Source organism: Oncorhynchus masou, chromosome 31, assembly GCF_036934945.1.
Source record: "Oncorhynchus masou masou isolate Uvic2021 chromosome 31, UVic_Omas_1.1, whole genome shotgun sequence".
NCBI classification, from domain to species: Eukaryota; Metazoa; Chordata; class Actinopteri; order Salmoniformes; family Salmonidae; genus Oncorhynchus; species Oncorhynchus masou.
The window spans coordinates 57610397-57682485 of NC_088242.1; the positions used below are offsets into that span (position 1 = coordinate 57610397).

The window sequence follows — 72089 nt, forward strand, 5'->3', positions numbered from 1 at the left end:
TAACACTCACACATCCACAGGTACCGTCAGCAGCAGGGGCAGCAAGGTCAAGGCTCAACAGCCAAGACTCCTACAGCTGGTAGATGGTGAGACCAGTACTGGACATACAAACATGATCCAAAAAAATATAGTTGGCAAACCACAAAACCAATCTGGGACCATTTAGTCAATGGCAGTCAGTACAATAAAAACACATCTAGATTGTGAGATAAGCAGGGACCTCTAGGCCCTGGGAGTGTGTTTAAAAAAAAATCTAACTCAAACCTCTAGTGTCTGAGTTAGTATTTGTGGTGGGCCTAGAGAAACCCTCTGAGTGCTTAACACTACAGATGCTCCCACGCACGGCCCTCCCTCTTGACTTCACATTCATCCCCCCCCCTTCCACACACACACACACGACCAATAGCATCATAACTCAGACACTAAGCTAACTGACTACCTACTTGTCCATGTGGCTCTTCATACTCCAGTCTGAGAACTTTGGGGGCCTACAGGATCAATCATGGGCTGATCCAGTGGATGTACATACAATGTTAAGTGGGAAAGAGTATGGTAAAAATATAACAGTGAACAAAATGGTAGGGTGAAAAACAACAATGATAAAGTACATGATGACAAAGGGTTTACAGAATCACAGAGGCTGTGCCTCCCTGTACCACGCAACATGATGAGGTCCCATACAGCCAGCAGAGTCCCAGCAGGTCAGGGATGTGAACAGGGTTATAACAAAATTGATGGATGAAACCCCTACATCATCATAAAGTGAGAGAGAGGACAATGAGAAAGTGAGGGGGAGAGCAAGAGAATTTGGCTTTGGCATCAAAAAGTTCCATAATGAAAACTTAAGATTTTCAGTTACATGACAAACTTTTTCAGCAGAGCTCTATGATGAGTCAATGGGAAAACGCTGGTCTTTGTACTTCAAATGATGCATTAGAAAAATTCACTCAAGTGCATTTTAATCCCTGTGGTGTGCAGGCCGCCAGCACTGAATGGTCAGCTTTCCTCTGAGACATGCTGAGTCAAAACTGAGATCCCAATCAAGACAATCAAGCAGCACAAATTACATATACTGTAGATGATAGTGGAGGGATGGGTGGGTGGAGGTTTAGTCTCTCATGGGGGCCTAAGGTTGCAGTCAGAGGGGTTGGTGGGACTTGGAGAGCTGAGTGTGATAACAGAGGCCCAGCTGGTGAAGAACCTTCCATATTTCATTCACAGACCAAGATCTCATTACTTAACTAATATAAAACTGTTGCTGAGAGACAGCTGCTTTAAGAGCCATCATGGTTGCACAGCTTCCGCCTCCTGGCATAAAGCAGGAGGCATCTGTAAGAAAAGAGCTTTCACTGCTGTCATTTCCATGATAAAGCTGTGTAACATGAAAATGGGCAAGCCTCTTTCCGTCACAGGAGGTTGGTGGCACCTTAATAGGGGAGGACGGGCTCGTGGCAATGGCTGGAATGGAATCAGTGGAATGGTATCAAATACATCAAACACATGGTTTCCATTCCATTCGCTCCATTTCGGCCCTTATTATGAGCCGTCCTCCCCTCAGCAGCCTCCACTGCTTTCCGTGTATTAGTACAAACTGTTACTGGGAAGCATCTGTGGATCTTATGGTGAACCCAGTCACTGAGGACAAAGAGCTGTAGTGATGATGATGGTCTATATGAAAAGGCCATGGGATTTTAGAGAGGAATGCAAAGTGAAATAGTGTTGAGAAAGAGCACATGAGGCATGTTAAGTCATCAAGCAGATCCCCTCCAAATAGCCCTGAATTGCAGTTTTATTGAAGTCTTCTCAATGTGAGATTTGTGCCTAAGGGCTACAATGTGTATGCACAGAGCTGGGGTAGGCCGTCATTGTAAATTAGAATTTGATCTTAACTGACTTGCCAAGTTAAATAAAAAGGTTAAAGAAGAAACCTTTTGTGAACAACATTTGAGATAAATAAGCTTTTTGTGCATATGAAAATATTCTGGGATCTTTTATTTAAGCTCATGAAGCATGGGACCAACAATTTACATGTTGCATTTATATATTTTTTTGAGTATAAAGTCATCAGGAATGAGCAGGGTCAGCTATACCATAAGGACCCCTTATTCATGTCCTCATTGCATATAGTGCAACAAGACCACTCGTTATTTTATTTTTTGCCTTTATTTTACTAGGCAAGTCAGTTAAGAACAAATTCTTATTTTCAATGACGGCCTAGGAACAGTGGGTTGACTGTCTGTTCAGGGGCAGAACGACAGATTTGCACCTTGTCAGCTTGGGGATTTAAACTTGCAACCTTTCGGTTACTAGTCCAACTCTCTAACCACTAGGCTACTCTGCTGCCTCATGGTCTGGAAAGTTCTCTACTTCTGATAGATTAAAAAAGACAATATTGGAATCACCATGGTTACAATCATAAACTGTCAACTTAATCTGCCTGCCTGATAGATTAAAAAAGAATATGAATTTTGGTTAAAATATGTTACATTTAATTAGGTTTAAGAGTCATAAAGAAATGTAGGAAAATTAAGGTAAGAGACCTAGTCAAAACTAAATTGCTACTGTGGATACTACTTGAATGAAGAAGAAAAAGGTCAAAAAGGCTTCTTAACAGCTTCTACCCCCAAGCCAAAAGACTCTTGAACAGTTAATCAAATGGCTACCCAGACTATTTGCATTGTCCCCACTCCACCCCCCATTTTTACACTGCTGATACTCTCTGTTTATTATCCATGCATAGTCACTTTACCTCTGTCTACATCTACAAATTACCTCAATGACCTCCGCACATTGATTCTGTACCGGAATCCCCTGTATATAGCCTCACTACTGTTATTTTATTATTGCTCCTTAATTATTTGTTATATTTCTATTTTAATTGTATTTTTCTTAAAACTGCATCATTGGTTAAGGGCTTGTAAGTAAGCATTTCACTGTAAGGTCTACACCTATTGTATGTGGCACATGTGACAAAACACAATTTGATTTGACTGATTTGAAAAATGCAACTTCTGTCAACTCCAAAAAATAAACTCAGTCAGATTTGAGTCTAATGTCAACTCTGTCAGAGTGATGAAATATCTGATAGAATGGTTGTTTTTATTGGGGCTTTTCAAATTACTAATTTTCCATATTTGACAAATGTTTGTATTTAACTTTTATTTTTAGAGGCTGTTTTGAGTATCTGTTGTCTTCTCCGTCAGTGGCTTGTCAACTCATTCACTGATCGCTAATCCCCTAATGATGGATTTTTCTAGTCAATATTCAGAAAAAAATATTGTATTCACTGTTCTGAAATGATTACAATAAACATTTGCCGTGCTAGACCTAAGGGGTCATGTTAGCTTTATAAATGTTGTTTTATGCTCTATATCTAGAAAAACATGCCAAAAGGCTAAAGAAATGATCCTGGAGCATTTAACAGTGTTATAAATCATAAAGTTTGGAGATTTGTATTACATATTTGAATATTCTAAAGTTTGAATTGAAATAGTCTATGCCTTTAAACACTTGTTGGACAATAATTGTAAAAATGTTATGGTGTCTGACAGAGTTGACAGAAATCCAGTTAGTTGTTATTTAGTAAATAAATAAGTTGTTCCTTTACACGGTGTGATAGCTGATACTTTGGTCTATCAAAATATATATTTCACATGTTGTAAATAAATACTTGTGAGAAAAAAATTGAGGGCCCCCTCTTTCAAGAATCCCTGCGCTCTAAAACACAACATATGCTGTATGTATGCAGTTTCATGTCCTTTATGAAAGCGCTACAATGTGATATACATTGAAAGTACATTCTTACTTCTTCGAAGAGATGTCAAACAGCTCTGACATATTTAGTCTTCCCTAGAAGAACGACCAGAGCCCACAAGGCCTCCTATTCGCTTAGGTTCATATTAAGCACTGCAGTGATGTATGACATTTCTGATCAAGACAAAAGCAGTCAATGGGGCGCTACTAATATGGCTGAAATAGACCAATGTAGCATTCATTATCAGATCATACAAAAATCCAAACATACTGTAGTATTGGAAATGTTTTTGTGATTTGCTTGGCAACATGGTGCTGTACCGGCTTAGTATCTACTTAGACTCTGCTTCCACCATGTGGCTAAAGTATATAACTTAACATTTTACTAAGAACTGCATGGAAATTGAATTGTTTTTGCATCTCATGAAAGTATACTGATAATAAATGCTGTCCGTGGAAATGAATTCAACGGGATGTGCTTATTGACAAAACTACAGTTATTGCATTAATGTGTCTGTGCTTCCGTCAAACAATCCCACTAACATCTAAACCAGTGGCAGAACTATAGTTTTAGACATGGGGTGGCCAAGTCTAGACCATGACAGAAAATGAGTGTGTAACCCTAACCTGGCATCTAAGGAGCATGAATGAATCCTATGATTGCTGATTGGAGGTAGAAGTGATAATTGACTTAACCCAGAGTTCTTCAATGTGGCAGATAGTGTGGTCCAAAAGGGTTACTTCACTAGAATTCTTTAACATACTATGAATGGTCAGTGTCTCTACCTTAGAACTGCAGCTCAATTTCTCACACACACACACACACATGGGTCACTCTGTTTTCATGAAGATATAATCTGGGTCTATTGAAGTGTTGAACAGCCAAACTATTTTCAGAAAATAAAGCTCATGCACCAAGGAGATAAGATAAATTACATGAATTGCATAGTGTATTTATTAAAAAATAATAATAATAAAAAAAACACTGCAATTTCACATACCAGGTCTCAAGCAGAAATGGACTTCAAAAATATAAATACTTTTTGTGCCCTTCAATATTACAAACTTAAATTATCATATTAATGTGCATATATATTATGTTAACTAATAGCAATGAAAAGTTTTAGAATTGACCTAATCAAGACCAAATGAAACCTGTGTGACATGATACCCTTTCAGATTTATAATTTTAGAATGTCAGTGTACTAGCTAGGACACAGTGCAGGTTTAATCATGACCAGAGGGACCGCCTAAGAGCCAAATTGTCCTAGGCAGATTTAAAACTGCATAATTCTGCAGTTCTGCAGTTCTGGTGAGAACTGGCACAATGTTTCACAAACTCATCCATGGAGCGTGCCCTCCTTGACACAGCACTGAGAATTCCGAGGTGACTTAACCTGTCATCAACCATTGTTGTCCTAAGGTGGGTTTTAATCCGTTTTAAAGCTGAGAAGCTTCTCTCGCAAGAAGCACTGCTGACTGGTGTAACAACAGAAATCTTACAAAGTCGAAATAGCTCATGGAAGACCTCTTTATAAGGTTCTAGAAACACAACAAAGTCAAGGACAGTAGATGGTCTGTCCCTTCCACTTTTCTCTCTCCTATCAAGAAGCCGCTTGGTTTGATGAATCTCATGTTTGAGGTCCTCTAAATCTGACTCAAAAGGTCTGAGCAAAGGCAAACAGAGGCTCCTCATTCAAAAATGTTGTACTCTTTGGGTTGAGAGACTGGACCCCTTGCATTATCTCACAATTCTTCTTTGAAAAACGTCTCCGCAGCTCAGCTGTGAGACTGTCAAGCACCTGATAAAATACAGCTCTTTGGAAGCTCTCACCATCACTTTGGTCACTATTTTTCTGTTCTACAGTGCTCATCGTCAATGAGTTGTGCAATCTTAAGCTTGTTTTAGGCTGTCTTTTACACAGTTTGTACACTTATTTCACAATGCTCCGCCATCACTTCAACCTCTTTCCAAAGTTATCCAAAGTAACCCTCACTTCTGTAGTCCTGTACTGTGTCTGTAAAGGCACCTACTCGATCCACAGCCCTTGCTTGGTCTAGATAGCTTGATTGGAGCATGTCAGAAAGACATTTGGCATCACCAAACACTTTACAAAAGGTAACCAAAAGCCCTATGAAATGTAAATCTGAGAAAGAAGGCCCCCTTGCGTCCACTGATCTACCACCACTGTTTTCAAGTGTGAGATCCTGTAGCACTCTCAGCACTGCTGGAAGCCTGTCCTTCAGATTACGGCATGCCATGTACAGTTGAAGTCAGAAGTTTACATACACCTTAGCCAAATACATTTAAACTCAGTTTTTCACAGTTCCTGACATTTAATCCTTGTAAAAATTCCCTGTTTTAGGTCAGTTAGGATCACCACTTTTAAGAATGTAAAATGTCAGAATAATAGTAGAGAGAATGATTTATTTCAGCTTGTATTTCTTTCATCACATTCCCAGTGGGTCAGAAGTTTACATTCACTCAATTGGTACTTCAAATATGATGCCTTCACCAATCGCGAAAAGAGCTTGTGGAGCTGTGGAAATATTCTCTATTCTTCTTCTGTATTTTCTTCTTCTTCTGTATCTCGCAACCAACATTAATATTCTCTCTTCCTCGTCCTTGATTTGAAAAATGCGCCACCGAACGTCAAAATAAATGCTTCTTTCAATAAGAGGTGAAATGAGATGTCAATCAGCATGAAACTACCAGTAGCGAATTACATTATGGGGTGGCACCCCGGACACCCCTCTGGCTCCGCCCCTGATCTAAACACAGTATCATTCAGAAGTGCTTGTGTGCATACCGGTATGTGAATGCAAACAGTCAGCCACCTAACTGTACCTTGGCTATACCCAATCTTAGGGTTGCACTTTACAAGGACTCTGAAGCGCTTGGCTTGGTCTTTGATTGCTTCAGGACTCTCGCCCATTAAACACGATATACGATTTCAGTTTGTGAGTGTGTAATATGGGGGTTGGAGACCGAGAGAATCAACATCAACAAAACAAAGGAGATGATCGTGGATTTCAGGAAACAGCAGAGGATGCACCCCCCTATCTACATCGACGGGACCACAGTGGAGAAGGTGGAAAGCTTCAAGTTCCTCGGTGTACACATCACTGACACACTAAAATGGACCATCCACACAAACAGTGTGGTGAAGAAGGTGCAACAGAGCCTCTTCAACCTCAGGAGACTAAAGAAATTTAGCTTGTCACCTAAAACCCTCATAAACTTTTACAGATGCACAATTGAAAGCATCCTGTCGGGCTGTCTCACCGCCTGGTACGGCAACTGCACCACTCGCAAATGCAAGGCTCTCCAAAGGGTGGTGTGGTCTGCCCAAAGCATTACCAGGGGCAAACTACCCACCCTCCAAGACACTTACAGCACCCGATGTCACAGGAAGGTCCAAAAAATCAACAAGGACATCAACCACCCGAGCCACTGCCTGCTCACCTCGCTATTATCCAAAAGCCGAGGTCAGTACAGGTGCATCAAAGCTGTGACCGAGAGACTGAAAAACAGCTTCTATCTCAAGGCCATCAGACTGTTAAACAGCCATCACTAGCACATTAGAGACTGCTGCCTATAAGCATAGACTAGAAATCACTGGCCACTTTAAGGAATGGAACACTAGTTACTTTAATAATGTTTACATATATGGCATTACTCATCTCATATGTAAAACTGACGAATCATCCAGCGATCATGCACTGTTTACCAGGGGGCAGGGCTACCGATGTTAAGGCTAATCTGAAGATGGTGCTGGCTAAAGCTAAAACTGGCGAGTGTAGAAAGTATAGAGATATTGTTATCCACGTCGGCAGCAACGATGTTAGTATGAAACAGTCAGAGGTCACCAAGCGCAACATAGCTTCAGCGTGTAAATCAGCTAGAAAGATGTGTCGGCATCGAGTAATTGTGATGAGCTCTACAGCAGTCTCACAACTCAATCGCTGGTTTAAAAGTGTTTTCTGCCCCTCCCAAAAGATAGAATTTGTAGATAACTGGCCCTCTTTCTGGGACTCACCCACAAACAGGACCAAGCCTGGCCTGCGGGGGAGTGACGGACTCCATCCTAGCTGGAGGAGTGCTCTCATCTTATCTACCAACATAGACAGGGCTCTAACTCCTCTAGCTCCACAATGAAATAAGGTGCAGGCCAGGCAGCCTGCTAGCTTAGTTGAGTCTGCCACTAGCACAGTCAGTGTAGTCAGCTCAGCTATCCCCATTGAGACCGTGTCTGTGCCTCGACCTAGGTTGGGCAAAACTAAACATGGTAGTGTTTGCCTTAGCAATCTCACTAGGATAAATACCTCCTCCATTCCTGCCATTATTGAAAGAGATCGTGATACCTCACATCTCAAAATAGGGATACTTAATGTTAGATCCCTCATTTCCTAGGCAGTTATAGTCAATGAACTAATCACTGATCATAATCTTGATGTGATTGGCCTGACTGAAACATGGCTGAAGCCTGATGAATTTACTGTGTTAAATGAGGCTTCACCTCGTGATTACACTAGTGACCATATCCCCCATGCATCTCGCAAAGGCGGAGGTGTTGCTAACATTTATGATTGCAAATTTCAATTTACAAAAAAATATTGTTTTCGTCTTTTGAGCTTCTCGTCATGAAATCTATGCAGCATACTCAATCACTTTTTATAGCTACTGTTTACAGGCCTCCTGGGTCATATACAGCGTTCCTCACTGAGTTCCCTGAATTCCTATCGGACCTTGTAGTCAAAGTGGATAATATTCTAATTTTTGGTGATTTTAATATTCACATGGAAAAGTCCACAGACCCACTCCAAAAGGCTTTGGAGCCATCATCGACTCAGTGGGGTTTGTCCAACATGTCTCTGGACCTACTCACTGTCACAGTCATACTCTGGACCAAGTTTTGTCCCATGGAATAAATGTTGTGGATCTTAATATTTTTGCTCATAATCCTGGACTATCGAACCACCATTTTATTACGTTTGCAATCGCAACAAATAATCTGCTCAGAGCCCAACCAAGGAGCATCAAAAGTTGTGCGATAAATTCTCAGACAATCTAAAGATTCCTTGATGCCCTTCCGGACTCCATCTGCCTACACAAGGACTTCAGAGGACAAAAATCAGTTCACCAACTAACTGAGGAACTCAATTTAACCTTGCGCAATACCCTAGATGCAGTTGGACCCCTAAAAACTACAAATATTTGTCATAACAAACTAGCTCCCTGGTATACAGAAAATACCCAAGTTCTGAAGCAAGCTTCCAGAAAATTGGAACGGAAATGGCCACCAAACTGGAAGTCTTCCGACTTGTCACGCCCTGACCTTATAGGTTTAGGTGTGCGGCCGGGAGTCCACATCTTTGGATGGGGGGGAGGTACTGTCACGCCCTGACCTTACTATTCTTTGTTTTCTTTATTATTTTGGTTGGGTCAGGGTGTGACATGGGTGATGTTTGTGTTTTGTACTGTCTAGGGGTTTTGTATGTTTATGGGGTTGTTTACCATCTAGGTGTTTATGTATGTCTATGGTTGTCTAGATTGGTTCTCAATTAGAGACAGCTGTTTATTGTTGTCTCTGATTGGGAACCATATTTAGGCATCCATCTTCTTTGGGTATTTCGTAGGTTATTATCTATGTCTAGTTGCCTGTGTCTGCACTTTTGTATGAAAGCTTCATGTTTGATTTTGTTAGTTTGTTTAGTGTTAGTCTTCATTAATAAATAGATCTATTCATGTCATGCTGCGCCTTGGTCTCCTCCATTCAACGAACGTGACAGAATAACCCACCATAAAAGGACCAAGCAGTGTGATAAGGAGGAACAGCGCTTTGTGGAATCGAGGACTCGGGACGAAATACTGGACGGTAAAACATCCTGGACCTGGGAGGAGGTAATGGCAGGGGACAAGACCCTGCCATGGAAGCAGGTGGAGAGAGCACAGGAGGAACGGCGACAATATATGGGTACACGGCTAGCACGGAAGCCAGAGAGGCAGCCCCAAAAATGTTTGGGGGAGCACACGGGGAGTGTGGCGAAGCCAGGTAGGAGACCTGCGCCAACTTCCGTGCTTACCGGAGAGAGAGAGAGACCGGGCAGGCACCGTGTAATGCGGTGAGCAAGGTGTCCCCTGTGCTGTGCATAGCCCTGTGCGATACATTACAGCTCCTCGTATCGGCCGGGATAGAGTGGGCATGAGTCAGGTGCCATGAAGCCGGGTCTACGCATCTGGTCTCCAGTGCGTCTCCTCTGATCGGTGTACATGGCACCAGCCTTGCGCATAGTGTCCCCGGTTTGCCAGCACAGCCCAGTGCGGGCTATTCCACCTTGCTGTACTGGTCGGGCTATGGGGAGCATTCAACCAGGTAAGGTTGGGCAGGCTCGGTGCTCGAGACCTCCTGTGCACCTTCTCGGTCCGGTCTATCCGGTGCCACCTCCACGTACCAGCCCTCCGGTGGCAGCCCCCTGCACCAGGCTTCCTGTGCGTCTCCAGAGCCCGGTACTTCCTGTACCTGCTCCCCGCACTCGCCCTGAGGTGCCGTCTCCAGCCCGGTACCACCAGTGCCGGCACCACGCACCAGGCCTATAGTGCGCCTCGGCCGTCCAGTACGCCCTGTTCCTCCTCCCCGCACTCGCCCTGAGGTGCGTGTCCTCGGCCTAGTACCACCAGTACCACACACCAGGCCTACAGTGTGCCTCGCCAGTCCAGAGCGTCCGGCGCCAGTACCCAGTAAAGAGCGTCCGGCGCCAGTACCCAGTCCAGAGCGTCCGGCTCCAGTACCCAGTCCAGAGCGTGCGGCTCCAGTACCCAGTCCAGAGCGTGCGGCTACAGTACCCAGTCCAGAGCGTCCGGCGACAGTACCCAGTCCAGAGTGTCCGGAGACAGTACCCAGTCCAGAGCGTCCGGTGATAGTCCGCAGACCGGAACCTCCCACGACGGGCCGCAGACCGGAACCTCCCACGACGGTCCGCAGACCGGAACCTCCCACGACGGTCCGCAGACCGGAACCTCCCACGACGGGTCGCAGTCCGGAACCTACCACGACAGGTCGCAGTCCGGGAACCTACCACGACGGGTCGCAGTCCGGATCCGCCAGAGTCTCCCTCCAGTCCGGATCCGCCAGAGTCTCCCTCCAGTCCGGATCCGCCAGAGTCTCCCTCCAGTCCGGATCCGCCAGAATCTCCCTCCAATCCAGAGGTGCCACTCACTCCAGACTCGACCATCAGTCCAGTGGCGTCCTCTAGTCCATGGACGGCGGTGAGGGTTCCTGCTCCAGAGACATTAAGTAAGTGTGACGAGTCAGAAGTGGAGTGGGGTCCATGTCCCGAGCCAGAACCTCCACCTCGGAGTGGGGGGGGAGGTACTGTCACGCCCTGACCTTAGTATTCTTTGTTTTCTTTATTATTTTGGTTAGGTCAGGGTGTGACATGGGTGATGTATGTGTTTTGTACTGTCTAGAGGTTTTGTATGTTTATGGGGTTGTTCACCATCTAGGTGTTTATGTATGTCTATGGTTGCCTAGATTGGTTCTCAATTAGAGGCAGCTAATTTATCGTTGTCTCTGATTGGGAACCATATTTAGGCATCTTCTTTGGGTATTTCGTGGGTTATTATCTATGTCTATGTCTAGTTGCCTGTGTCTGCACTTTTGTATGATAGCTTTACGTTTGTTTTGTTATTTTGTATAGTTTGTTTAGTTGTTCGTCTTCATTAATGAATAGAAGATGTATTCATATCACGCTGCGCCTTGGTCTCCTCCATTCAACAAACGTGACACGACTAGCTTGGAAAGACAGTACTGTGCAGTATCGAAGAGCCCTCACTGCTGCTTGATCATCCTATTTTTCCAACTTAATTGAGGAAAATAAGAACAATCCAAAATTTATTTTCGATACTGTCGCAAAGCTAACTAAAAAGAAGCATTCCCCAAGTGAGGATGGCTTTCACTTCAGTAGTAATAAATTCATGAACTTCTTTGAGGAGAATATCATGATCATTAGAAAGCAAATTACGGGCTCCTCTTTAAATCTGCGTATTCCTCCAAAGCTCAGTTGTCCTGAGTCTGCACAACTCTGCCAGGACCTAGGATCAAGAGAGACACTCAAGTGTTTTAGTACTTTTTCTCTTGACACAATAATGAAAATAATCTTGGCCTCTAAACCTTCAAGCTGCATACTGGACCCTATTCCAACTAAACTACTGATAGAGCTGCTTCCTGTGTTTGGCCCTCGTATGTTGAAAATAATAAACGGCTCTCTATCCACCAGATGTGTAACAAACTCACTAAGAGTGGCAGTAATAAAGCCTCTCTTGAAAAAGCCAAACCTTGACCCAGAAAATATTTTAAAAACTATCGGCCTATATCGAATCTTCCATTCCTCTCAATTTCTTTTGAAAAAGCTGTTGCACAGCAACTCACTGCCTTCCTGAAGACAAACAATGTATACAAAATGCTTCAGTCTGGTTTTAGACCCCATCATAGCACTGAGACTGCACTTGTGAAGGTGGTAAATGACCTTTTAATGGCATCAGACCGAGGCTCTGCATCTGTCCTCGTGCTCCTCAACCTTAGTGCTGCTTTTGATACCATCGATCACCACATTCTTTTGGAGAGATTGGAAACTCAAATTGGTCTACACGGACAAGTTCTGGCCTGGTTTAGATCTTATCTGTCGGCAAGATATCAGTTTTCTTTGAATGGTTTGTCCTCTGACAAATAAAACTGTAAATTTCGGTGTTCCTCAAGGTTCCGTTTTAGGACCACTATTGTTTTCACTATATATTTTACATCTTGGGGATGTCATTCAAAAACATAATGTTAACTTTCACTGCTATGCGGATGACACACAGCTGTACATTTCAATGAAACATGGTGAAGCCCCAAAATTGCCCTCGCTAGAAGCCTGTGTTTCAGACATAAGGAAGTGGATGGCTGCAAACTTTCTACTTTTAAACTCGGACAAAACAGAGATGCTTGTTCCAGGTCTCAAGAAAGAAAGAGATATTCTGTTGAATCTGACAATTAACCTTGATGGTTGTACAGTCATCTCAAATAAAATTGTGAAGGACCTCTGCATTTCTCTGGACCCTGATCTCTCTTTTGAAGAACATATCAAGCTTTTTCCATCTACGTAACATTGCAAAAATCAGAAACTTTCTGTCCAAAAATGATGCAGAAAAATGTATCCATGCTTTTGTTACTTCTAGGTTAGATTACTGCAATGCTCTACTTTCCGGCTATGTGGATAAAGCACTAAATAAACTTCAGTTAGTGCTAAATACGGCTGCTAGAATCTTGACTAGAACCAAAAAATTGATCATATTACGCTTACCCATGTGAGAGACGCAGACTCGGTCTCAACCTTTAAGTCTTTACTGAAGACTCATCTCTTCAGTGGATCATATGATTGAGTGTAGTCTGGCCCAGGAGTGTGAAGGTGAACGGAAAGGCTCTGGAGCAATGAACCGCCTTGCTGTCTCTGCCTGGCCTGTTCCCCTCTCCACTGGGATTCTCTGCCTCTAACCCTATTACAGGGGCTGAGGCACTGGCTTACTGGTGCTCTTTCATGCCGTCCCTAGGAGGGGTGCGTCACTTGATTGGGTTGAGTCACTGACGTAACCTTCCTGTCTGGGTTGGCGCCCCCCTTGGGTTGTGCTGTGGCGGAGATCTTTGTGGGCTATACTCGGCCTTGTCTCAGGATGGTAAGTTGGTGGTTGAAGATATCCCTCTAGTAGTGTGGGGGTTGTGCTTTGGCAAAGTGGGTGGGGTTATATCCTTCCTGTTTGGCCCTGTCCAGGGGTATCATTGGATGGGGCCACAGTGTCTCCTGACCCCTCCTGTCTCAGCCTCCAGTATTTATGCTGCAGTAGTTTGTGTCGGGGGGCTAGAGCCAGTTTGTTATATCTGGAGTACTTTTCCTGTCTTATCCAGTGTCCTGTGTGAATTTAAGTATGCTCTCTCTAATTCTCTCTTTCTTTCTTTCGCTCTCTCGGAGGACCATACCTCAGGACTACCTGGCATGATGACTCCTTGCTGTCCCCAGTCCACCTGGCCGTGCTGCTGCTCCAGTTTCAACTGTTCTGCCTGCGGCTATGGAACCCTGACCTGTTCACCGGACGTGCTACCTGTCCCAGACCTGCTGTTTTCAACTCTATAGAGATACCAGAGATACTCTTAATGATCGGCTGTGAAAAGCCAACTGACATTTACTCTGACCAACAGGTGCTGACCTGTTGCACCCTTCGACAACTACTGTGATTATTATTATTTGACCATGCTGGTCATTTATGAACATTTGCACATCTTGGCCATGTTCTGTTATAATCTCCATCCGGCACAGCCAGAAGAGGACTGGCCACCCCTCATAGCCTGGTTCCTCTTTAGGTTTCTTCCTAGGTTTTGGCCTTTTTGGGGAGTTTTTCCTAGCCACTTCTACACCTGCATTGCTTGCTGTTTGTGGTTTTAGGCTGGGTTTCTGTACAGCACTTTGAGATATCAGCTGATGTAAGAAAGACTATATAAATAAATTTGATTTGATATGTATATACTGTTTTCAATTTTATTATACGGTATCTCAGTTACTTAATAATGTTTACATATCTTGTATTACTCAACTCATATGTATATACTGTATTGTATACTATTCTACTGTATCTTAGTCCGTTCAGCTCTGGCATCGAACATCCATATGTATATAGTCTTAATTCATTCCTACTTAGGTTTGTATTTGGGTGTATTTGGGTATCTGTTGCGTAATTTGTTAGATATTACTAATTAGATACTACTGCACTGTCAGAGCTAGAAGCACCTGCAATAACATCTGCTAATCATGTGTATGCGAACAATACCATTTTATTTATTTGAAAAACAAATTCTTACTTACAATGACAGCCTACCAAAAGGCAAAAGACCTCCTGCGGGGGCGGGGATGGGGGCTGGGATTAAAAATTAAATATTATATAAAAAGATAGGACAAACACACATCATGACAAGAGAGACCCCACAACACTACATAAAGAGAGACCTAAGACAACAACATAGCATGGCAGCAATACCGCAGAGTGAAGCAAAAGCAGCAAACGAGTGCTCAGCATATTTGGGAACTCCTTCAAGACTGTTGAAAAAGCATTCCAGGTGAAGCTGGTTGAGAGAATACCAAGAGTGTGCAAAGCTGTCTATCAAGGCAAAGGGTGGCTACTTTGAAGAATCTAAAATATATTTTGATTTGTTTAACACTTTTTGGGTTACTACATATGTGTTATTTCATATATATTCTACAATGTAGAAAATAGTTTAAAAAATAAAGAAAAACCCTTGAATGAGTAGGTGTGTCCAAACTTTTGACTGGTACTCTATATCCAGCAAACATTTTTGATTACATAATGAAAAAAGTTTTACTGCAGAATTTATTATGGTGCATGATGCAATGACACAGGTATCTGATCCAGGTGTAAGATCTGGCAGGCATCAGCAAACCCTGGGCAGAGGAACTGGGCATATTTGAGTGGTAAGGCGAAAGCAACCGACTGCAGCTGAAGGTGGAGGTAAAGTAAAGTCGGGGGAGGAGCATCTCGGACAACCACAAGTCCGACACTTATGTGGTTTTCCAACAGCAAAACTCAATGCAACATGGCAGTACAAAATAAGCATTCAACTCCCATGTCACAAACTGGACATATATGTGTGTATATTTTCCTATCAATTTGTGAGAGAGCCTCAAATAGCACATATATCTGTACACTATATTCATGAATCATGGCAAAGTTGATTCCGCTTTCATTTGTCTTTGGTGACATTCGGTTAGCGTGGGTCAAACAGAAACACCCAAATGATTGGTTGACAATAGAGCCTCCCACAATGCAAGTGGGATGAAGGATGAAGTTGATGAAGAGCACCTGCAGAAACTTGCAGTCGACTGTAGTCAAAACTTCATGAGCTTTGATCACATGGTTTTTGTAAAGTTCATGCATGCGACTTCTAGGTCGGTTATTTGTTTTACCCCATAATACAACACACTGAATAGCGGTGACCAACGATAGTCACGACTAAACAAAAATGATTCGCTCAAACGCGCCCAATGTTTAAAGTCGGCTGCAATGTCAAATGCGCCCCCTGTGATTGGATAACCAGTACGTCCATCATATTTATCTGTTCTCAAACGTTGTGTGATTGATGAGAAAAAGGACATGGTGTAGTCCTCCTATACAATTGGTTTAGAAAAACTAGGTTAGTAGTGCGGCAGTCATGACAGAGGGGAGAAAGTAGGTCAAAGACTGAGTACCGTATATCCCAGTTTTTGAAACATGGATCATTGAATGGAGATGGCCTAGCTGATTTATCTAATGTAAGTAAGTCATGTTTTCTTATGCATTATGATCATTATATCATGATGACAAATGGGTAGTTGGTTAGCTAGCTAGCACAACAACGATTTGTTTTTCCTGGTCACACTAATTTTCTAGAGGGGCATTAGGTAATGTTAGCAACCTAGCTAGCTAGCCCAATACAATAGTAACGTTATCGTTCTGCAGCCCCGCAGCAGTAGCCTGTGACTAAAACTAGCCTGTCTCTAAAACCAATACAATCGCCAGCTACTGGCCGTGGTTACCACATACATGTGAACGCCATGGTTGGGTGAATTTCATTTCAATTCCAGTCAACTCAAAAAGTTAACCAAATTCAAAATGTTCCTAAATGAAAAACATTCAAGAGAATTTTAATTCTAGTGTACTTACTGAATTTAAATGGAACTGACCCATGTGGCTCAGTTGGCACAGTTGGCACTCAGCATGGCACTTGCAACAGAAGGGATGTTGATTCGTTTCTCATGGCGGACCAGCACAGGGGGAAAAAAGTGACAATGTATGCACTCACTACTGTAAATCGCATTGGATTAGACTGTCTGCTAAATAACTGTAATTGACCCCAACCCTGGTGAATTCCTCCTTTTCTTTCCTAGATTCCTTTCCATATTTCCTTTCCTCACTCGTGTCAGATTCCTTTGCTAACTTCCTTTCCTCTACTGGCCATGTGGACTGCTTTTCTTTCCTAGATTCCTTTCCTCTCTCCTATACAACTTCTCATTTCCGACTAATTGAAAATGAAATTGTTTAAAAAGTATCGCCCTTTCTTAATCAAGCCATACAAAGGTGGTTACAATTTCAGTTTTATCCTCCAGAAAAGATAGAACAAATATTACAAATGTTATGGTTAAACTCAAATATACTGATTAATAAAAAATTTAAATAAATTATTTATGGAATATTTATATTATGAATAGAAATGGAGTTATGTCACATATGCAGTTATCAAAAATATATGGGAATATCTTTTCAATCTGAATTTACAACCAACTGATTGCAGCACTACCATAAAAATGGAGGCGGCAAGTGGAACTTGTTTGCCTGCCATATATTAAAAGATTGACTGAGAGAAACTGGCATAAATATACCAGTTTCATTTGAGAACAAAAATGTTGACAGCTGCGCCATGTAAGTTGCAAAATAAATGGGAACAGATGTTCGATGTACGCATTCCATGGCATATGGTTTATGAACTAGTACAAAAAAAACTACACTTGATTCAACACTTAGTTTTTTAATTTAAATTATTATATACAATTCTTGCCACCAACAGAATGCTATATATATGGGGCATACAACAATCTCAGCTCTGTAGATTTTGCTGTGAAGAAACAGAATCAATAGAGTATTTTATTTATTTATTTAGGAATGGTAAAAAAAAATATTTAATCACATAATATTAACCTTACAAATAGCAGTGTTGGGCAATTTGGAAAGCCATAGTCAATAAATAATATAATAATAGTCATAGGAAAGGTTTTCATCTTTAGCTCACAATCTGTGGACACTATACGATTAGAAAGGTTAAAAAACTAATGTAAAACATCACAGTACAGCTAGCTCTCATGGCCGCACGCCTGACTGGGCTCATGGCATTCTGCCAGACCTCTGACTCAAACAGCTCTTATTCTCTCTCCCTTCACAGTAGAAGCCTGAAACAAGGTTCTAAAGACTGTTGACATCTAGTGGAAGCCATAGGAAGTGCACTATGACCCCATAGACACTGTATATTGGTTAGGCAAAGACTTGAAAAACTCCAAACCTCAGATTTCCCACTTCCTGGTTGGATTTTTTTTCTCAGGTTTTTGCCTGCCATATGAGTTCTGTTATACTCACAGACATCATTCAAACAGTTTTAGAAACTTCAGAGTGTTTTCATTAAAAAGCTGTGCTATACACCTTTTTTAGAATGTAAACAATAACAAAACCCTTTAGAACGCCAGGCCCCACTACATCCGGCTAGCTAACTGCCCCAGAGAACTCAACATGTCAAGTGCATGTTACAAAAATGTTATTCCACGCACGTTGTCCTGTATCAACGAACCCCAACACAGCACTCGACCCTTAGCTGTCCCTAGTAGCTAAAGATGGCTTGCTAGCTAAACTTCTTCTTGTTGCAGCTTTCTGCCAGACTAGAGGCTTTGTGGCGTATTGCTTCCTTTCACATGTCAGAATGAAAATTACTACACCGTTGGGATGCAGAAAAAGGGGAGAGGAAGGCAAGTTAGCTACAACGTGTTGACGGCGGTCACAACAATTTAAAAAAAATGCAGTGCAACAAGAAGTGGTCAGGGGCCAAGATTCAACAACCATGGTCTATACAAGATAAATCACACAAATGTTCACTTAAAAGCCGCACTGACACTAGTACACTGACACCGCACTGACACTAGTACAAAACTATTAATCCTTAAGTCTATTGACGCACCCGTGCGTCAATCTAAGTAACATAATCAAAATCTGTCAGTTTTTAAGCCAGGGATGGTTTTTTTTTGCATGGGCTGCGTCTCAATCCGCCTATGTCAGCCTTCCGCATCTGTGGTGGAAGGTGGTCGAGCTACAGCTGTGTTTTTCAGACCATGAGACATCACGAAAATGTCTAGCGTCCAAATGGTTTGGCCTAAACTAATATGAACATTCTGGAAAGATGAGACTCATGAACAAGATGGTGTTCTCTTTTTTTTTTTCTACGACCCCCTACAAATGTCACAGGACTCGCCTGATGGTAACCCATACAAATTTATGGAAATATGGAGGTAGTTTTGTGCCAACAAAAATAAGGGGTCCAAAAAACCAAAAACATTTCCTTAGCTTTCTTATGTCCTAGATTTAAGACAGACACTTCAAAACATTAGTCAAAAAATAAGTAATGTATTTTGCCATTTTATTAATGTTATTCAATGCATTCCTATGGGACAAGCATTTCGCTACACTCGCATTAACATCTGCTAACCATGTGTATGTGACAAATAAAATTTGATTTGATAGTAGTAAAGGCCAAATCAATTATTTTGATACCTAAAGGCGTCCTAAAATTCTAAATCACGTAGCTAAATGATCCATGGTATGATCTTAAAACAATTCCATATGTTAGCTTAGTAGAATTTCCCCACTCTCTACAGTTTTCTGACTTGCCCATGTGAAGGAACCAAACCAGGCAACTACACTAAATGTTAAGGCAGGTTCAATAAAACATCTGTAAAAGGATTAGAGGTTGACCGAGTAATCGGAATGGCCGATTTAATTAGGGCTGATTTCAAGTTTTCATAACAATCGGTATTTTAGGACACCGATTTGGACGATGTAAAAAATAAAAAAACGTTATTTAACTAGGCAAGTCAGTTAAGAACACATTCTTATTTTCAATGACTGCCTAGGAATGGGGGGTTATAACTGCCTTGTTCAGGGGTAGAACAACAGATTTTTACCTTGTCAGCTCGGGGATTCAATCTTGCAACCTTACAGTTAACTCGTCCAACGCTCTAACCACCTGCCTCTCATTGCACTCCACGAGGAGCCTGCCTGTTACGTGAATGCAGTAAGAAGCCAAGGTAAGCTGCTAGCTAGCATTACACTTATCTTATAAAAAACAATCAATCAATCAATCATAATCACTAGTTAAGTACACATGGTTGATGATATTACTAGTTTATCTAGTGTGTTCTGTGTTGCATATGATCGGTGCGCATTTGCGAAAAAGGACTGTCGTTGCTCCAACATGTACCTAACCATAAACATCAATGCCTTTCTTAAAATCAATAGACAAGTATATATTTGAAAACCTGCATATTTAGTTAATATTGCCTGCTAACATGAATTTATTTGAACAAGGTAAATTGTGTCACTTCTCTTGCGACAGAGTCAGGGTATATGCAGCAATTTTGGCCGTCTGACTCGTGGCGAACTGTGTGAAGACTATTTCTTCCTAACAAAGACGGCCAACTTCGCCAAACAGGAGATGATTTAACAAAAGCGCATTTGTGAAAAAAGCACAATCGTTGCACAACTCTACCTAACCATAAACATCAATGCCTTTCTTAAAATCAATATACAGAAGTATATATTTTTAAACCTGCATATTTAGCTAAAAGAAATCCAGGTTAGCAGGCAATATTAACCAGGTGAAATTGTGTCACTTCTCTTGCGTTCATTGCACACACAGGCTATATGCAACAGTTTGGGCCGCCAGGCTTGTTGCGAACTAATTTGCCATAATTGTACGTAATTATGACATAACATTGAAGGTTGTACAATGTAACAGCCATATTTAGACTTAGGGATGCCACCCGTTATATAAAATATGGAACGGTTCTGTATTTCACTGAAATAATAAACGTTTTGTTTTCAAAATGATATAGTTTCCAGATTCGACCATATTAATGACCAAAGGCTTGTATTTCTGTGTGTTATTATGTTATAATTAAGTCTAATTTGATAGAGCAGTCTGACTGAGAGATGGTAAGCAGAAGCAGCAGGCTCATAAGCATTCATTCAAACAGCACTTTCGTGCATTTTGCCAGCAGCTATTCGCAATGCTTCAAGCATTGAGCTGTTTGACTTCAAGCCTATCAACTCCCGAGATTAGGCTGGTGCAACCGATGTGAAATGGCTCGCTAGTTAGCGGGGTGCGAGCTAATAGCGTTTCAAACGTCACTCGCTCTGAGACTTGGAGTAGTTGTTCTCCTTGCTCTGAAAGGGCTGTGGATTTTGTGGAGCGATGGGTAACGATGCTTCGAGGTTGGCTGTTGTTGACGTGTTCCTGGTTTGAGCCCAGGAAGAGGGGGTGAGGGACGGAAGCTATACTGTTACACTGGCAATACTAGAGAGGCTATAAGAACTAGAGGTCAACCGATTTATGATTTTCCACTATAATTTGAAAATAAATTCATTAAAAATCCTACAATGTGATTTTCTGGATTTTTTTCCCCCTCATTTTCTCTGTCATAGTTGAAGTGTACCTATGATGAAAATTACAGGCCTCTCATCTTTTTAAGTGGGAGAACTTGCACAATTGGTGGCTGACTAAATACTTTTTTGCCCCACTGTATATGAAATACAAATGGTATAGAGAGAAATAGTCCTATAAATACTATAACTACAACCTTAAACCTCTTACCTTGGAATATTGAAGTCTCATGTTAAAAGGAACCACCAGCTCTCATATGTTCTGAGTAAGGAACTTAAACGTTAAACGCTTTTTTTACATGGCACATATTTCACTTTCTTCTCCAACACTTTGTTTTTGCATTATTTAAACCAAATTGAACATGTTTCATTATTTATTTGAGGCTAAATAGATTTTTATTGATGTATTATATTAAGTTAAAATAAGTGTTAATTCAGTATTGTTGTAATTGTCATTAAAAAATTGGCTGATTAATCGGTAGCGGCTTTTTTTGGTCCTCCAATAATCGGTATCCGCGTTGAAAACTCATCTGTCGTCCTCTAAAAGGGATTGTAAAACAGATTTGACATTCAGCCTTCTAAGATTACGCAGGAAGTACAGTCTTGACTGACATTTAGATAACACTCGCCTACTGTTGGCTCCAATGTTCATCTTATTGTCAACTATTGTACCAAGGTACTTGTACTCCACCTATGCTCTGGTCACAAATGGTGATTTCTTTCGGAGCTGATTGCTTCCTAAAGTCTATTCTAAGGTCTTTGGTCTTGGTGGCATTCAGATCCAGGATGTTCTCCTTGTACCAAGGTCAAACTCGTCCATTGTAAACTGAATCATGTAATCAGAATTGGATGTGTCATCAGAGTATTTAATGTATGTTATCTCAGAGCAGATGCTCCTACTGTCATCTGTACAGAATGATCCAGTTGAGATGGGTTTTCTTTGTGCTGCACTCACTGTTGAATGTCACCCATTGTGGTCTATTTGACAATCTCTCCTGTTCTGTTGGTTTTCATATCAACTTTATTTTATTGTCCAGAAGCCAAAGGCACAATCCTAGTCATATTTGCAGCCTAGTTGTTGCCCCCCCCCACTCCCTTTCGATGTTTGTTTCAATCTCTGTTACATATGGAACCATTATCAGGTGCTCTGTTTAGAATGGTGTTTTCCTGCCAATTGTGTTTTGACAAATATTTAAATTGTTTTATTGGCTGCTTCATTACATGAGTTTGATGTTTTGTTAAGAGCATTACCATAATCCTAATGTGACATCTGTCATTCTGAGCACTGTAGTTATGTACCCAATGCATATGGGTCGGGTTAATTTCTGAAATGGCCGTTAAATTCAAATCTTCCCAGTCACATTGTTCGGGGCGCCACATTTTCCTAACGGAAACCCTGGGACATGTAAATCAGCTTAATCGGAGTTTGAGCAGTGTATTTGATTTGGCATGTGCCAGCAGTGCAAGCCTCCCTAACGAGTGACGTGAGTTCGGGGGGGGGAAAGTATCCATCATAGAAATGTTCACATACAAACTTTATATACCCAAACTCAGAATTAGACTTCCCAAAATTAACATGGTCGCTGTCGTAGAGCGTTTTATTTTGATTGGTGATTTTTCTGCATGTATCCCATCAGGATTTCAGATGTCCATGTAAACAGGATTATTAGGGAAATTGTTCTTCTTGCAAAGCATGTAAATATTTAAATCAAACTATTTATATAGAGCAGACATTCTTATCCAAAGCAATTTACTGGAGAAATTAGGGTTAAGTGCCTTCCTCAAGGGCACATCAACAGATTCTTCACCTAGTCGGCTCGGGGATTTGAACCTTTCGGTTACTGGCCCAATGCTCTTAACCTCTAGGCTACCGGCCGCCCCATCGCACAGGTCATGGGTTATACACGCAGTTGAACAGGGGGATTATATATTTCCTCTTTCACAGTGTACGTCAATCCAGTGTTTCTATGTCACATTCTTTTCTATGTGGGCTAGCTAGTGTACTGTAACAACCCAACAATGCTGCTTTGTGACAACTTTGGGTGGTGGGTTTTTGGCTCCCTAAAGTCTGTCCTTTGCCAGTGATTTGTACATGAGCAGAGTCCAATATTTCCTAGATCTTGATCGTTGTCTGAATGCTAGTCCTTAATTTGGTAATGTTACATTCAAGTAATGCTCCAAACTGCCTTTTTGGATATTGAATATGCTCACAAGTTTATTGAAGTGTAGAAATGATCCAAGATATCTGTCAAGAATGTTGGTTGTAAATAGAGGTCGACCGATTATGATTTTTCAACGCCGATACCGATTTATTGGAGGACCAAAAAGTTGATGCCGATTTTAAAAATATTTATAATTTTTTTTATTTGTAATAATGACAATTACAACAATACTGAATAAACACTTATTTTAACTTAATATAATACATCAATAAAATCAATTTAGCCTCAAGTAAATAATGAGACATGTTCAATTTGGTTTAAATATTGCAAAAACAAAGTGTTGGAGAAGAAAGTAAAAGTGCAATATGTGCTATGTGAGAAAGCTAACGTTTCAGAACATGAGAACATATGAAAGCTGGTGGTTCCTTTTAACATGTCTTCAATATTCCCAGGTAAGTTGTTTTAGGTTGTAGTTATTATAGGAATTATAGAACGATTTCCCTCTATACCATTTGTATTTCATTAACCTTTGACTATTGGATGTTCTTATAGGCACTTTAGTATTGCAAGTGTAACAGTATAGCTTCCGTCCCTCTCCTCGCTCCTCCCTGGGCTCGAACCAGCAACACAACGACAGCAGCCACCATCGAAGCAGCGTTACCCATGCAGAGCAAGGGGACCAACTACTAGAAGGCTCAGAGGGATGTTTGAAACGCTATTAGCGTGCGCTAACTAGCTAGCCATTTCACTTCGGTTACACCAGCCTCATCTCGGGAGTTGATAGGCTTAGTCATAAACAGTGCAATGCTTGACGCACAACAAAGAGCTGCTGGCAAAACGCACGAAAGTGCTGTTTGAATGAATGTTTACGCGCCTGCTTCTGCCTACCACCGCTCAGTCAGATACTTAGATTCTTCTATGCTTGTATGCTCAATCAGATTATATTATCTAGCGTGTTCTGCGTTGCATATCTAGTAATATCATCAACCATGTGTAGTTAACTAGTGGTTATGATTGTTTTTTATAAGATAAGTTTAATGCTAGCTAGCAACTTACCTTGGCTTACTGCATTCGCGTAACAGGCAGTCTCCTTGTGGAGTGCAATGAGAGAGGCAGGTCGTTATTGCTTTGGACTCGTTAACTGCAATGTTGCAAGATTGGATCCTCCGAGCTGACAAGGTGAAAATCTGTCGTTCTGCCCCTGAACAAGGCAGTTAACCCACTGTTCCTAGGCCGTCATTGAAAATAAGAATGTGTTCTTAACTGAATTGCCTAGTTAAATAAAGGTGTAGTGTATATATAAAACATTTAAAAATTGGCACCCAAAATTGTGATCATGGGGCTTTGTCCCACTCCCACAGAAAAGAGACTAACAAGAAGTGCTTTGCTTTTTCAGGCCAGGAGGGAATAACTTTCACAAGCCTGAAGCCTTTTAACAAAAAGGCCCATGAATAGTATGGAAGATTAACAGAATATTATTCTACATCAACAGTATGCCTATGCTCTGCATAGTATGCCTATGCTCTGCAACACTTCTGATTTAATGATAGGTATAATATGGATATTTAGGCTATGTGATTTTAATTTGAAAGAGGGCATTTTTGTTTTTTACTGTGAAATTGCTTCTATGTTACTGTCCTTGATTTTCCAACATAGTATTGCGTGAGTTTCTGTGATGTGTAACCTAGGTCTAGGATGTTAGAATTACTGCTGTAGTCAGACCACATCTGACAGTCTCTTCTCTGTACAGGTAGAGCACCTAGCTCAGTGTCTCAGGAGTACCAGACCAACCAACCAGGAGGTACACATAGATACTGTGACATGATCCTGGGGCCCATTGTTGTGCCATTCGTCCGTCACCATCACCTCATGTTTTCAGCATGATAATGCACGGCCCCATGTCGCAAGGATCTGTACACAATTCCTGGAAGCTAAAAATCCCGGTTGGTCCATTGTCCAAATACTCACATCATTTTTAAAGGTATCTGTGACCAGCAGATGCATATCTGTATTCCCAGTCATGTGAAGTCCCATGATTAGAGCCTAATGAATTTCTTTCAATTGACTGATTTTCCTTAAATTTTTGAAGTTCTTGTGTTTCAGGGGTGCAACTTTGGTTTTAGAAGTTCGGAGGGGTCATAACCTGGCGGGGGATCTGGGGGTCCTTCCTCCAGAATTTTTGGGGCATGTAAAGCTAATTTCCTGCATTTCTAAACAATCTAATATGACCATTTTGGGGTAACTTTTATTGTAAATAAGAATAGCATATGTTCAGGGCCACCACCTGCCAAATGTGTCGATTTTGACATTGGTGGGAAAGATGTCTATTTCACTAGTCACGTTGGCTGGTGTTCACGGCTCCACAGTGCAAGCATTTCACTCGCCTTTGTGAATATAAATAGTCAAGTATGATCTCATTTTATAGCTGTTTCTGCCGTTTTTGTTTCATAGATGTTAAATTAACTGCACTAAGTCAAAGAACCACGAATCGTATGGAGCCTATCCCACCTTGCGCTGCATCCCTGCCTGGGGGCTTTGCGCACATGAAGATCTGAGTGAAATATTCATTTTTAGAAGTGCTGCGCACAGACATGTGTTTATAAATTTTACTTTAAACAAAATTCTGCTGAAGTGAGACTTTTGTCGTTCTGTTTCTTGACTATTTGCATTGTTTTGTTCACAAGCTAGAATTGTTTTTCAATGTTTGAGATTCAACTGCTAGGGAAGAGAAGACGTTGGCTATTAGTCACTCTCAATCTCACAGGCACAAACATGACTCCAGTCACGTTACCATGGTAACCTCCCGCCCTTAAAGGGGCAGGTAAAAATGTTGTCTCGTCTGATATTTTGACTAAAAGACTAAGGTCACAAAAGAATGTATACCACATTATCTATTTTATGTTACCTTTATTTTGCTAGGCAAGTCAGTTAAGAACAAATTCTTATCTTCAATGACGGCCTAGGAACAGTGGGTTAACTGCCTGTTCAGGGGCAGAACGACAGATTTTGTACCTTGTCAGCTCGGCGATTTGAACTTGCAACCTTTCGGTTACTAGTCCAATGCTCTAACCAGTAGGCTACCCTGCCACCCTTACTTCTAGTAACACATTTTAAGAGACATTTACAAAGCATGTTTCACTAACATCCAAGAAGCTGAGTGTGATGTGTTACTCATCCATTATATTTATTTTTTGTGTGTTTTCAGCTTCTTGGATGTTAGTGAAACATTCTTTGGTTTCAGGTGTGTTAGGCCAAGACCAGAGTGACAACCAACAGTACTGCAGGCTGTTGGTTTTGTGTCTTTGGGAAAAGCCATTTTGACTTTAGAGGTTTTTCATTTTCTGAAGCTTCTGGCTTGGTCAGTGTTTGTTGCACAGATAGAATAAAGTGTTGTATATGCGAAAGTTCACCTCAGTGCCATCAGACTGGTTTTCCCTGGTTGCCTGACCTGCTGAGACCCCTGTCACCATTTGATCCTGCTCAGATGAGGCATGACAAATAATTACCTGGTGTAGATTCATACATTATATTATCCAAGAACAGAATCACCACCTGATCCTGCTAAGACATGATGAACATACTGTTGTGTACTGACTGCACCATGACAATGAAGACTGTGGAGCTGTTTTATACCGTGTCAGTGTGAAAAGTAGAGAAATAGTTAGGGAAACTGACAAATCAATAACGTTACATTGCTATACTGACTTTAATTTGGGCGAAAATAACATCTAGCGTTAGCCAACTTTTGGCTAGCTCTAATGGTACATCAACTGGCAGAAACGAGCCAAGTTAATTTACTTCTGTTAAAACGGGACAAAACAAAGGCTACACAACAGCTGTTAGTCTGCTACCTGACGGATATCTAGAGGCTAGCTAGAGCTGAACTGGCTGTGGTAGCTGCTAGCTAGTTAGTTAGCTCATTCACTTCAGACAGAACTTCAGTCGAGGGGATGAAACACTATTTAACGTTACATGTCAGTTATACTAGTAGCTCAGCACTAGGAATAAATGTTTTTTTTCTGTTAAGTCAAACAGCATTTACCTTGCCAGCTACATCAGTCAAATAAAGAGTAGCCAGTTTCTGCTCTGCTTGCTTTTACAACTCAGAGAAAAAGCACAACACACAAAGCCCTCACCTGTTCGCACTCTGTGGCATGGTCCTAAAGTACACCGATGCTGGTGTTCTTTGTTGCATTTCTGAATGTGGGGGTTCATTGCACTCCCCTGTACCCAGTAAAAGTTTGTTTTTATATTTTTGTAAAGTGTAATAACAAATCCATCCCAGATCAAACTTGCAAAGACTAGGTTGCCTATCATATACACCCCAGATTTTGCACTTCAGCACCATAATTTTGATGTTTTCTTTTTAGTGGCACTATGGCTAGCAATGATGACGGAATAAAATAACGTTTTTAATGCATATGACTGTGGGAATATCAGACGTTTCGATGGTAACCTCGTAAACAATTCATTTAGACCCAGCGTTTTTTATTTGAAACAGGCATTTATTTGCTGCAATGTGTGCCAATGTTCAGCTATTAAAGTTTTACGGTATACACTTTTTTTCATCCAGAGCAATTGCAAATGGATGGAAGGAAATTCCAGAAGCTGGAATGAACATTTGTGGTGAGCGTGACCCCTTTTGTGCCTTGCTTTGTCTGGCATTTTTCTTGAATTCCATTTGAATTATCCTTCCTCAAAATAGTACAAGTTAGAAACTCTAATTCATGTTTCAGATTGTCTAATGGCAGACCAAAGAATGGACATTACCTCTACAATGAATGAGTTCATGTCCCCCAGCTCCAGCGACCTGATCAGCAGCTCCATCAACACCCCAGGCATGGACTACACCCGCAAGAGAAAGGGCAGCACCTCCGACTACCAGTAAGCATCACCACACTGTGGCCCACTGTGCACAGTGAGTGCTGGAGATGAGTTCACTGAATTCTAAAGCTATGAATGAATAATTAACCCAACCCACTTACTTTGCACATTTTCTCAGAATTATAGCAGGCAATCTGCAAAAATAAATATTTTAGGGCAAATTGCTATATTGACTAATTTGTATGTCTGCTCAGTAGTTTTCCTGCAGTCTGTCATTGATCCACATTCATCTGACAACAGAATGATTAACGCATTATTTTCTTTGCAGAATTGATGGATTTTCTTTTGAGTAAGTATGGTTTCATTTTTTACCTTTGGTTGCAGTTAGCTTTTTTGGATAAATACTTTGAATATTAAAGGTTTGGAAACAGGACCTGTAGACAGAACATTTGCGAGGAAGGATTGTTAATGATGGCATCCGATTAACTTCCATAGCAGTATGGATACAGACAAGGAAAAACTTAGGAGAGAATTTATGCAGCAAACGGCATGAATTACCCTACAGTGAGGCTTATTTGTTTTATTTATTACATGTAACTGGTTCTATTTGTACATGGGAGGCATAGATGTTGAGATAGTATAGGGCTGTGTATGGACTTGTACCATTTACATAACCTATGTGGACCAGTGGTGAATGGGTTGTTATTGTAACAGGATCCATGTTGCGTGTGTGTGATTGGTGCAAGACAGTTTTCACTAAAACGTGTCTCCTTTTCCCCCTTCTTCCAGGGAGTGTGGTGATCACCAGGGCCGGATAAAAAATGCCAGGTACCCAGACTCATTCTTGAATCCTCATGGTTCACTTTTAAACGTCTCTGTCGGCAGCTACGCATGGTGTTTCTAGTGAGCTGGCAAGGGTTGAATTCCAGGAACAAATATATTCTAATCTCTCTTGCAGGGTGAATTGAATGCTCATTTTTGTATTTTATTAGAGACAGAGAAAGCTTTGTGTCCCATCGATGAATAGGCACTTTATGTAGTCTATAGATTGCGCTGTGTAACAGAAGGACTAGGAGTTGTTCTGACTCTTTGCTTACTGCTACACTGCCAATAGGGAGGCACACAGTCAGATTGAGAAGCGGCGCAGGGACAAGATGAACAGCTTCATAGACGAGCTGGCTGCACTAGTCCCGACCTGCAACGCTATGTCCCGCAAGCTGGACAAACTCACGGTCCTACGCATGGCTGTCCAGCATATGAAGACATTAAGAGGTGAGAGAGAGACAGCAGGCAAATTGTCACTGGACATCAAAGAGGAGTGAGAAGTTGTGACTTGAGAATTCAATGACAATGTTTTGTGTTTTTCTACAGGAGCAGCAAACCCTTACACAGAGGCGAATTACAAGCCGTCTTTCCTGACGGATGATGAACTGAAGCACTTAATATTGAGGGTAGGTTCAAGCCCTCTAACTCCTCTTTGCTAAGTTGCTCTCTGGGTGAGCCTGACGACACAAGCCTCAATGTTTTGTGTGTTTCCTTTAGGCTGCTGACGGCTTTCTGTTTGTTGTTGGATGTGATCGTGGGAAGATCCTTTTTGTCTCGGAGTCAGTTTACAAGATCCTCAACTATTCCCAGGCACGTCTCCATTCCTGTCAAATGTCCTACTGTAATTCATGTTGTACTATACCAGACCACATCTGAGCTTAGAAATGCTAATTTCCAAAGTCAATCTCCCTTTCCTCAGAATGACCTAATTGGCCAGAGTCTGTTTGATTACCTGCATCCTAAAGACATTGCCAAAGTCAAGGAGCAACTGTCGTCATCGGATACAGCACCTCGGGAGCGGCTCATTGATGCCAAAAGTAAACTCTCCCTCCTGTTATGTCCGACCCTGTCCTCATAAGGGCAGGTCAAGTCAGGAAAGTAGTTTGACACGGGTGAAAAAGTCAATAGAGCATTATGTCTCATTAAATACTGTATACCAATTACCTGGCAGTTTTCCTGCAATATTAAGTATATAAACATCATGGCATATAATATTATAATGTTTTTAACATTATATACAGGTTATTGGTAATATTTAGCTCACAATGTTCAGCAGATGCAATTGTTCTCCCTCAGCCGGTCTACCAGTTAAGACAGACATCACCCCTGGGCCATCTCGACTGTGCTCCGGGGCCAGACGCTCGTTCTTCTGCCGAATGAAGTGTAACCGGCCCTACGTCAAAACAGAGGACAAGGACTTCCCCTCCACCTGCTCCAAAAAGAAAGGTACCCATCTCAAGATCTAGGCCAGCCTCCTTCCCTGATGCCTTTTATTTCGGTACTTACAAACCTGGCATCACAGATCATTCGCATCATACTAGCATTACAATTAGAGTACAGGATGTATGCTTCTCTATGTACCAAGTGGCTTGGCTAATAAACAATATGCTTATTTTAGAACTTCGAGTGAAACTATCGAGGTTTGAAAATTACCTCGTTACTTAAAAAAAATATATATATATTTTTTTTTAAAGCCCTCGTTTTGGACTCGACATGTCAATGTATGGCTTATACATGCAAACTAAACCATCTGCAGTCCTCTCCCAGCCGAGAAAGGCAAAAAATGATTGCGTTCTAACCTGGCATCATTTAGTTCAAGATCTGAGCGCTCGTTCCTGTCATGTGGAGCAGGGATAGTTAGATCTATTAGACATCGGTAGTAGTTTCATTTCTCTTTCAATGTGTATCTCTAGAAACCAAGAAGAAAATGATGTGCACTGAAGATTGCATTGTAGCCTGACATTCATTAGAAGATAATTCATTGTCAGCCAGATCAGAAACACTATGCTCACAACCTGTATATCCTAAATGGTGTCACTGGTGTACTGTGTTAGTATAGTTTTGCACCCTTTACCGGAACTCTTTGGTACTTTTTTGATACTAGAACATGAAATGGGTTGGTAATATCATTTTTGGTACTTCTGTAAAATGTCTCACGTTACATATGGATTGAGAGGATCAAGTCTGTCTAGTAATTTGTTGGAATCTTCTCAAGGAGGCAGTTGTAAGCAGTGGCGTAAAAATACTTTAAAGTACTACTTAAGTACTTTTGGGGGGTATCTGTACTTTACTTTACTATTTGTATTTTTTACAACTTTTACTTCACGACATTGCTAAAGAAAATGATATACTTTTTACTCCATACATTTTCCCTCACACCCAAAAGTACTTGTTACATTTTGAATGCTTAGCAGGACAGTACAATAGTCTAGTCTAATTCACACTTATCAAGAGAACATCCCTGGTCATCCCTATTCCCTCCACTCTGGCAGAATCACTAAACACATGCTTAGTTTCTAAATTCTGTCTAAGTGTTGGAGCATGCCCCTGGCTTCCCGTAAAATGTATTTAAAATTTAATTAATATAAGCAATTTGAAATTATTTATACTGGGTGACTTTCATGTTTACTTGAGTCATTTTCTATTAAGGTATCTTTACTCAAGTATAACAATTGGATACTTTTCCCACCACCGTTTGTAAGCTAGCCAGGCTACTTATGCATGCAACTGACACAGCGTGAGCAGTAATGCCAATTTACCAACTTTTCAGACTACCCTGGCAACTTTTTTTTTTCAAACAGCACCTAGCAACAAATGTAAAAAATGTATTTTGAACTTTTATGCAACTTTTGAAAAGTGACTCAAATGCTAAAATGCATGCATTTTCCCTCTAAATGACACAAAAAAACGATTTTCTCTGTCACACACTCAGTCACCACACACGTGCCTGGCTGCAAAAGTGCATTGTGAGTGATGTCAGCAGCAGGCGCTCAGTTCGTGCAGTAGCAGGCCAGGAACAATTTTGGGTTTGACGAGCCAAACCCAATGAATGTAGTTGGTCATGAATGTTTGATCTTGAACAGAACTAACAACATCAATCAACATGTCTCAATCAAAACTGTATAGCCAGAAGTACAGAAAAGACTGAGTCTGTACCTGAACAAATGTCATCATATTTTTCGATGAGATGGCCAGTCAATTTGAGTAACGTCACTGTGTATTCTACGTAATGACGCAGTTTTATGTTATCACACAATGACATCACAACGTCATTTAGCAACTTTTAGCAACAAATCAACCTGCCTCTAGCAACTTACCTTGAAAATTAGATGGCAACACTGAGTGCGAGACACTTTTGAGAAGCAAGCGAGAGGAGAGAAAATGGTTTTCTAACGAAAACCTCATACCTTCACGCCCACAGCTTGTTGACAAAACTGGCTCCAGAAGCGAACTATGGGAATGTTTTGCTTACAGAGCAAATGATTAGGACCAGCCCACTGAAACCACTAGGTAAAATGTGTTACAAAGCAGTGCAGTGCAAGGGCGTTTAAAAAAAGTTTTTTTAGAGCTACGTTAATCTTCTAGCAACTAAATTGGAATTATTGATTGACAATGACATGAATGTATATTCAGCATGGCATTCATGTTAGCATTATAATATGATAACAACCCAAAAGTAATGTGAAATGCATTCATAACTTAGCTATGACCACAGTATTTTTAGACTACTATGCGTTTGTCTGGGCTTTCTAGCAGTAGCCAGCCAGTAGCCCTGGGCGAAGCATTGCACCCTGGGAGTCGAAATGTATTAGCACCATTTAAAACACTGCATCTGTTAAGCTCAAAGTCTTGGAGAATAGATACTATCCAAAACAAAACTTTGATTTTTAAAATATTTTACTGCTTATACAATACACTCCTACCATGTATTCATTACATAATATTTGATACAGTTGTCAATGGGGATATCCAACTAGGAAAACCATTATGTAGTGTAAAAGCATCAAAACACTAAAGACCACATGACGTGATGACGTTGTACAGAATTGTGCAGTTTTCGGCACCTTTTTAGTGCTCTTGAGTGGTACTTTCAGAACTACTGGTTTAAAAGTACACGAAGCTTCTGTTCAATCTTTTAAAATGTGCTGCGATTTAAAACCATTTAGTAAGCAAAGCTGTGCAGGTTATGCAAAACAGCATGCAAATGTCCAGCGAAGCCCTTGTTGAATATTTCAGTGCTTATGAATATTTTATCTAGGAAAACGTTGTTCTCCCCTTGACCACTGATTTCAGATGGCTGGTTTTACTTGTTTGGTTAGCTTGTGGTTTTCTCATTAAATCAGTCATTTAGACTTGACTTAAAGTCATGGACCACCTGTAAACACAACCATTGTATGGGAGGAAATATGTTTACAATTTTCTACCTACAGCCGACCGCAAGAGCTTCTGCACGATCCACAGTACTGGCTACCTGAAGAGTTGGCCGCCCACCAAGATGGGCCTGGACGATGACAACGAGCCCGACAATGAGTGCTGTAACCTCAGCTGCCTGGTGGCCATCGGCCGGCTGCATCCCCACATCGTCCCCCAGCCCTCCCAAGAGGACATCCGCGTCAAACCCACCGACTATGTCTCCCGCCACGCCATCGATGGGAAGTTTGTCTTTGTTGACCAGAGGCACGATGATGGAGCTTATAACTTCATTTTACTATGACATTGTTGGTTTATGATTAGATGTGAGCTAGTTGTTCATCAAGTTGGCCAAGAAAAACACATTCTAGAAGTATGGTTTAAACTAATATGTGAAGAGGCAACAAATCAGTAAATTTCTCCTCTTCAACCACCCTTCACCCAAAATTTGCCTATGTACATAGGCTTATCAAGGCAGGTTCAGCCTCTGTATATTTTATGAATTAATCTCCTGCTCATAGCTTGACACCTCACAGGCCATTATTACTCATGGTGGTAATTTAAACTATCATAAAAATGTCGGTGAACTGATTAATGTTCATAGGAAATGCTTCGGTGCCATTTTAAAGTTCTCTTCTCAAAAACAAAGAACAGCACGGATAAGAAACTATCTTTCCTCTCTATTCAGGGCCACAGCCATTCTTGCATACTTACCCCAGGAGCTTCTTGGCACCTCTTTCTACGAGTATTTCCATCAGGATGATATTGGCCACCTGGCAGAATGTCACAGACAAGGTATTGGATCAACTGTCTGACGTGACAACATTAATTTGTGATTTACATCTTACAATATTTAGTCACCACATTTTGTTCTGTGATCTTACATCCTGGATATCTTGTGTTTTTAACAGTGCTTCAGATGAGAGAAAAGATCAACACAAACTGTTATAAGTTCAAGATTAAAGATGGCTCCTTCATCACTCTGCGAAGTCGCTGGTTCAGTTTCATGAATCCTTGGACCAAAGAGGTGGAGTACATCGTCTCCACAAACACAGTGGTCTCGTAAGTCACTCTAGCGCCCTATTTATGACGAAGATTACATTGGAAAAAATACTCTTAACTGTTCATGTATCGATGGGGCTCCATTGATCGTTTTAGAGCTAACTGGCAGTACGTATTTGGTTTTTGTACTTGAAACTGGTCCTGATGTTGCTGTGTGACTCCATCTCTAGGTGCAGTATGCTGGATGGTGCAGACTCCAGCTATCCTCAGTCTGCCGTCTCTCCCACTGCCTCTATGGACGGTGTGCTGACGTCAGAAGGTGACATTTATTGAGTGATGTGAAAGAAAGCATGCTTTTCTACATATCAGAGGGGCTTCCTTTAGGGCTTTGGAACAAGATCTGAGATTTGTCAGCTGATTCTCTCTGGACGCAAAGATGCATGCTATTTTTATTTATTTTACCTTTATTTAACTAGGCAAGTCAGTGAAGAACAATTTCTTATTTTCAATAACGGCCTAGGAACAGTGGGTTAACTGCCATGTTCAAGGGCAGAATGACAGATTTGTACCTTGTCAGCTGGGGGATTTGAACTTGCAACCTTTCAGTTACTAGACCAATGCTCTAACCACTAGGCTAACCTGCCACCCCAAATATAATGAATAGCTTTCTTTGATTAAATGTACTGTATCTACGTGTACGAAATGACAAAACATCTGAGACTATAGGAGAGTTGAATCAAATGTGAAAATGCAATGATCGCAGTCAGTGTGATTGATATGTCTGATTGCAGGTGGAGGGAGACGGGCCCTTCAGACGGTGCCAGGCATCCCTGGGGGAACACGTGCAGGTGCCGGTAAGATCGGTCGCATGATCGCAGAGGAGGTGATGGAGAATCAGAGGTGAGAAATGAAGAGTGAAGGCAGAAAATGGATGACAGGTTGTTAATAGCTGAAGAACCAAAAGAATAACACCCAGACCATGAAGCCTGGCTTGTTCGGTGATTTACTTTTCTGTACACATCCCTTCATGGGTGAATTCCCTGCTGATATTTATGTACCCTTTATCAAAAAAAGTGACAGGCTTTGCAAATGAGTCTGTTCAGTTGTGCTATGATGAATTACCTGGAGCTTTATCAGCTGAATTGTTCAGTCTCTCAGAGCCCTAATCTCATGGTGCTGTCTGTTTTTCTCTCTGCTAGGACCCGAGGCTCGACCCCCTCCAGCCGTGGCTCCAGCCCCCTGAACATCAGCACCCCTCCAGACTGTTCTCCAGGGGACAAGAGAGTGAGTCTGAGGGAGCCACACGATAAAGAACATTGGGATGGTTGAAAGATGACTGATGGATTTTTTAAAATTTTTAATTGGTTGGATCTTGTGCTTGAATCCAGTATTGTCTGTTGCTTACTTAGTTAGATCAGCTTTCAACCACAGACCTATGTAGACCACCACTGACCTATTTGTTCTGGCAGATTCAAAATGGGACGTTACCAGGAGGACCATACTCCAACCAGTCTATTATGAGTAAGTAGCTGTGCACAAAGGCAACATGTTCTAAGAATTTCAACCAAAACCAGTGTGACTGACTACAGCATTTTCCTTCAACACCCCTCCAGGTGACAACTTGCACCTCAGCATTGACGACCCAGGCTCCAGCAGCCCCAGTAATGACGAGGCAGCCATGGCTGTGATTATGAGTCTCCTGGAGGCTGATGCAGGCCTCGGTGGCCCTGTAGACTTCAGTGACTTACCCTGGCCCTTGTGAGGACAGGCCCAGAATTGACCTTGCAGTCATAACAGAAACCATGCTAGCGAACTACAGCTACTGTAGGACTCATTGGAGCCAAGAGCGGGACAGGACCCCTCCCTTGCCTGCTGATTGGCACTCTTCCATTGACATTCCCCACAGGATGATTCAGTTAGCATGTTCAATGTATATCCTACCAGGGATTTCTATTGAAAACATGTTTTGATGCTTTTACACTACAATGGTTGGATATCCCCATTGACAAATGTAATGAATACATGGTATCAGCAGTAAAATATTTTTTAAATTGATCTTAACAGATGTGTTAATAAGTAGTATCCATATTTAAAATGTTTTTGATGAATTACAGGTTATTGCATATAAGGGAAGCAATTTGGTGCAGTGCTGGGATATTTTTCATGTTGACACCCAACTAAGCTGACATCAGCACAAGGATTGGAGGTAATATACATCAGGTATAACCAGTTAAGAGACCGGAAGTTCGTATCCAGGAAATCTGAGTTGGCCATATACCCAGGCCTCATTGCTAAATTATGGAATTCCATTGAGCGTTTTTGGAAAAGTTTGTACTGGTCCCTTCAGACACAGTAAGCGGTTGCCAGACTGAGCCAGTTGACAAGGTGCAAATATGTTAGGCTTGCTCTCCAACGTTGTACCATAGACTGAGTAGTAGCTAATGAACAACATGTAAGCTTAGGTCCTTTCCAGCACAGGCAAACATTCTCAAATCAAGTGGAGTTATTAAATAAAAATCTTTATTGAGGCCAAAGCATCAGTGAGGCTCCCCAGGTGCTCTGGTGGTAGACTACTGTAGTAACAGTCTCACCCGCAGGCAGAGCAAGAAGAAGTGGATAAAACCAAACCCTTTAGGAACTACAGTAACTGTACACAGCAGCACCACCATACCCACAGACAAGTTTGTGATTCAAATATTCTTGATTAAAAAAAAAAATCTCCTTTGGTCAGTTAACAGTACAAGGAGGCAATTGTTTACTGTGTGCTTTGCTACTCCTTCCCAGGCTGTTGACAATGTATACCAGTTTGTTTTTTTGCCTTAAGGCTGCACAAGAGTTGCAAAGGCAATTTGGTTTCTGCTGTCAAACTCGCTCGTCACTACAGTGCTCTGAGAGGGCGTCTGGGTCTGGCTCGTAGTGGTAGCTTGGCTGAGGCTGGATGTCCAGTTCGTCCACCTGAGGGCCAGGGTGCATGTTGACCAGCTGGTCCTGGGGAATGTCTGCAGCAGCGGCTGCTAGGTTTGTGATGGACTTGCTCTTCACACACTGGAAGTCAACATGGCGACTCTTGCCCTCCTCCTTCTCCCAAGACATGCGGATGAAGGGCCGCTGCACATAGTTGTAGATGACCTCTGGCCGGCCACCGGGACGCTTCTTCACCTTCTCCTTGTAGGTGGGGTAACCTGGGAGGGTAAAAAGAGACAGTGACGTATTTCTGTTCAAACACTTTGTCGAAATAACTTATTAAATACATGTGGTCTAATGTTTTCTACCAAATTGAGGTAACCCTTTAGGTGATAGAGTTGCTCTTATACCTGTATAATAGTTACTACTCTTCTAGTAACATTGACACATGCTGTAATGTTATAAGATAAGGATTGCATAATAGTAATGAGTGATTCTGGTAATTACAGGATTAATATGCAGGTTAAAGAACTTGCTTAGTGTTATCAAATTGTAAAGACATGAAAGCAAACTTCTTGATTGACATTTTGTGGAAGGAAATTCAGTGATTATCCAGCATACCTTCAATTCCAAGTCTGATTTTCTTAAGTCCTCTGTCTTTTAATACTGATTTGGCAACGTCTCGATTCTCGATGTACTTGAAGAATCTGTACAGTTTTGTGCTGTATATAACTAAATAAAAATAAGTCATACATATTACAAGAAACTGCACAGGCATTCAGCAATACTTAGGTGTTTGATTTAAAGGCCTAGTGCACTCATTCTTAATTTCCAGGGTTTGTATCATATAACAGCTGATGAAACTTTCTTTGACCATTTTAAGGAAAAACCACTACAGTAAGTAACTTGTTGTCCAGAACTGACGCACTGGGCCTTTAACAGTAGGGATACACATACCAGCCAAGGGCAATTCTTTACACAAGGATATAAACTACTTATGGATTGTTGAAATGGCTTGCTTGTACAGTATTCCACATATACTATATCAACAGAGGCGAATGACCTAACTCACTTTGTGAATACTCCTCTCCCATCTGCGGAGGGTACTCCTCGTCCCAGTCCACCACGTCGTCGTCAGTCAGGACCACCACGTGACACTCCCTCTCTCCGTTCTGGGCGCTGGCGACCATCAGCGGCACCACCATCTCCTCCAAGAAGAACTCAAACTGACGCCTCGCCCCATCGTTGGACAGCTCGTGCATGAGTGCACCTAGAAGATAGGAGTGGGTGGTGTCAGTGGGACAAGGTCATGAAAAGTGCATCACAGGACATGTGATCGCACTGAAATGTAAAGTGTGTTCGGAAAGTATTCAGACCCCTTTATCTTTCCCATATTGTTACGGAAAAGCTTTATTTCAAATATGTCCCTCATCCATCTACATACACGACCCCATACTAAAAAAAGCAAACAGTTTATTTTTTTTATACATTTGCTAAAAAAAATTAAGTATTCAGACCCTTTACTCAGTACTTTGTTGCAGCACCTTTGGCAGTGATTACTACCTTAACTTCTTGGGTATGACTACAAGCTTGGCCCTCCTGTATTTGGAGAGTTTCTCCCATTCTCTACAGATCCTATCAAGCTCTGTCAGGTTGGATGGGGAACGTCGCTGCACAGCTACTTTCAGGTCTCTCCAGAGATGTTGTCCCGAAGCCACTCCTGCGTTGCTTGGCTGTGTGCTTAGGATCGTTGTCCTGTTGGACGGTGAACCTTCGTCCCAGTCTGGAGGTCCTGAGTGCTCTGGAGCAGGTTTTTGTCAAGGATCTACTTTGCTCTGTTCATCTTTCCCTCGATCTTGACTAGTCACTCAGTCCCTGCTGCTGAAAAACATCCCCACAGCATGATGCTGCCACCACGCTTCACTGTAGGGATGGTGCCAGGTTTCCTCCAGATTTGGCATTCAGGCAAGAGTTCAATCTTGGTTTCGTCAGACCAGAGAATCTTGTTTCTCATGGTCTGAGTCCTTTAGGTGCCTTGGCAAACTCCAAGTGGGCTGTCACGTGCCTTTTACTGATGAGTGGCTTCCTTCTGGCCACTCTACCAGAAAGGCCTGATCAGTGGAGTACTGCAGACATGGTTGTCCATCTGGAAGGTTCTCCCATCTCCACACAGGAGCTCTGTCAAAGTGACCATCGGGTTCTTGGTCACCTCCCTGACCAATGCCCTTCTCCCCGGATTGCTAGTTTGGCTGGGCGGCCAGCGGTAGGGAGAGTCTTAGTGGTTCCAAACTGCTTCCATTTATGAATGGAGGGCACCGTGTCCTTGAGTACCTTCAATGCGTCATAAATGTTTTGGTACCCTTTCCCAGATCAATCCTGTCTCGGAGATCTACGGACAATTCCTTCGACCTCATGGCTTGGTTTTTGCTCTGACATGCACTGTCATCTGTGGGACCTTAATATAGACTTGTGTGCCATTCCAAATTATGTCCAATCAATTGAATTTACCACAGGTGGACTCCAATCAAGTTGTAGAAACATCAAGGATGATCAATGAAAAAGGATGCACCTGAGCTCAATTTTGATTCTCATAGTGAAGGATCTGAATAGTTATGAAAATCAGGTATGTTATGTAAATAAAAAATATTTGTTATACATTTACACAAAAAAAAAATCGAATAACCGTTTTTACCTTTGTCATTATGCGGTATTGTGTGTAGATAAATTATATTGATCCATTTTGGAATGCGGCTGTAAGGTAACATTTAAAAAAAGGGAAGGGCTCTGAATACGTTCCGATTGCACATGTTCTCACACACACACACACACACTGGCTCACTCACAGCAAGTAAAAAAAACTAGGCACTCATCCACATTTCAAACAATGTCAATTAATGGCTACAGCAGTCAGTGACCCACATTGTGGAAACCTGTGATCATCTGAGTTGCATCAGATCTGTAGGCTAATATTGACCTGGTTTCAGAGCTGTGCATCATATCAACAACCTCACGACACTGAACACAGGCTAAATATTGCAGTTAATACAGAATCATATGGCATGAAATATTACACAGGAATATTCTGCCTAAAATGTAATAACCCATTATCAATTTACATCAATGAGGGGGAAAGAGGGCATCATACAATATATACACACTCACTGAGGTCTCTACACTTGATGGTGCTGTAGTCAAAGGAGATGCAGAGGTAGTCACATGCTTCTCTCAGCTCAGGAATGGGGATCCCATCAGGACAGCAGATTATCCCAGATTTGTAGTAATCCTGCCATTTAAAAAGTCACAGGAAAAACAAAACAGGCAGCCATTACTGAGGCTGGTCTGCTCACACACAGAACAGAGCCTTCCGACAACAGCAAATGTCAGCGACGTCACTCCCCCCACCAACCCCACAGAGCTATTTACAGCCAGTGAAATATTGACAGAGTTCAAGTATAATGATGAAAATAAAAGGTATAGAGGCAGCAGCAGCGACGCGCAGCTATTCACAAGACAGCGTCGTAAACGGCTGTTAGCTTGCTCTGTGCCCTAAATGCTAATGCTGCCAGCCATGTTTTTTTCTTTCCCTGCTATTATGGTCGGGTCGCCTTTGATAGAAGAGCTCTTCACAATCACAGAACGGATCGGTACTACGAGACATTCAATACTGAAAATCCAAGGTAAGCATTGAAATCAAACACAGAAGCGCTTGCAACAAACCCAAGTCCTGACTATCTACATTAGCATTTCTCTCCCCCATACAAAGAAGCATACAGATGTGAAATTGCTACTCTGGCACGCTAGAACACAGTACTACCTCGGAGGCACACAGAGAGCTGCCCCTGATACTGTAATAAAGCCCAGAAACCTTATGATACACGCAAAAAAAACAGACGCAATTACCTGGTTGTTCTCCTGCCCTGTGTCTCTGGGGACTTAAGTGGAATACCGGGGCAAACGGACACAAAAATGAAAGCACTAGCATGTTGTACAGTATTAGTAGCTCTGATCCCTGAAAATCTGCTTTACGTAACACTGCACAGATTATCTGACCAGCATTTCCACACTTCACCAAAAATACACAATTTCGGATTGATAACCGCGGAGATGTTTGTAAACGAGCTTACTTGTCAACGTATCACTTGACAGTAATTACATACACACGCAATACAAGTGTTTGAATAATAAGAAAATGATGCCGCAATAATGTGCTAACAGAAAACAATGTATTGACCCCTATACATATGGCCACTCCGAAATCTGTGGCCATAACTCCACAACATAATTTAATAAATACATTAAAGAGATACTTCAGGATTTTGGCAATGATGCCCCTTTATCTACTTCCCCAGAGTCAGATGAACTCATGGATAAAATGTGTATGTCTCTGCGTGCAGTTTGAAGGAAATTGATAACTATCACCAGCGGAATAGTTCTCGAGCATTAGCGCAATGACTGAAAGTCTATTGGTATCTGCTAGCATGACTTCCAGTCATTGCGCTAACGCTAGTTAGCATTGGCTCACGAAACTACATACATATATACACTGCTCAAAAAAATAAAGGGAACACTTAAACAACACAATGTAACTCCAAGTCAATCACACTTCTGTGAAATCAAACTGTCAACTTAGGAAGCAACACTGACTGACAATTTCCACATGCTGTTGTGCAAATGGAATAGACAGGTGAAAATTATAGGCAATTAGCAAGACACCCCCAATAAAGGAGTGGTTCTGCAGGTGGTGACCACAGACCACTTCTCAGTTCCTACGCTTTCTGGCTGATGTTTTGGTCACTTTTGAATGCTGGCGGTGCTTTCACTCTAGTGGTAGCATGAGACGGAGTCTACAACCCGCACAAGTGGCTCAGGTAGTGCAGCTCGTCCAGGATGGCACATCAATGCGAGCTGTGGCAAGAAGGTTTTCTGTGTCTGTCAGCGTAGTGTCCAGAGCAGGGAGGCACTACCAGGAGACAGGCCAGTATATCAGGAGACGTGGAGGAGGCTGTAGGAGTGCAACAACCCAGCAGCAGGACCGCTACCTCCGCCTTTGTGCAAGGAGGAGCACTGCCAGAGCCCTGCAAAATGACCTCCAGCAGGCCACAAATGTGCATGTGTCTGCTTAAACAGTCAGAAACAGACTCCATGAGGGTGGTATGAGGGCCCGACGTCCACTAGCGCCCTGTGCTCTTCACAGATGAAAGCAGGTTCACACAGCACATGTGACAGACGTGACAGTCTGGAGACGCTGTGGAGAACGTTCTGCTGCCTGCAACATCCTCCAGCAGGACCGGTTTGGCGGTGGGTCAGTCATAGTGTGGGGTGGCATTTCTTTGGGGGGGCCGCACAGCCCTCCATGTGCTCGCCAGAGGTAGCCTGACGCCATTAGGTACCGAGATGAGATCCTCAGACCCCTTGTGAGACCATATGCTGGTGCGGTTGGCCCTGGGTTCCTCCTAATGCAAGACAATGCTAGACCTCATGTGGCTGGAGTGTGTCAGCAGTTCCTGGAAGAGGAAGGCATTGATGCTATGGACTGGCCCGCCCGTTCCCCAGACCTGAATCTAATTGAGCACATCTGGGACATCATGTCTCGCTCCATCCACCAATGCCACGTTGCACCACAGACTGTCCAGGAGTTGGCGGATGCTTTAGTCCAGGTCTGGGAGGAGATCCCTCAGGAGACCATCCTCCACCTCATCAGGAGCATGCCCAGGCGTTGTAGGGAGGTCATAAAGGCACTTGGAGGCCACACACACTACTGAGCCTCATTTTGAATTGTTTTAAGGACATTACATCAAAGTTGGATCAGCCTGTAGTGTGGTTTTCCACTTTAATTTCCCCCCCCCCCCCCCAATGCCACCAGCCATACTGCTCGTTCTGTTTGTGATTTCCTGCAAGACAGGAATGTCAGTGTTCTGCCATGGCCAGTGAGGAGACCGGATCTCAATCCCAGTGAGCACGTCTGTGACCTGTTGGATTGGAGGGTGAGGGGGCACTGATATTGACAACACTGACATTCTATCCACCAGAAATGTCCAGGAACTTGCAGGTGCCTTGGTGGAAGAGTGGGGTAACATCTCACAGCAAGAACTGGCAAATCTGGTGCAGTCCATTAGGAGGAGATGCACTGCAGTACTTAGAATCTGGTGTAGCCACCAGCTGCATTGACTTACCCCACATCTGGGTTTGGCAGATGACAGGAGAACACTACCTGCCCCAATGCATAGTGCCAACTGTAAAGTTCGGTGGAGAAGGAATAATATAGTCTGGGACTATTTTGTATGGTTCGGGCTAGGCCCCTTAGTTGCAGTGAAGGGAAATCTTAACGCTATAGCATACAAGTACATTGTAGACGATTCTGTGCTTCCAACTTTGTGGCAACGGTTTGAGGAAGGCCCTTTCCTGTTTCAGCATGACAAAGTCCTGTGCACAAAGCGAGGTCCATAGAGAAATGGCTTGTCGAGATCAGTGTGGAAGAACTTGACGAGCCTGCACAGAGCCCTGACCTCAACCCCATCAAACACCTTTGGGATTAATTGGAATACTGACTGCAAACAAGGACTAATCACTCAACATCACTAATACTCTTGTGGCTGATTGGAAGCAAGTCCCTGCAGCAATGTTCCAACCTCTAATGGAAAGCCTTCCCAGAAGAGTGGAGGCTATTATAGCAGCGAAGGAGGGACCAACCCCATAGTAATACCCACGATTTTGAAATGTTCAACAAGCAGGTGTCCACATACGTTTGATCATGTAGTGTACCTCTTAACATCCTTCATACTGGACACAGAGACATAAATATGGTATCCACGAGTTCAACTGACTATGGGGAACTAGATAAAGGGCATCATAGTCAAAATCCCAAAGTATCCCTTTAATTTGGTGCAATAATCAAGGTCTTTGTTTTAGAAAGATGGTGTTCTGACCTGAATGCCTATTCTTCTTAAAATAAAATAAATAGGGGATGGATATAGAATCTGTGAGAGAATGCCTTTCCCCATTCCAGTCATGAAGATTAATGACGCAGCAGCGTAATCCTTCACTTCGTCAATACCAACCTGTCTCTGGGTACATTAGGTGAAAAACAATGACATTATCAAACGTGAATGAGATCTTATTATAAAGCCAGTGAGTGTCTTACCAGGATGGCTCTAAAAACCGTTGAGCTGATTCCATCTGCCACCTCAAACTCTCCTTTGTCATTGGGCCTAGTGAAATTGTATTCTCTCCCGGATCCAAACATTCTATGAGAGAAGAAAACATTCAGATTGAAATTAATTTGTTTTAATATCCCTTTTAGATGTCACTTTAATTTGTGGTGATACAATAGTTTGCTTTATACCTTCCCAGCATGGTGTTCGGCTGGGCGGTGAAGATGGCTGGGTCCACCAGGAAGCGGGTGTTGTCCACTATCAGAGTGACCCTCTCGGCGGTCCGTAATGTGCGCGTCCCCTCCTTTGCGTTCTCATAGACGTAGAGGTGGTCACAGGGACCGTGCACGTGTCCATGGCCCAGACTCTTACAGTGGGTCTCAGTACTGAAAAGGCTGCTCCTGCTCGTTGCGATGCAGCTGGGCCCCACGGAGATTAAGGCCCTAGGGGGCCGAGGACTCGACGACCTGGAGGAAGAACCACCCTCGCACCGCTCACGATCTGGGAGACACAGACAGGCAGAGTACCATAATTAAAAGGTGCCAACACTGCTGTGTCATCACACTGGATGAAAAGGGACATTGTTAACGCTGGTCAAGTAATTGAAAGCATTCGCAAGAGTCAAAATGCTTTCCTTTCAAGACTGTACTATTCAACTCTTACTGTAGCAATTTAAAAATTCAGTTTAGTTATTGGCTTAATTCCCTGAGTGGGTACAGACTGAGTGGGAGTAGTATGACTACCTGGCTCCGCCTCAGTGAGGCTTTAAGGCGATTTCAACACGATGAAACCACATTTCTGAGAGCTCTGATTCAGTCACTGCTTTTATGTAGTTAGAAAGGGACTCAATCTCACAGCTGTACCGGAGGCATGAGAAAGCCTTGTTATGCCAGAGTTGCATCAAGCACCCTGTGGTCTCAAAGCAGTAATGGAGTACTCGCCGCTGTTGTGCTGTCGGGTGGGCGAGGTGACGTTCCTGATGCAAGGGGTCAGCTGACCCTCACCCCTCTCGTGGGAGGAGTCTCGGGAGCGGTCGCTAGACCTCCGGCGATCACTGTCCCTGCAGCGTTCGAGGCCCCCACTGGCGCCATGCAGGTTCATGTTGACCAGGTCGGCCTCTAGTTGAGGGACTGGGACGCGGGGCTGGGCACTGAGAGGAGCACACCACACACATCCAGTCAGACACACACGAACAAAGAGGGGGAAAGGGAGTCTTTTGTATGCTTCTCTGCAGAGAAGTGGGTAAAAGCCTGCAGTAAACTCATATGAACCCTCTGTGAGAGAAAAAAAAAATAGCAGCGCCGACTGCTGTAGAAAGATGTCCAATACAACACTACTGCTTGCAGCCCTATACTTTGAGAAACCCATCAGGGAGTGAAAGAACACATAAATAGGACTATTACTCCTCTTGTAGTGGCATTGGTAAAATATGAAATATTACACTGGAGAATGGAGTTAAACGCACCTTGAAATCATTTTTTTTTGGAAATACTTCCACAAGATAATAGCACTATTATCCAATCGCAAAAGAGCCCATCTATAGGGAAACTGGAGAAACTGGTCATCCCATTGAGACAGGCAGAGAAGCCGAATGCATCCACGAGAGCTGTTATGTGATCTGCGGCAGCCACTTTACCTCTGAAAGCTCTCACACACTGTCTGGTCCGTCTAGTCTGACCAACGTGCCATGCAGCAGGTCTCCCTAATAAAGAGCGCGTCCCTCCCGAGGGAAGTGATGATCAAATATGATGAGGCTAAAGTGAATGGACTGGAGAGAGCAGCACAAAAGGGAACTCAAACAAGGGAGAGCTCTAGAGAAGCTGCCTTTATAGCCCCTCAAATGGACGACATCCATCCACCTTCTAGCTCCCGATAGAAATATTCAACCCAGTCAACCGTTAACAATGTCTAACTGAGGCGCCACCTCCACTGATGAAGTCCCAGAGAGTGAGAGAGATGGCTCACTGACTGAGTAGGAAAAATCTAAGTCATTCCACTACATGTGGACAACTTCATTTCAGCAGATATGCCGTAAATAAATATACATACATTTAAAGGATGTGGAAAGATTGGGCTGATTGTAATATGAAATATCTTGTACATAGTGTTTACGCTTATTGAAACAAATAATTGTCTACATTTCGACAGCAACTGAATGGATGCCAATGACTGGTCCAGAAACGGGAAGATCTAATCATATTGTATGCAGGTCAGGGACCACCAGGCCTGCCCTACAGTATGTGGGTCCTCTGATCTTTGTGCAGCTTGTCCTCGTTACTGCACCTGCATTGAATTCTGTACTGCTATGAGACCTTCAGCCATGTAAATAAAAACAATGACAGGACTAAATGTACATCCCGTGTGTCCTCACATGACTTGTGGACTTCACAAGAGCCTTTTTCAATAGGTTTTATCGAAAGACAGTTCTTGACATGGAGCAAACAATTGCTCTACAGGCTCATATGAAATCTCAAAAAGAGAAACTCTTCAATAGAGTAATGATTCTCATCAGGTTGGGGAATGTGATTAAGAGCTTGAATGTAGAATCAGCACTAGTTATGGAGTGATGCCCCTATTGCACTCAGCAGAAATTCAGGTGTGGAAACAGCAGTATCAATCCCTCTTTCTATTCTACAATATTTTGGTTCCTTTAGCATAACTGCAATTCTGAATATAAAGTAGAATGTCAAAGCGGGAAAAGTTTGGTGACCAGATTTTATTTTATTTTAAATGTATATAACAAATCTTCCCCCAGTGCATGAATAAGGCAAATCTGGCAGGATTAACAAACAAAGGGTCAGCGAAAGCGATAGAGCTCATCTCATCTTTCATGCAGGCAGAAATGCAAAGCTATATCCATCCACATATCAACTCAATGGCTGCCGCTATTACCTCACATAACCTCTTGGAAAAGGCATTGATTTCCACGAAATGATCAAATGCAAATTGCGATGTTTAATGTTAAGTATAGTCATTTTAAGACGATTACTATGACTGAGAATGGAGGCAAAGCATAGATGAACTGGTGTTATAAATAAGCGTCTGCAGCATTGAGTCCCGTTCCTTAAAGAAAAGGGTCCCATCAATAATTTAGAGCGCTGCTGACACTTTCCCTATGATATTTAAACAGAGAGAATGCACGCTAGTGTCGGGAGTTTAGCCCTCCACAAAAGGTAAACCCTATTATGCGTTCTGATCGGCAAACCCAATGAAAGGACACACTTCATTTTAACAAGACCCGTAGTCTTGGTTCTTTTCCTCTTGCCATTCATAAGAATGCGTGGGAAAGCCACAAAAAGCCGACCGTTGAAATAAATATTTACAAAAACATAGGTAATCAACATATGCTATAATAAATGCAATGGATAGGATGCTTCGCAGACCTACCCGTTTGTATCGCACGGCAAATGAAAGACAAAGCAGCACGGGATGAGCTGAGGAATGAAAGCACAAAGGACTTGGGCTCCTCCGAACAATACAGCCTTGCCAGCCGGTTTAGCATCCTTGGGCATTACTTTCGAACTTCAGCATTATTTCGTAGACTGTTCGACTTGCTAGCTGTAAAATTATCTTTCGAAAGCCTCGATCGCCCCAATTGGAACAAAAAAAGAAAAAAAGAGCGAGGACCAGTCATTCAGTTCAGACAGGGAGACCCGTAGAAATGAATGGCTGTGCGCTTTTTTTCCACGACACTGAATCAGACTCACAGAGCAGCCCTTCTGACGTAGTGCGACCTCCCAGTCTACTGTCCTGATATCGCCTGACTCGACAGGGGAAGACTATAAGGACACAGTTGACGCTTAAACCCACTAGCAAAAACCTAAAACGGACCCTTACCTTAACCTCATTGTGATGAATTCTAAAATGAAATATCGGTTTGGGCGTAAGGCGTGTCCTTATATAGCCTTTTCCGACTCGACACGATTGTCTTCAGCAGAATTGCTTGGTTGATTAAAGAAAATTGCTGATTTCCGAATGATGAACATGACAGCACCAATTGACTTCGGTTTTACTTGGCTGTAGATTACAATGCCAATGTGCTAAAAATGTGTTTTGTTTGTTATTAATAAAAATGTAATTTGAGCGAGAGATTCATATAAATTATGGATTCCCCAGATAAGGGCTTTGGTTGAGAATCACAGTAGTGAGAAGTCCATCCAGAGGTAGGATTACAACTACAGCAACCTGGTCTCATTGAGTTTTGTATGATTCTGTGCGTAAATACAGGAAACTCAATTTATTCTGAACAAAAATATTTTAAAAAACACAAGTGTTGGTCCCATATTTCATGAGTGGAAATGTAAAAATCCCAGAAATGTTCCATATGCACTAAACTTCACAAATGAATTCTAAAAATTTGTTTACATCCCTGTTAGTGACCATTTCTCCTTTGCCAAAATAATCCACCCAACTGACAGATGTGGCATATTAAGACTAATTAAACAGCATGATCATTACACAGGTGCACCTTGTCCTGGTGGAAAAAAGGCCACTAAAAATGTGTAGTTTTGTCACATAATGCCATAGATGTCTCAAGTTGAGGGAGTGTGCAATTGGCAATGCTGACTGCAGCAATGTCCACCAGAGCTGTTGCCAAATAATTTAATGTTAATTTCTCTACCAGAAGCTGCCTCCAACATCTTTTAGAGAATTTGTCAGTACATCCAACCGGCCTCAACTGCAGACCACGTGTAACCATGCCAGCCACGGACCGCAATCTGGCTTCTTCACCTGTGCGATTGTCAGAGACCAGCCCCCCGGACAGCTGATGAAACTGAGTATTTCTGTCTTTAATAAAGACATTTTGTGGGGGAAAACACTGATTGGCTGGGCCTGGCTCCCCAGTGGGTGGGCCTATGCCCCCCCATGCCTGCGCCCCTGCCCAGTCATGTGAAATCCATAGATTAGTGCATAATTCATTTCAATTGACTGATTTCCTTGTATGAACTGTAAACTCAGTAAAATCATTGAAATTATTGTTTTAATATTTTTGTTCAGTATAGTATTCGTTACATTTCATATGGTATGTATTAATTTGTGGATATCCATCACCCATTTCATATGATGTTACAAATCACAATTTGTATGATATGTTTAGAATTTGCAAAAAAAAAAATGTTACGAATTCTAGCTAGGTGGCTAACGTTAATTAGTATTGGATCGCAAAACTACCTCCAACTGTGGGTTTCCTTTGAACATGATAATTTGGATAGCCATGCTAGCGTCGCCCCCATGTGGGGGCTAGCAAGCAGGCTAAATAGTGAGGTAACGGCCAATCCAGTAGGGGATAGAAAATATAGTGAGTTTCGATTGGTCAATAGACTTGTGGTATAAGTTCAGCTTCCACTTTGCTTCCCTCCATTGAAAATGAATGGCTTTCAAAATGTAATCTCCACTTGTCATCTATTATGGAAAACAACTAACTTCCTTCATACTGGACGCAGAGACAAAAATAGTATCCACAAGTTAATCTGACTCTGGGGGAGGTAGACAAGGGGCTTCCTTGCCAAAAGCCTGAACGACCACTTTAAGTATATGACATGATTAACAGTCCACAATATGCATCTGAGCGTGTCAAAAAGACATAGGCAATCTGATGGACCAGAATAGCCACACCCTAAAAAGCCCTCATTTGACACGTTGTCTGTTGTGATCCTGGTCTACTAGACTAGACACAACATAGTAAAAGAAAATCCAGGATACCCAAATTAGTATGATATGTTACGTTTGGTATGGTTACATAAGACAGGTGGTTACTTAAGGCAAAAAATGAAAGTAGGGTGGTTGGTCGGGTGGGCGTATAACGCAAACTTCTAGCTGAGAGTTCGAATAGATACTACTTTTTAGCTACTATGCATTTCTGCTAACCCTTCCCCTAAACATTAACCTTTTTTTTTTAGCTAACCCTTAAACCTAACTCCTAAAATGTAACTTTAACACTTATCTAACACTAAGGCTTAGCTAGTGTTAACACAAAAATTATGTATAAAATGTTTATTCATTGTGTCTACAGATGATCCAAACAGAGCAGTATCTTCTTAACCATACAATAAAAGTTTTCACAAATTGAAAAGAGTTTGACACATTTGAGTGAAAAAGCTGTGGCACGCCAACTACCCATTTACTCAAAGAACAGTGTAGATGTACATTTTGGTAACAGAATGACGGTAAAATCTTCCTCAGTTTGTGACCACGTTTTCCAAAAACTCTTAAATAGCTACTCCAAACTAACATTCAAAGATGCCTGAAGAAAGAATGGGGTGTCAGCTATGATAGGACACCTTGAGCTGTGCTTTGTGACTACTATTAATTCCCATTTTAGCCAATTCAGTTGCATTCATTTTGTTACCGACTTGGTAACAGAATGACGCATTTTAAAATCCCCTATTGTGCATCTATCCCTTTCAAGACGATTCGATACACATCTACTTGAGAAACATGGGCTCTGACAATCCAGACATTAACACAATTGTAATATTTCCAGATTGCATAGGGTACAGCCAGGCATAAGAACTGTAGGCAGTGCTGCTTCTCGCAATTTTGGGACTTGCAATGGCTCGTGAATTCACTAAAAGTAGAGGCTATCAATGAGGAGGCTGAGCTATTCTACACGCAACAGGCCAAAGACTGAACACACCTTTGAGGAAAGAAAGATCAGGCAAGCTAGCAAAAGGAGGTGCCGGCATATAGTCGGAACCGTGCACATAGGCTATATCTTGGTCATCTATATCACAATATCTTGTCTTGCAATACCTAGTAAGTTCACTAAAAGTATATATTAGGCTACCACTGAGTATGGCTAAGCTATTTTACATAGTGCCAGTGAATTGAAGTTGATTATTACCAAATTAGTCAGTTTATTTAGGCCTAAATGTGCAAAAAAAAAAAAAAAAAATATTTTAAAAATAGGCCTATTGTACCTATAGATTATTTAAAATAAAACCACAGCTGGCTGTTGATGTCCTAGGCAATAGATCTTAAAGCAGGGCATCCCCGCTTAATGTTTTGTAAATGGCAAGTTCACTTTCTGGGCCATAAAAGCATCAAGCGCAGCTACTGTTCAGCACCACAAACCAGAAGGGGGGGGTCATCTTCCATTGATAACTGAAATAATGACACTTCCTCAATTTTAAAATATTATGGGAACACCTATACATTTGGCAGCCAAATACCGGCACATCGAATAAAAACCTCCAGGTTTCCAGCATAAATTTTTTAAATGACCAGGGGGCAGTTTGGAAACTGAATCGGCATCTGGAATAATGCACATGCTTGGATAATTACTTAACCAACATCTCTAGTAATAATAGTGTCATCCAATAGGGCTATATAACACAGAAAAGAATAGTCTTTTCAGCGTAGAGTGCGCCACATGGGATCTGACACAGCGGCGCACGGCAGAAATATTCCAGTTCCTACACATCTACATTCAAACAAAATAAGCCTTTTATAGGCTAAGTTGATAAGCAAATACAATGCTTCATGCCAGTCCTCTCTAGAATGCAATATTAGTCTTGGTAGGACTGCAATAATGAGGTGGTGTGTACGTATGCACAGCCGTTTCAATGTGTTTTGGAGGTCAAACAAGAGTCGCCTGTGCTTGGCTCAAGTGGGTTTATTTTTTATCCTGAAAAACTCCACAGCCCTTATCGATTACAAGCGTACTCATAATCTGATGCAGTCACCACTATACTTAAATAGAGAGTGGTACTCAGTAATGTGTTGTATTTGCCCCAAACACTATGTATTCAGGACAAAAAGTGAATTGCTTCGTCACATTCTTTGCAGTATTACTTTAGTGCTTTGTTGCAAACAGGATGCATGTTTTGGAATATTTGTATTCTGTACAGGCTTCCTTTTCACTCTCAGTTAAGTTAGTATTGTGGAGTAACTGAGCCATCCTCAGTTCTCCCCTATCACAGCTGTTAAAGTCTGTTTTAAAGTCACTATTGGCCTCATAGTGAAATCCCTGAGTGGTTTCCTCCCTCTCCAGAAACAGTTAGGAAGGATGCCTGTATCTTTGTAGTGACTGGGTGTATTGATGCACCATTCAAAGTGGAATTAATAACATCATCATGCGCAAAGGGATATTCAATGTCTGCTTTTTTTACCCAGGCATAGGGTATTTTTACTGAGGCATTGGAGAACCTCCCTGGTCTTTGTGGTTGAATCTGTTTGAAATGCACTGCTCAACTGAGGGACCTTACAGAAAATTGAATGTGTGGTACAGCAATTAGGTTTTCATCCACAAATTATGTTAAACTGGGGTGGCGGGGAGGCAGTGGTCAGAGCGTTGGGCCATAGGTTGCTGTATTGAATCCCTGAGTTGACAATGTAAAATCTGTCGTTCTGCCCCTGAACAAGGCAGTTGACCCACTGTTCCCCGGTAAGCCGTCATTTAAACAAGAATGTTTTTGTCCTGCCAACATTGTAAATAAAAAATAAATTAAATTGAAACACTTATTGCACACAGTGTGAGTCCTTGCAACTTATGTGACTCAGTACTCAAATATTTAATCCTGAACTTATTTAGGCTTATAACAAAAAGGTTGAATACTTATTGACTCAAGACATTTCAGTTTTTCATTTTTAATACATTTGTAAAAGTGTAATCAATTTTAAATTCAGGCTGTAACAACAAAATGTGGAAGAAGTCAAGGGGTGTGAATACTTTCTGAAGGCACTGTATATAAAATAGTACTAGACAGTTGTCTTGAATGCTGAACAGTCAATAACAATCAAGCACATTCAGAAGTCTTTCTAAAGTGATGTCCTTGTTCTACAATTCTTTTTGTAAGTAGCAATACTTCCCTAATGAGAGCTGTTTATTACCTTGAGTGTCTGTGAAGATTACTTTCCCAGTTCTCAGTGTCGCTTGAGTTGTCTTCTAAATGTGGACATTCAGCCATCACAGGTAAGTAGTTAGAGGTGTCAATAGGGAATATGCCACCATCAGCACTCATGACGTCCTGTTAATAAGAAAACAGAAACGTTTGTTCTCTTCACATTAGTTGAAGAAATGTAAACATAATTTATAATGGAACGCTAGATAACATCCAAAACCTTTATTGGCAAACGTAACAAACTTACTCTATCTAGCCAAGTTAGACTTGACTAAAAATAACAAGCTTGTTGTAGTACCACCACCAAGCTAGCTAGATGGGCCCATTGTTTGTTAGCTAGCTAGACGTGGAATAACTTGAGTAGAGGTAGCGAAGTTATTTACCAAATGGGTAACTGAAAACATTGATGTGACATGGCTGGCTAGCTAGCTAGCTAGACTGAACCTCTTGGATGTGTCAGCTATTAAGTGCAGGAGCTTGCAGGGATTTGTAGTCTTGCTAGCCCAATATTCGACTAAAGGAAAATAATGTTACTCCTTCGTCCAAGTTACATGTTCTATTTAAATGGCGAATTGGTTCTGGAAGCAAGAACAGCCAAATACTCCATCTAAACGTGAATAGATTGACTCGCGGTATGGTCCTGGAAACATTGATCACTCTTTCATAACACATCAAAATAATTTCACAAATGCTAAATACACACTTACTGTACGATGTTTTAACACAGTTACAGCCGGCAGTATTTTTCAGTGACAACAAGTTTGAGGCGTCTATCTTCTGTTTATACATAGGTGTAACAAGACAGTTAATTAACACAGGTAACGTTAATACACCCTCGGTCCTTCTGACTGATTTCCGTAAACAAGCGATGTAACATAGAAATATGGCCGTTTACTAACCACAAAAAAAATACGTATCAATTTAAACTTAAATATTTTTTTTCTCACCGAGGTCTTTATGCTTCCAAAACAGCACCGAAAGCGCTGCGTGTTAATGTGCAGACCGGGCGTCGTGGCGTTTAACGAACCAACCCCCCTACAACACGCCTTCAACCAATGACTCATGTGTATGGAACTACGAGTCATGATCAAGGGCTATAGTTTTGTATGTCTACTTTGATGCTAATTAGAATTTCCGAATTTGAGAGAAAATAAAGCCGAATATAAGTCACCTTGTCTGAGAGAGAGTTATACGGTTATCAAAACGTCACGCCAAGGAAAGCCTACTATAGCTAATGTTACATGAAAAACAAACATGCCTTGTTTGAAGTGGTTCTAAAATCCCCAAATGAATGGAAAAAAAACAATTGGAACAATTTCCATGTTTGACCGCTAGGTTGACTCATGCTAGTAAGCAATATAGACAGTTTAGACAAACAAACTGCTAGCTCGATATCAAACAGTTTTAACCAGTAAACTTGTAGCTAGTGTTAACGTTAGTTGGCAGGATAAAATTACGCCCACGTTAGTTACATCTCGTTACCTCGCTGCCTGAAGTAGCCCGCTAACTATAGCATGGCGCTCCTTACCTCTTGGGATTCATTGTTGTCTGAGTTTTATCCGAAAGCGAAAGTAAACAAATTCCTAATAAATATTTTTGCTAGATTGGTGACCGACTGACTACAGTAATAGTGACAGCCATGTTCCCTGGACAGCCACTAAAACAGGCCTAAATGTAATCCCTTGTTTTGACTGTTGAGCAACTAAGGTGATAGATCGCGAGACTATATAAGCTCGGCTTGTTCACGAGGGTCAGAATTGCTGCGCACTGCGCAATCTGCAGTCTACAAGCCCCATCAGGCCCCCAAACAGTTAGGAAATTAAATATTTATATTCATTGTTATATGTGTATATAACGGTTAAACATCAATGTTTATGTTCATATAGGCTACTAATTATGATGAGTGAATATGCAGCTAATGGTGTACATTGACCCCTGTGAACAACCACTGAGGCGCTAACAGTCATTCCGCTAACATCAGCAACCAATCACCTCCCGTCTGAGGTGTAAATTCATATTCATACGTAAGTGGTAATGATACAGTAACCTTCCAATTTCGGAATCATCAGGGTTGATACATTAAGTAGAAATATAAATTAATACATTAGTAGGCTAACTTGTAGGCATATCAACGTTCCGTGGGCTATTCAGCAGTTTAAAAAGCCAGCAGATGCAAATAAAAATGGAAGATTAACTTAATTGTTTATTGCGAAACATACAGAATATAGCTATTGTGATAATGCTATTTTATTTACAACAAACACTAACATTGCGGCACTTTGGAGTTGGTTGATATAAAACATATAAGTGACTACATTCTACAGTTAAAGTGCATAAATATTTAACATTTATGCTATAGCTCATCAACTGTAATGATCCCTATCCCAATTAGGCCTACTGCATATAAGTATCCATGCACAAGATACACAATTTACTAGTTATTTATAGATACTACCACAGTTTTACACCACATATAGAAATACTATAGCACGCATAGAACACGAAAATACAATCACCATCAAGTTAATAAACAATTGCATAACGCTTACTTTTTTCAGATAATTAAAAACAATGTTTTGGTCCTAAACAGTATTCGCCCTTCCTTTTTATTTGGTTAGGATAAATAAATAGCGTGAACTACTTCATAATAAATACAAGTGCTTTAAGCTAAAACTGTGGAAGCTTAGCCACCTCACAACTTGATTTCTCCAGTACCATTTTAAAATCGCATGCCCTATACATAAATAAGAGTTGTTAAAATAAAACAGAAAAACTACAAAAGTCTTGAAATAGAATGAAGTGTCAAACGTGGTAGCCTACAGTCCAGACTGCAAAAATCTAATTTCACTGAGCGTTGAGTAGCTTCTCCAAAATGTTTAAAATGTATTCAACTTCGTTTGGCGTTAACTCCTCCAAATCCAGGAGATCCTCGGGAAGAAGCCTTCTGGTTCTAACTTTCTCCCCCCTCTCTGCATTTCGAAGCGAGGCTGTATGGATGTCCCTCAGCTTCATTTGGAGCCAGTCTTGCCTCTCCTGCACGTGCTTGTGTTCCCCAAGGTTGTGCATTAGTTGTACTTCACTAATGGATCTCTTTCTGTAAGAAACAATAAATACTAAGTTATATGTCTTATTTTAAACAGGACATTATCATAATTTGCAAGTAGGCTATAATATGGTATCATGTCATATCCAATCATATTACAATACAATATCATATAGTATATAATATAAAGTTATTCCATAAAGTTATTGTCAGGTTCAAGGTTCAATCCTACATCACTGGTCGTCCTTCAGATTGCGTTGAATAGCATAAAATGCAGAGTGATATGAGTACCACTTTTACGTCCAAACTTCTGATGGGAAACATTTTGATAACCTGTCAAAGTAAGAAAATAGTTTAGAACATAAACTCATATCTGTAATACATTTGTGTTTGATAAGCAACCACTTTTACTACAAATAAAGTTAAATAGGCTATAGAATTCAACTTTGAACGTAGGATGTCATGCAGACCAAATAATGACAAATTTGATGAAGTTCAACTTGCCTCTTGTGCGATAGGCTTCTCTCTGGAAAGTTGTGATGTGGGGTGCAGAGGTGTAAACCCGGTTTGTAGATCAGCCTATCTGTTATGATTATGGTAAGTCTCCCAAAGTTCCTTTTATAGCCCTCTGCCCATTGATGAGCCGCCTTCATTATTAGTGCTGATGTCACCCCTTGCCTTGATGGGTATAGGCATGCGCATGAAAACACCTCCGCAACTCAGAGCTTTCAGCACCTTTGCCCGGGGATAATTAATTGCGCTGCATTTGAAACTCTGCGCTACTGGGGATAACCCATTTTCAATAGCAAATATTTATAATAGACTACATGGATCAGACTTTGAGTGGTAATGTTTTGTTACTGACATAGGCCTATTGCAACTTTTGGGTGGATACCTAGTATACATTTTTATATTAAATTGGCTTAGTTGACTTGTCAAATTGTGTACGGCCTAAAGTATATATTTATATTGTATAGATTTTAAAGTGGACTATACATTTATTGTATATTGTATTAAATATATATTTTATATTTATTGTAGGCCTATATGACTTGTCAAATTGTGTATATATTGCTTATATTTTATATATTTATTGTATAGATTATCAATATTATGCAATACTTGTATTTCAGTCCTTATGAGTCTAAATAGATGTATGTCGTCATCTCTTGATTTTTTTCTGCCAAGACTCAAATCAGAAATTAACAGTAGACACATTATGACAATAGGGAATTATCAAGTTTCCCTGGGATACCAACTATCCACTCACTTTGAATCGCTTTTTTTTTCTCACTCCGACTATGACGTCAGAGTAACTTTCAGTGGGCCGGATGGTAATGAGTGAAATGTGACGGGAAAATACCAACGCACTTGGTTGATCATCCAAAGGGCTATGTTTTGGAAAGTTTGAAATGTACAGTTGGCGGCTCTGTGTGCAACATATTTTCACAGTGGGAAATCTAGTACGGGAGACCAGGGTTGGTTGCAACACTTTTCACCCACATGTATTTCTCAGCACCATCTTACAATAGTTTTTTTTATATTATGAGAAAGAGCAAGGTCTTGGGTTGCAATGGGGACCCTTTTCTCCTCATATCTTCTTCCAACATAAGCCATCAAACACACTGTGTGACAACCAGCCTCATCACAGGGTTGGATGTCACACAGTATGGTTGTCACAATGTTTGCTGGTAACCTATTCCTTTTGTAACAGGACATAAAGCAATATAGCAAACAATCTTTTAAAAAAGTCAATCCTTTCTTTAATCGAACAATATTCCTAACAAAATTCAGCATTTTATGCCTTGAAAATTACATTTTGAGTAAATTTGTGTGTATGCAAGTGTTGGTGTGTGACAGAAAAAAATATGTTTGTTAGAGAGAGGCAACAAAGGGGGCTCTTTATAGCACAATCACAAAATAACTTGGGATTTATTGTATACCGGCAGTGGCAATGTTTGGTAGTGACAACCAACCTGACATTTCATGTGACCACACTATATCTCTTCATTTCCTCTTTTCAACAAACATCCCACTTGGCACAGACATCAATTCAATGTCTATTCCACATTAATGCATTGAAATCACGTGGAAACAACGTTGATTCAACCAATGTGTGTGTGTGCCCAGTGGGATAATTTTTCATGGATACTCGCATTATTCAAACATTTACAAAGAAAATACAAATTCATTTTTTACTTTCACCTATGAAAAACACATACATTCCTCTCACCTCAATGTTTTATCATGCTGACATGAATTGACCAGGTGGATGAGCTCTTTCAAAGAATTCACACATACAGTGCCTTGCGAAAGTATTCGATCCCTTGAACTTTGCGACCTTTTGCCACATTTCAGGCTTCAAACATAAAGATATAAAACTGTATTTTTTGTGAAGAATCAACAACAAGTGGGACACAATCATGAAGTGGAACGACATTTATTGGATATTTCAAACTTTTTTAACAAATCAAAAACTGAAAAATTGGGCGTGCAAAATTATTCAGCCCCTTTACTTTCAGTGCAGCAAACTCTCTCCAAAAGTTCAGTGAGGATCTCTGAATGATCCAATGTTTAGCTAAATGACTAATGATGATAAATACAATCCACCTGTGTGTTTTATCAAGTCTCCGTATAAATGCACCTGCACTGTAATAGTCTCAGAGGTCTGTTAAAAGCACAGAGAGCATCATGAAGAACAAGGAACACACCAGGCAGGTCCGAGATACTGTTGTGAAGAAGTTTAAAGCCGGATTTGGATACAAAAAGATTTCCCAAGCTTTAAACATCCCAAGGAGCACTGTGCAAGCGATAATATTGAAATGAAAGGAGTATCAGACCACTGCAAATCTACCAAGACCTGGCCGTCCCTCTAAACTTTCAGCTCATACAAGGAGAAGACTGATCAGAGATGCAGCCAAGAGGCCCATGATCACTCTGGATGAACTGCAGAGATCTACAGCTGAGGTGGGAGACTCTGTCCATAGGACAACAATCAGTCGTATATTGCACAAATCTGGCCTTTATGGAAGAGTGGCAAGAAGAAAGCCATTTCTTAAAGATATCCATAAAAAGTGTAATTTAAAGTTTGCCACAAGCCACCTGGGAGACACACCAAACATGTGGAAGAAGGTGCTCTGGTCAGATGAAACCAAAATTGAACTTTTTGGCAACAATGCAAAACGTTATGTTTGGCGTAAAAGCAACACAGCTCATCACCCTGAACACACCATACCCACTGTCAAACATGGTGGTGGCAGCATCATGGTTTGGGCCTGCTTTTCTTCAGCAGGGACAGGGAAGATGGTTAACATTGATGGGAAGATGGATGGAGCCAAATACAGGACCATTCTGGAAGAAAACCTGATGGAGTCTGCAAAAGACCTGAGACTGGGACGGAGATTTGTCTTCCAACAAGACAATGATCCAAAACATAAAGCAAAATCCACAATGGAATGGTTCAAAAATAAACATATCCAGGTGTTAGAATGGCCAAGTCAAAGTCCAGACCTGAATCCATTCGAGAATCTGTGGAAAGAACTGAAAACTGCTGTTCACAAATGCTCTCCATCCAACCTCACTGAGCTCGAGCTGTTTTGCAAGGAGGAATGGGGAAAAAATCAGTCTCTCGATGTGCAAAACTGATAGAGAGATACCCCAAGCGACTTACAGCTGTAATCGCAGCAAAAGGTGGCGCTACAAAGTATTAACTAAAGGGGGCTGAATAGTTTTGCACGCCCAATTTTTCAGTTTTTGATTTGTTAAAAAAGTTTGAAATATCCAATAAATGTCGTTCCACTTCATGATTGTGTCCCACTTGTTGTTGATTCTTCACAAAAAAATACAGTTTTATATCTTTATGTTTGAAGCCTGAAATGTGGCAAAAGGTCGCAAAGTTCAAGGGGGCCGAATACTTTCGCAAGGCACTGTATTAACCTTAAAATTAGTACACAGCACCATTTAGATTAGAAGTAATTAGTACTGTGACAACCAACCGTTGAGACAACCAACCCCGGTCTCCCCTAATTCATGACTTAACTCAGAGACATTGTTGCAGTGTTAAAGATTCAAATACAGCTCAGATGGAAACCTAAACCATAAAGCCTAATAAAATGTTTCATGCTATATAGATTTTTTAAAATTTTTGTAATGCAAGTTCACTCAAATGTAAGCCTATACACCTCGTTGATTCAACATCATTGCCTTATATGTCAAATTTTCTGTAAGTCATGATAAAATAATACCAATAATTCATAAAAGTGGTTGAAAAATCATCTTCAAAGGTCAGTCTATCACATGCATCCCAAACCTGCAGAAACATTTTAAGAAGACCCCCCACACCCACCCTGTCTGTCCAGTAATTTATGTGCAGTGTCAACTCCCAAACTAATATCAACTCTAGACCCCCTCCATCTTCCAGATGTATGGACAGAATAAACCCCATTGGTCTTCATCTATCCAACTGATGAGCCACACATCAGTTCTATTGACACATGTTACACCGTATAATAGCCATAAGTCATCATAGCCATATGTCAAATCTCTCCCTTTCTGATGCCCCGGAGTCGAGATATCCTGCTGTAGCTACAGGTGTTGAGGATGATCCTTGGGACACGAGCAACCCTGTCCTACTTTTATGGGCGCTGGGTGGGCAATTGCACATTAGGTAACCACGAGGGAATCTTTCTAAATGTGGAAGAGGAATGGCTATGTCATGACACAGAGAATACATCCCAGAGAGGAACCAAACAGGTCCGACCTATAGATCTTCCCTCGTGGACTGGTTAGGGTTTCTGTCAAGGCTGCAGGCATGCATGCCCCCAAAAAGAACTTGCTCACAGAGAGCAGGCAGTCCTTGGCGTTATGTGAGGACATAAGCAACTTTCAGGTGCTTCTGGGCAAAGAACATAATATTTGATATTGACTATGGGGGAGAAACAATGCAGCTTGGGTGTTGGAAAGTTCTGGAATATGTTTGAAGGTGCACTTTGGTTCATGCATAATTGCACGCCTCAAGCAAGTTTAATGCACTCTTCCTTTTAAGAAAATTCTAATTCCTTTATTAGATTGGCATATCCATTTTAGTAAGTTACTTTTTTGTTGACCAAATCAATGTCCTGAACTGCTAATATTGATAATGATGCTTCGAGACTGAAGCTCAATTTGCACAATGCACGTTTTTGATTTACTATCTAATCATTCTATAAAACAAACTTCCCAGGTGGTGGGCAATTAAAGTTGTTTACATACCAGTTCAACAAGATTGATGGCCAAGCTAACATGCACGTTAAAGATGTTGCCCTCTCACTGGTTTCTCTTGATACTATTATGGACCGCAGCAGGCATGTTTAGATGACACCCACCAAACAAAATGACCTTTGAACTTAGCATGAGATCCTAAACCATGTAGTTCTCATTACCTCATGTTGGTTCAATGCAAGCAATGTCACCGGTGGTATGTGACAGCATTGGGGTGCATGGAAATTCTACCGGGATTAAAGAGAAGGCATTGCTAACGACATCTACCCATACAATAATGACAATCATGACTAGCAGGTGCTTACTTATTATTAATAATTCAATCAATACAGTAAATAAAATCAGTAATTAGCGTAAGCAGTACTATTCATAGATTTCCTTTTGGTTTCATAGACTATTAAAAAAAAGCTGGAGGAGCCAGACTTAATGCATAACACCGCAGAGATTCTCCTCATAAGTCATCAAAATAGTACATTATGGGTTAGTTTAAATTCCACTTCATTATTTATATTGTTTTAATTTTAAAGGATTTATAGATGGTCTATAGATCTATAGATGCATGTTTTGAAAGATTTGCATCATAGCTATGAGGGCAAAGTTTGAGTCCAACCGGAATCATACCATACTTAACCGTATGTATTGACATGAGATGATATTGATACCAGAAGGAGTGACTACATGAGAATGTATACATGGAACGCACCTGTATGACTCAAAACGCGAAATGGTCATTTGTTAACTGTATGTTGATTAATATAGCCTACCATTAGGATTGGCGGTGCAAGGCAAAAGTGTAACCAGGAGAACCTTTCAACGTGAAAATACAGTCACTTATCTCTGACACTACAGACACCACATTCGTCTTGCTCTAGTTAAGTCTGAACCCCCCCCTCAGATGTGTCCAAGTGGCAATGCACTATGATGGGCATCACTGTAACTCACGGCAAGCCAGCATCGACTTTGGTTGATGGTCTGCATTCCATCACCTTCTCGGATCCAGTGCTCTCTTATACTAACTCTAGTCTGCACACGCTTTGAAGCATGTAAAGCAGCCCCCAAAAGTATTTTGTTGTGTGCAGTAGCATGTGGATAACCTTACACATTAGAGGATGCTTGCGGTTTCTCACCTTCATGGTGAGGGAGAAAGGTTTCATATCACGCATATAAATATAATTGATAGCTTTTTTCTTTAAAAAAATCTATTTCACCTTTATTTAACCAGGTAGGCAAGTTGAGAACAAGTTCTCATTTACAATTGCGACCTGGCCAAGATAAAGCAAAGCAGTTCGACACATACAATAACACAGAGTTACACATGGAGTAAAACAAACATACAGTCAATAATACAGTAGAAAAAATAAGTCTATATACAGTATGATGTGAGCAAATGAGGTGAGATAAGAGAGGTAAAGGCAAAAAAAGGCCATGGTGGCGAAGTAAATACAATATAGCAACTAAAAACACTGGAATGGTAGATTTGCAGTGGAAGCATTATTTCACCTTTATTTAACAAGGTAGGCTAGTTGAGAACAAGTTCTCATTTACAACTGCGACCTGGCCAAGATAAAGCATGGCAGTGTGAACAGACAACACAGAGTTACACATGGAGTAAACAATAAACAAGTCAATAACACAGTAGGAAAAAAAAGAAAAAAAAGAGTCTATATACATTGTGTGCAAAAGGCATGAGGAGGTAGGCGAATAATTACAATTTAGCAGATTAACACTGGAGTGATAAATGATCAGATGGTCATGTGCAGGAAGATATACTGGTGTGCAAAAGAGCCGAAAAGTAAATAAATAAAAACAGTATGGGGATGAGGTAGGTAAATTGGGTGGGCTATTTACCGATAGACTATGTACAGCTGCAGCGATCGGTTAGCTGCTCAGATAGCAGATGTTTAAAGTTGGTGAGGGAGATAAAAGCAAGGACCAGCCGACTAGAGCATACAGGTCGCAGTGGTGGGTGGTATAAGGTGCTTTAGTAACAAAATGGATGGCACTGTGATAAACTGCATCCAGTTTGCTGAGTAGAGTATTGGAAGCTATCTTGTAGATGACATCGCCGAAGTCGAGGATCGTCTAGAGCATATAGGTCGCAGTGGTGGGTGGTATAAGTGCTTTAGTAAGTCGCAGTGGTGGGTGGTATAAGGTGCTTTAGTAACAAAATGGATGGCACTGTGATAAACTGCATCCAGTTTGCTGAGTAGAGTATTGGAAGCTATCTTGTAGATGACATCGCTGAAGTCGAGGATCGGTAGGATAGTCAGTTTTACTAGGGTAAGTTTGACGGCGTGAGTGAAGGAGGCTTTGTTGCAGAATAGAAAGCCGACTCTAGATTTGATTTTAGATTGGAGATGTTTGATATGAGCCTGGAAGGAGAGTTTACAGTCTAGCCAGACACCTAGGTACTTATAGATGCCCACATATTCTAGGTCGGAACCATCCAGGGTGGTGATTCTCGTCGGGTGTGCGAGTGCAGGCAGCGAACGGTTGAAAAGCATGCATGATGGGGTGCAATGGGGTGCAAAGGAGCAAAATAAATGGGTGGGATAAGTGTTTCCAGTTTCAGAGATTTTTGTAGTTCGTTCCAGTCATTGGCAGCAGAGAACGGGAAGGAGAGGCGGCCAAAGGAGGAATTTGCTTTGGGGGTGACCAGAGAGATATACCTGCTGGAGCACGTGCTACAGGTGGGTGTTGCTATGGTGACCAGCAAGCTGAGATAAGGGGGGACTTTACCTAGCAGGGTCTTGCAGATGACCTGGAGCCAGTGGGTTTGGCGACGAGTATGAAGCGAGGGCCAGCCAACGAGAGCGTACAGGTCACAGTGGTGGGTTGTATTTGGGGCTTTGGTGACAAAACGGTTGGCACTGTGATAGACTGCATCCAATTTATTGAGTAGGGTATTGGAGGCTATTTTGTAAATGACATCGCCAAAGTCGAGGATCTGTAGGATGGTCAGTTTTACCAGGGTATATTTGGCAGCATGAGTGAAGGATGCTTTGTTGCGAAATAGGAAGCCAATTCTAGATTTAACTTTGGATTGGAGATGTTTGATGTGAGTCTGGAAGGAGAGTTTACAGTCTAACAAGACACCAAGATAAGTTGTCCAATTGTAAACACCAAGATATTTGTAGTCTGATCCACTTAAATGTAATGTTAAATGTAATTCTAAGTCCGAACCATCCAGAGTAGTGATGCTGGACGGGCGGGCAGGTGCCGGCAGCGAACAGTTGAAGAGCATGCATTTAGTTTTACTTGTATATAAGAGCAGTTGGAGGCCATGGAAGGAGGGTTGTATGGCATTGACACTCTTCTGGAGGGTTGTTAACACAGTGTCCAAAGAAGGGCCAGAAGTATACAGAATGGTGTCATCTGCGTAGAGGTGGATCAGAGACTCACCAGCAGCAAGAGCGACATCATTGATGTATACAGAGAAGAGAGTCGGCCCAAGAATTGAGCCCTGTGGAACCCCCATAGAGACTGCCAGAGGCCCGGACAACAGGCCCTCCGATTTGACACACTGAACTCTATCAGAGAAGTTGTTGGTGAACCAGGGGAGGCAATCATTTGAGAAACCAAGGCTGTCGAGTCTGCCGATGAGGATGTGGTGATTGACAGAGTCGAAAGCCTTGGCCAGGTCAATGAATACGGCGGCACAGTATTGTTTCTTATCGATGGCGGTTAAGATATCGTTTAGGACCGTGAGCGTGGCTGAGGTGCACCCATGACCAGCTCTGAAACCAGATTACGTAGCGGAGAAGGTGCGGTGGGATTCGAAATGGTTGGTAATCTTTTTGTTGACTTGGCTTTCGAAGACTTTAGAAAGTCAGGGTAGGATAGATATAGGTCTGTAGCAGTTTGGGTCAAGAGTGTTCCCCCGTTTGAAGAGGGGGTTGACCGTGGCAGATTTCCAATCTTTGGGAATCTCAGACGACATAAAAGAGAGGTTGAACAGGCTAGTAATAGGGGTTGCAACAATTTCGGCAGATAATTTTAGAAAGAGAGGGTCCAGATTGTTTAGCCCGGCTGATTTGTAGGGGTCCAGATTTTGCAGCTCTTTCAGAACATCAGCTGACTGGATTTGGGAGAAGGAGAAATGGGAAAGGCTTGGGCGAATTGCTGTGGGGGGTGCAGTGCTGTTGACCGGGGTAGGGGTAGCCAGGTGGAAAGCATGGCCAGCCGTAGAAAAATGCTTATTAAAATTCTCAATTATAGTGGATTTATCGGTGGTGACAAAGTTTCCTATCCTCAGTGCAGTGGGCAGCTGGGAGGAGGTGCTCTTATTCTCCATGGACTTTACAGTGTCCCAGAACTTTTTTGAGTTTGTGTTGCAGGAAGAACATTTCTGCTTGAAAAAGCTAGCCTTGGCTTTTCTAACTGCCTGTGTATATTGGTTTCTAACTTCCCTGAAAAGTTGCATATCACGGGGGCTGTTCGATGCTAATGCAGAACACCACAGGATGTTTTTGTATTGGTTAAGGGCAGTCAGGTCTGGAGAGGACCAAGGGCTATATCTGTTCCTCGTTCTAAATTTCTTGAATAGGGCATGCTTATTTAAGATGGTGAGGAAGGCATTTTAAAAAAATAACCAGGAATCCTCTACAGACGGAATGAGGTCAATATCCTTCCAGAATACCCGGGCCAGGTCAATTAGAAAGGCCTGCTCGCTGAAGTGTGTCAGGGAGCATTTGACAGTGATGAGTGGAGATCGTTTGACCGCTGACCCATTACAAATGCAGGCAATGAGGTAGTGATCGCTGAGATCTTGGTTGAAAACAACAGAGGTGTATTTAGAGGGCAAGTTGGTTAGGATGACATCTATGAGGGTGCCCGTGTTTACGGCTTTGGGGTGGTACCTGGTAGGTTCATTGATAATTTGTGTGAGATTGAGGGCATCAAGCTTAGATGGTAGGATGGTTGGGGTGTTAGCATGCCCCAGTTTAGGTTACCTAGCAGCACAAGCTCTGAAGATAGATGGGGGGCAATCAGTTCACATATGGTGTCCAGAGCACAGCTGGGGGCAGAGGGTGGTCTATATGACGTACATATCTATCTATGGTCAAAAGAGAATTGATGAGAAAAAACGTGTATGAGAATAATCCAGATATATATGTACGTCATATCTGGATTTCTTCTGTTAGGAGTATTCTCATACACGTGTTTTCTCATCAATTCTCTTTTGACCAGACCTTTCCCACCAGCTTTGAAGACGCATGCAACTTGATTACATTAATACAGCAAGATAAAATAACATGTTTCCAAGTTACTTCAGAGCCACCAAAACAAATCTTGTATGCCTGACTCATTGACACTGTGTCGGTTGGAATTGACCAATAAGCCAATCATACTAGCAGTAAAAAAAAAGCCTAAATATTCAAGACCTTATCTGTGGAAGCCATCTGAAATTAAAACAACAGCATGCTGTGTAGATATCTGAATGACGGCAGAGACTTGCTGTGTTTCAGCAGGATTCACGCGTGACTGAGAAGGAAAAACGTTATTCTAAGCACAACATTAGACATTGAATATTTCCACTTCCTTTGACTCAGACTGAGGTTTGGGTCCAACAGCTGAGGGGAAGCCGGCATTTGTTCATTTAGAACGTCAGTATATGACCCTGAAGAAATCGACTGGGCCGGTCCGCACATCTTGGAGGAAAGGCATGGCATTATTGTATGAGATATAGTACAGTACTGTGTACTGGAACTCTGGGTCTCTGTGGTGCCATCTATTAAGGGCCTCATCCCAATTCATCACAACTGTGAAGCTGTTCGCCACACACTTTACTCTCACATGTCTGAATGATCTATGCGTGTACGACAACAGAAGCGTGTGCATTTTCAAAGGCTATCCCAGGGAAGCACGTGCGTCTCACGGTTCCGTTTGCAGCTGGTCACGGGTTGAGGGCTTTCATGCCAAGTGTTACGCAGAGAACAGGTAGTGGCCGCACCATTACAAGCACCTCCTCAGCAGTCAGCACCTTCACACCTGATGTAAGTTGCAGAAAGATCCCGCTGGGCTACCTTTGTACCCATAGGATTCCCATGGCAACACAACAGTCTTACCAGATGTGTTCGCAGAGCAAGCCAATGCATGATTTTGATTCTGAAGACTCATTGAATGATGTCAAATATTTCCCACTGTTTCATCTCGTTTTTAAAATAATTGTCCCTGTCCTAAATTAGTTATGGATGGTCACCGACTGACCCATAGACCCAGACAGCGTGGGCACGTGGAACAAATGAATTGATGGAAGGCATCTGACAATAATGCAGCCCTGACCTTCCCTGTAATTCAGGGATCAAGGTAGAGCTGTAGCATCCGCTGCATATTTCACCACTACTTTGGTAATGGCTCATGAGCACCACAATAAATAGCCTGGTTACTACTACTACTACTACTTAGACAGTAAGACAAACAGTCTGGTCACATTATGTGCTATAGCATTAACAAGCTAGCATATTAGCACATTATTTTTTTTATAGCAGGGGCCCACTTGTTTGGAGGATCTGATGCTATGAATTATATTATTCCATATCCGGAACCATTGCTGGAGTAGTGAAAATGCTGTAGCTATATGCTGTGTTTTAACACTTAAGGGGTAAAGTTTGCTTCCAAAAATAAGCAAAGCCCATGGTTTTGACACATTCTTCATTGTACCTCCACAGATAAAGAGAATCCCTTGGGTGTGTTGAACATTTACAGGCAGAAGTAATGTAGCGCTCAGACGAATGGAGCATCAAGAGTGGAAAACAGATGAGAGTCTCTATCTGGAAGTCATCCACACATTAGTCAACCAATCATATGTGCAGTGTCTAAATATGTCAAATACATCCGATTCAAAACAGCCGCAGCCACTGTAAATGTGAATAACGTTACAAAGGCCTCAATGTCAGAAAATGAAATCCCATGTTGTTGACTAAGTGTTGATCTAGATACAATGTGAAAAATACACAAATATTTCTAAACAGTAGCATAAAATCAACAGCAAATCCTATCGATAAGAATATGTCTCAACATTCAAGAAGATAAGGAATGTTATTTTCGGACAATGCTATGGCAGTCCTAACTAATAAAAACAGGCAGATTAATTTTGGCATTGCAATACCTAAATCAAACAAGGAGGTCATGGATAACTTAAAAACACAATTACATGTATTGCCATTCATACAATGTTGGCACTCTTCATGTCTACTACTTGTTAATGGCAGTCAATGGTCAGACACCGTAGCCGACGTGTTGTGTTTACAGAAACAGGGCCTTTAAATCACCCAAACGCCACCAACAAATTCTCGCTAGCAGGTCAGCCAACCGGACGTCAGTGTCAGCCGCCCTAGTGTAAAAACTGGAGCCATCGCTGCCTATTATCTAATCTATGCACCCATTAACACTTCAACAACTATGTTAGTTTCAGATATAAATACTTTCCTTCCATGTTATATTGCAGAGATGTTCCCATGTGTGACCAGGTGGTAGAAAGTCACAGTGTAAGCTGCAGTATTGTTTGTGTTCTAATTTGGGCAAGCAGGATATGAGGCAACAGTTTCAGAATATTTGCTCCACTGAACTTGGATCCTTTTCAAACCATAAATGTGGAGCAAACTCAAGAACCTTAATTATTTACTGTACCTCCATTATAATAAAACATATATGGTAAATGTATGGTTTAATACAGTATCATTAGATGAATGATGCTAAACAAAATAGCGTAGTGGATGTAATGTTATTGCACCTGCTTTTCCCCCCCTGGCTCTCTAACTACGTCACAGGCACACCAAGTTGTCACCGGAAAGAGGAATTTCCTGAATAACAACCAAAAGCAGTTCTCAATGACTAAGCTTTGCGCCATACAACGCTAGACGACTACCGTATCAATCTGATCCTACAAAGAGCACATTCTATTTTCACAGACAATATTCTCAATCACCCTTGATCATGGCTTTTGTTGACTGACATGATCAAGGCCACAGGCAATAGTTAAGAGAAACATTTTTCCCACAATAAAAAGAGAAAGGAGTCCTCCCATTATTGTGAGCAAGGCATTCCCGTCTCAGCTTGTGAAAACAGTAAGCACAGTAGGACTTGAAGGTGACTGACACTATGCTATGAGACTTGATGGAAGCTAGACTGGTGACTCATAAAGGACTGAATTGGTGCAAAAAGGTTACATCTGTATTTAACACCCTGCAGAACACGGAAGGGAAACTGGAAAGGTTGCCTATACAGTACACTGACCATATCAATTTGTAGGGTGATTTAGTATTTGGATATTGTATTAACTTATTATGAAATCTGTATTGAGATCTGCAGTGCATTCTGCAAGTATTCAGACCCCTTGACTTTTTCCACATTTTGTTCCGTTACAGCCTTATTCTAAAATGAATTACATAGTTTTTTCCCCCTCATCAATCTACACACAATAATACTTAATGACAAAGAAAAAACTGGTTTGTAGAAATGTTAGCAAATGTATAAAAAAATACAAACTGAAATATTACATTTACATAAGTAATCAGACCCTTTATTCAGTACTTGTTGAAGCACCTTTGGCAGCGATTACAGCCTCGAGTTCTTCAGTTATATACAGACCAGTGCTAGTCAAGCTTGGCACACCTGTACTTGGGGAGTTTATTTTTTTCATTAAATAATTTTCTTTCTGCTGTGTCCTCTCAAGCTATTTTGTCTTTTATTTAGGTTGGAAGGGAGTGTCATTCTTAATTTCAATGACGGCCTGGGAACACATTGCACATCGTTGTGTTGTTGTCCTCTGGTGGCTAGCTAGCTATCTAAAATAGTGGCTTTCCTAAATTAGCCATGGATGGAGATAGGGATTTGGACTTGTGGTTTTACTTAATTCTCCGTACTGGTCAATGATTATAGAGGCGATCCTGATCCAAACATTAATTCATACATTGTTGTGCCCTTGGCCTGAGAGGATGGAAGTTCAATGTTCAGCTAGATGTAGAAATCTAATGTTAACTAACGTTGCCCATGAATTGAAGTGAGGCTAGCGAGAAAGAATTTTAGCCAGGTAGCCTAGGACAACAAAACATAAAAGCGTGTACTTTATGACAGAGCGATAGACCGTTTCGTCAACATAAAAGAGAGGAGGATGGCATTGGCATTTCTCTGCAAGTAGGGTGTGTCAACATGTTTTTTTACTTGCACAAACGCACACAGAAATCAGAACCATGGACAGCCTCATCATATTTAGCTTATGTTGATTGGACCAAATCGTTTTTGGTATATTTTCGTTGTCACTGTATTAGACTAAGCTCCTGTTTTCTTTGCGACTTGCAGTAACTCTCTGTGGTTCTAAATCAATAGTTGTTTCGTGGTCTAGAAAGTGTTTAGTGTCCGAAACATTCACTTGCTTGACCATGCTGTAGGTCATGTAACTGTCTGTTACATGCTATATGCTTTGCGGTCTTCAAAGGACAGAGGTTGCTGTTTTGTGATAAAACAAAGGTGTGGTTGTTGGTGGTGGGGGTGCTTGGCTTCCCCAGTGATTTTATCCACGCACTGCTACTGAGACAAATCACCTTAAAAGGAATCAGTTTGACACTTTAGATTGGCCAACATTATTCTTGAAATCTAATATTCTCGTTAGGTGACACTATTCTTGAAACCTAATATTCTCGTTAGGTGAATTACCCCATAGCCAAATGTGCAGGTGAGTAATGGGCAAGATTCGCACACCGTAGGTGTGTCACGAGATCAGCCAGTAAATCGCCTTGTCAAATGAAACAGCATGAGCACTAGAAAGAGGTGCTCTCTTTGAAGTTTCAGGTGGACTGGTGGGAGTCTGACAATTCAAGTGTTGGGGCCGGAGGATCACTTGTGGAGGTAATTCATCGCCATGATTAATATCATTTCTGAAAACGTTGATTGGTATACATTTCAAAATTCATAATCTCAGTTTTCCATATTCCGGGCTATTTGGCGTATGGTAGCCTACATTTGTATAGCCTAAACAGCTCGTGGTGTCGTTGTAGTCTGTCTCCTTACTTTGTGAAAATCAAAGCCGATAATATTTTCGAAGGCTACTATTTTCTAAGTACTAGGCAACTGTAAGAAGTTCCATCATGAATACAAAAAATCTTTAATGTTTAATACAGGTGCTGGGTTACATGGTTTAAAGAGAGAATTCTAGTAACAGCTCGCCAACATTGGAGGAATAGAAGGTGTATTTAATATCTGGTAAGAATCAAATACTTTATTGCTATTGTGGTAAACCGTGGGGTGTTGGGTTGAGCGTGCAGAGATTGACACAGAGACAGGGAGGCTTTAGTCCGAAAAACAACTTAAGACAGAACATAAATGTATCAACGCAATAACTTAGGTTTAGCTTGGTCTCCCTGCCCTCCCGCGGTGTGCCATCGTGCTCCATTTTTTTAGCCTACACGGCTGGTTGGCACTTTCCTCTAATTACCTCCACTTAGTTGTCCGTGTCCCAGCTCCCGTATTCCCAGCAGAGGGAGCCAAAGTCGCCTCACGTACCTCCCCTCTATGACCATCCCCCGGGGTAGACCTCCTGGGATACCACACTATAATAAAGTCAGATAATTCTAATTTGATAAACAGCCTAAAAGCATATACAGTTGAAGTCTGAAGTTTACATACACCTTA

The 72089-nt window shown here is 41.5% G+C and overlaps 2 protein-coding genes across 10 annotated transcripts; one reads left to right on the forward strand and one right to left on the reverse strand.

Moving 5' to 3' along the window:
• Positions 1-15976: 15976 nt before the first annotated feature.
• Positions 15977-36312, forward strand: LOC135524169 (basic helix-loop-helix ARNT-like protein 1). 7 transcript variants are annotated; one of them, XM_064951439.1, is made up of 20 exons: positions 15977-16114; positions 24947-25139; positions 25286-25380; positions 27770-27822; positions 27933-28080; positions 28349-28369; positions 28810-28848; positions 29135-29292; positions 29392-29471; positions 29563-29655; positions 29765-29882; positions 30142-30291; positions 33276-33522; positions 33944-34050; positions 34167-34317; positions 34488-34576; positions 35049-35157; positions 35457-35541; positions 35727-35778; positions 35871-36312. In XM_064951439.1, the coding sequence occupies exons 2-20, from the start codon at positions 25077-25079 to the stop codon at positions 36017-36019; spliced, it is 2007 nt and encodes a 668-aa protein (XP_064807511.1). In that variant the 5' UTR covers positions 15977-16114; positions 24947-25076; the 3' UTR covers positions 36020-36312. The 7 variants fall into 7 exon arrangements, with proteins under 7 accessions (XP_064807511.1, XP_064807514.1, XP_064807510.1 ...); XM_064951442.1 differs by having other exon boundaries at positions 15977-16110; positions 24947-25177; positions 25300-25380; XM_064951438.1 differs by having other exon boundaries at positions 15977-16110.
• A 443-nt stretch (positions 36313-36755) lies between these two features.
• On the reverse strand, positions 36756-54872 carry LOC135524170 (BTB/POZ domain-containing protein 10-like). 3 transcript variants are annotated; one of them, XM_064951447.1, is made up of 9 exons: positions 54684-54872; positions 53145-53281; positions 45254-45462; positions 44504-44813; positions 44303-44405; positions 40324-40444; positions 38234-38431; positions 37783-37893; positions 36756-37439 (listed from the first exon to the last, which is right to left on the reverse strand). In XM_064951447.1, exons 2-9 carry the CDS (start codon positions 53273-53275, stop codon positions 37120-37122), a joined length of 1503 nt encoding a protein of 500 aa, XP_064807519.1. In that variant the 5' UTR covers positions 53276-53281; positions 54684-54872; the 3' UTR covers positions 36756-37119. The 3 variants fall into 3 exon arrangements, with proteins under 3 accessions (XP_064807519.1, XP_064807518.1, XP_064807520.1); XM_064951446.1 differs by lacking the exon at positions 54684-54872 and adding an exon at positions 54103-54255; XM_064951448.1 differs by lacking the exon at positions 54684-54872 and adding an exon at positions 53863-53976.
• Between the last annotated feature and the right edge of the window lie 17217 nt (positions 54873-72089).

Excerpts from the sequence above, each read along its gene's own strand:
- LOC135524169 (XM_064951439.1), top strand. The coding sequence starts at position 25,077 with ATGATAATGCACGGCCCCATGTCGCAAGGATCTGTACACAATTCCTGG. Across the intron at positions 29,472-29,562 it reads TGAAGCACTTAATATTGAGG|GCTGCTGACGGCTTTCTGTT; the intron begins GTAGGTTCAAGC and ends TGTTTCCTTTAG. Across the intron at positions 30,292-33,275 it reads CACCTGCTCCAAAAAGAAAG|CCGACCGCAAGAGCTTCTGC; the intron begins GTACCCATCTCA and ends TTCTACCTACAG.
- LOC135524170 (XM_064951446.1), bottom strand. The coding sequence starts at position 54,240 with ATGACTCGTAGTTCCATACACATGAGTCATTGGTTGAAGGCGTGTTGT. Across the intron at positions 40,445-44,302 it reads CGGTTTTTAGAGCCATCCTG|GATTACTACAAATCTGGGAT; the intron begins GTAAGACACTCA and ends TTTAAATGGCAG. Across the intron at positions 37,894-38,233 it reads GGGAGAGGAGTATTCACAAA|TTATATACAGCACAAAACTG; the intron begins GTGAGTTAGGTC and ends ATTTTTATTTAG.